This window comes from Dipteris shenzhenensis, chromosome 14 (assembly GCF_047967505.1).
Source record: "Dipteris shenzhenensis isolate YYH24624 ecotype China chromosome 14, Dip_SZ_1.0, whole genome shotgun sequence".
NCBI lineage: Eukaryota > Viridiplantae > Streptophyta > Polypodiopsida > Gleicheniales > Dipteridaceae > Dipteris > Dipteris shenzhenensis.
Window position 1 is genome coordinate 29,215,067 of NC_141609.1, and position 72,089 is coordinate 29,287,155.

General features: G+C 40.5%; 2 protein-coding genes across 3 annotated transcripts; both read right to left on the minus strand.

Annotated features, from left to right (window-relative positions):
* Nucleotides 1-20,608: 20,608 nt before the first annotated feature.
* On the minus strand, nucleotides 20,609-24,882 carry LOC147894441 (cytochrome P450 709B1-like). Of its 2 annotated transcripts, none has more exons than XM_087385398.1 (5): nucleotides 24,612-24,882; nucleotides 23,791-24,014; nucleotides 23,405-23,661; nucleotides 21,511-21,877; nucleotides 20,609-21,369 (listed from the first exon to the last, which is right to left on the minus strand). In XM_087385398.1, the coding sequence occupies exons 1-5, from the start codon at nucleotides 24,760-24,762 to the stop codon at nucleotides 20,941-20,943; spliced, it is 1,428 nt and encodes a 475-aa protein (XP_087241524.1). In that variant the 5' UTR covers nucleotides 24,763-24,882; the 3' UTR covers nucleotides 20,609-20,940. The 2 variants fall into 2 exon arrangements, with proteins under 2 accessions (XP_087241524.1, XP_087241523.1); XM_087385397.1 differs by having other exon boundaries at nucleotides 24,350-24,880.
* Nucleotides 24,883-47,917: 23,035 nt separating this feature from the next.
* Nucleotides 47,918-48,978, minus strand: LOC147894442 (GABA transporter 1-like). The gene is made up of 3 exons (XM_087385088.1): nucleotides 48,825-48,978; nucleotides 48,475-48,696; nucleotides 47,918-48,374 (listed from the first exon to the last, which is right to left on the minus strand). Exons 1-3 carry the CDS (start codon nucleotides 48,894-48,896, stop codon nucleotides 47,991-47,993), a joined length of 678 nt encoding a protein of 225 aa, XP_087241214.1. The 5' UTR covers nucleotides 48,897-48,978; the 3' UTR covers nucleotides 47,918-47,990.
* Between the last annotated feature and the right edge of the window lie 23,111 nt (nucleotides 48,979-72,089).

Sequence of the window (72,089 nt, forward strand, 5' to 3'; positions counted from 1 at the left end):
TTAACTAAGAATCAATGAACTTTTCAAAGCTTGTTTTTATTGCAAACACAAGATTTGTTAGAACCCTTGCTTGCATGATAGAATGATAAATTTTACAATTTATTTTTATAGTCTTTTAAAGCATTATGTGTATACTTATTCAAAATTGCAAAGGTGTGTAAAACAAGCATTTTCCAAGAAAGGATGTTGACTTTTAAGTACTTTTGAAAGCAAGCCCACTTTTTGGCATTTATAAAGGGTATCTTTAAGGAAAAACGTTTAAACAACCTTTACAGTTCTAATCATGACGAGCTAAAAATAGTTGACCATCTGAAGTACTATTTCTTCTTCAGTTGATTTCATGTGCAATATATATCCTTCAATGCAATGTGGTAACCACATGGGCATCATTTTCATGTGAAGAAGGTTTATGTAAAGCGTAACACATTTGATCATGCAATTTTATTTTATTTTTAAGCATCAAAAAAGCATTTAAAAAGGACTAAATGGTACTAGTGTGGCACAATATGTTGCACGTAATTGTAATATATTTGGGCCATTTCATACTTCGATCTTATACATTTCCACAATAAGTGTTGCACATATGTTAATTAAATTCCTTTAATATGTGCTTCAATGGCACTATGTGGTTGCTTAATGGAATGGGTTACAAGTTCCATCAACAAGGTATGCCCTTTTGGTAGGTATTTGGGCAAAACCCATGTTGCATCATTAGTCTTAATTGTATTTATATGGATCATTATTGTTTTAAATCTCTTGACAAAATGTCATGGTATATCGACAAAGGAGACTAAATAATCATTATCCTACAAAAGCCAAGAAATGATTCTTAAGTACTCAATTGTAACTGCATAAATGTAGTAGTAAAAAAAAGAATAGTTGTTTCTAACCTTCTATGCTAGTGTGATTGATAGGTTGTTAAGATCCCATGGTGTTGTGGTGTAATGTACTCAAAATCCATCACACAAAACATGAGAAAAATAATTATAATCAATCTTTAAAAGACAAGATGCTTAGTATATGCAATTTGTTTATTATAATATTAACAAGTTCAAGCTTGGACTATACCTTGTGTAAGAGAGTCCATTGTGGAATCTACATCATGTATTCCCTCCTCTATTTGCACCATATCACTATGAAGCTCAATGTTTTGCCTTTTTCCACGAGTTGTCTTACCTCGTTGTCCTTCACTTTCAATGTGGTGTTTCCCTTGTCGAGATAGAGCTCATATGATCCTCTCTCTTCCATAAAAACAAAACCTTTTGCCCTGTCGATCCACTGTGGACAATACTAAATTTCCCACTCATTTAACTTGCCTTTTCCTTTGATCATGCTTTCGTTATACATAAATCCATCCAAATTAGTTATTGCAGTCCAAGTCCTACAAAGAGGAAGAATCTCTCTTATCTTCTCATCCTTCTTTCATTGCTTCATGTACCTATCAAATAAATCAAGCCTTATTGTATCCACTTAAGACATTTTTCATCTTGTCAACCATTTGAAAGAACCATCTCATGTGAAAATAGAAATAGAAAAATGAAGATATGGAAGAATCAAATAACCATCTCATATGGAAAAATAGACATTCACCCAGAATTCTTGGATGTTATGAAAATTCCATTTACAAAAATGTCCAAAGATTTACTTTTTACCTACATACAAGATGATGTGCAGCAAGGTCCATTTCTAACTCTCTCTCCTTAGACTTGCCCTTTTTCCATTTGTTTCACAACTTGCTCAAGAAAACCACCTCTAGCTTCTAGCTTTATATTCTCAAAGTAATCATCCAATGTCAGAGACTCATGAATTTGAATCTTTGTGAAGGTCTTCTCAACTTTCTCAATGAGCTTCTTCCCTACTTGGATTAATTGCTTAAAAAAGCTTTCCTTTGTGACCCACTTTACAACACAATGAAGAAGAACCTTTAATCTAGCACATCAATGATTAAAGACAACATTGAACAAATGCTTACAAGAATTTACTTGATAAACACTTTGTCACCTCTACCATTTATCCCAAATTGTGCTTGCAAGCAAGAAGGTGCATCTAATAATACCAATCATTTTCTTTTGCTCTCATTACTAGTTGTAGATATTGCTATAGAAAATAGTTTTTCTATTGTTGCAACACTATCTTTTCCTTCAAAGTCAAGAGAATAAAGGCTTCTCTACCATTCCATTCCAAGCCCACAACTTATAATTGCTAATATCTACCAATGTAACACAAAACCAAACCTCATGCATCAATAACAGCATCTATGTGAGAACAAGTGGGCTCACAATCTTCTATGAATTCGCAACTATGAAGAAAAAACTAAAGGAATAGATATCTATGATTAGCTATACCTTTCCCATCTTTGCACCAAATTTTCTTTCAATCAATTGCTTTTCTTTTTGTTCTTCACTTGCTTGCTCCTCTTGTGAGATAAGCCACTTGATAGTTGAGAAAGCTTTTGATCTAATTCATGTTGATAGTCCACCTACAAAAAAAATTAATTGTGTCTTAGATACACATTCAAGATTAACTAAATTCAATATATGCAATCTAGTTTGTACTATGACATACCAAGAACACCAATCTTCCCAAGATTGCTCTTGTCAAAGGAGACCAAGGAGCTCTACCCTTTAATTCTCTTTGTCTCAAGAGTTCGATTTGCTTAGCCTCCTCACTAGATATATATCCTAAAAAATCCGAATCTTTACATTGGCAGAGTGTAAGGCCATTGGAAACAAAATCCATCAAAATTTCCTTTATGATTGGATGCTCATTTAACCTACACATAAACTGTTTCCATTAGTACAAGAAGATTCAAAAATGCAACCTACACATCACATTTTTCCATGTAGACAAAGAGGATTCACTTACTGGTTGAGTATGCGAAGATCTATGACCAAAGCAATTTCATTGGTCTTGATAGTGCACATGATTTGAATGTGCATCCACTCAACATCTGCAAATTTCTCTTCAATCAATTCCATCCATGCCATTGTACGATGGTTACCTTCTCAAACATAGAACACCATATTTCTCATAAATTCCCATGTAGCAAGCTTTGCTTCAAACTCCTCATTATGTTTTTTCCAATATGGGTCCCATGTGTTTTTAACCTCCTCTCTTATAGGGCTAGAAGACCCATCAAGCATAAAAATTGATACAATGAAAGTCCCTTTCTCAGGAAGATATATCTCATATAATAGTGCTCTTTTTAAAGGGAAAAGATCATGTCTTAGACCTCTAACTTTCATTGTTGGCATCAATCTATAACGTGGAACTTTGGGAGCACAATCTGGCCCAAAAATTCCTACATTCAAAGATTATATCTCCTCCCTTAGACATTTCAAATTCTCCCAAAAACTCATGCATCTCTACTGCATCCTCTTGAAATTCTTCTCAATCTCCCATTTCATCATCTCCTATCTCTTTATCAACACTCGTATCTATCCCATCATGCTCCCTTGCATTCTCTTCAAGAATATCCAATTTCAACATGGTATTCTTGACGTGGAAATATAGGCATATCTCTCTTCTTAGCACCTCCTCCCCTTCCTCTTCCTTTTCTTTTAGTACCCTTCCCCTTTAGGAAAAAGTAAAAGACAAATCTAACAATCTCAAACTTCATAATTAAACCTTATATTCAAACCTTCCATCTTAAATAATAAATGCATGCAATCCATAAAAGAATTCTTAGATGCTTGATAGCAAAAAAAACATCGAATGTTCATGAACCCCCCAATGCCAACATTGGGGAGTCTATCAATGTTTTTCAAAGGAGATAAATAAGAAGCAAGGTCTAATATACCCTCGTTTTCAATCATAGACTTTGTCTTAATCTTTGATTCCAAAAGATAGCTATCAATTTTCAATGTGGTTTACCTGCATCAAGAATGCTTTATAATTAAAATGTTTATTAACATATTCTATTTGCTAACATTTAATGTTACTAGGCTCTAACCTACATCTCACACGAGTTGTAATAAGATAATTAAAGCTCTTAAGGTTATGTCTACTTTTAAGAAGAAAGATGAGCCATATATGTAAGCTCACATGCATACATAGTTAAAATGAGCAAATATGCACCATAACAAGTTTACTATAATAACAAACCTTCATTGATCACCCTGATGATGATGATGACATTATTGGAAAATTTTAATGCAAGAAATAAGAAAGATAATGTTAAGTACGATCCAAAAATAGTGACACCCCCCCCCCACATTGACGTTTGGGGATCAACAACAATTTCTTTAGACAAGATTCAAGCTAAATAAAACATGACAACATTTAAGTACAATCCAAAAAAGTTGGCAAGCCCCACATCAGCATGAGTATGATTCAAACCCATGAGCTTATAGTTCCGAGCTTGATTGCAATGACCTTTCATGATATACCCTTTCCTAGAGAAATGGTGTTGTGCACCCTTTTGATGCTTCCCCCCCCCCTCTAGATTTGTCTCCAAGTTCCACACAAATACTTACCAACCACGTAGCACCAAAAATACAATACCAACATAGAATGTGCACCCAAACCACAAACCACAAAACACTCCAGATATGGTGTTATTCTTGTCATACCACAAGTACATTCCTTCAAGCATTAGATGTAATGCTGCATATTGTAGTCATGACCATATCCAAAAATGTACCCTAGGGTATGGAGTCCCCACACACCTTAAGGACTATTACATACCACCTAACCCTTGAACGAATGATTGGTGTGCATAAGGGTATTCAAGGATATTAATTTGAACTACTAAAAACCTTCCATTTGCTAATGATACTTTCCAATTCAAAGTTGGCATCATTGGCCTCCAAAACCAATGTGGTCCCCACCTCTCTCACTATCATCTACATACTTGAGGCTTGCTCTCCTCCTTCTCCATGATGTTGGTCTTCCCCCTCAGCATCATAGAGAAGCTCTTCATGTGTCCCACCGCTAAATCTCTCGAATCCAACATCTTGGCTAGCTGAATTCATCTTGCCTCCACTCCCTCTTCGTCTTCCTCTTCCTATTCCTCTAGAGGAAGAGTCTCTTTAAGTGCACTGCATCATGTACATACTCATGTTTGGCATGGTAATCCTCTCTCTCTCTCTCTCTCTCTCTCTCTCATAATGTTGGGAAGACCAATTTTTTTATAAAATTATATTGATCATTTGGCTGGATCGAGTTTTATAAATACATCATTTATCCTTTTTACAATTCATCTCTGAGATATAGTTTGAGAATTATGACCATCGTCACATCTCCATGAACCCTTTTGCTAGTGAAAGGGTCCTAGAAAGATGCCAAATTTTATTTTTGAGTACACAGTCAAATACAACACAAAAAGTACATTACATTTTATGTCTACATCTCATTAATCCAAGCTATGGTTAAAGAGTTATGAGCACTTTTGTTAACCATCATCATGATGGTTTTTGAAAGGTCACCTCCATTTATCATACCTCCCCTTAATGGAGGGGAGATGATGAGGTGGAGGTCAAAGGGGGGGGTGAAGTGGATGCTCCAAAAGAGAAGCGATACAAGTTGCAATGGAGAAGGGCTAATAATACATAGAGAGTTTATCTATGACCCTTTCACAAATCCATGGAGACGTTGATCCATGTGGAGAAAAGTTCCTTTTCTCTTTCTGTTGTCTCTTGTTGAGTTATTTAAAAGAAAATTAGAAAACAGGCCTCTGATTGCATAGCATGCTCCCACTTATAGCCTCACTGTAGCAAGAAGGCTCCCCGCAATCAATAAGCATCACATAGTCTACCCCTGGAACAAACCTATCAAGTGGTCTAGACACTCTAGATGATCTTCTCAAGGGCATTTCAGCTTGTTAAACCATCTGCATATCAGCCACATTTGGCTCATCATTTCCACCAATAGATGATCCATCATCTACCCTTGATTGTATACCTATAGGAGTACTTGGTGGTACCATTTCTTGCACATTTGGTGCATGGATAGCTTGCTGTCTATCAACATATGCAGGTGGATTCACATCCTAGAAAGTGATTCTCCTCATTTCCACATCCCTCATGGAGTGCCTTATGCATCTTCTTCGCATTGAAGGCGATAGCCATATCTGAACTTTAACCATAACCTAGAAAGATGCATTTCCTAGACTTAGGATCTAGCTTCTTTCAAAGCTATTTTGGCACATGTGCATATGCCTCACACCCAAATATATGCAAATGAGATAAGAGGGCTTCTTGCCACTCCATGCCTCTTCAGGAATACCACCATCCAAACTCTTACTAGGTGACCTATTGATCATGTGCACTATAGTCTTCATTGCCTCAGCCCATAAACCAGCAGATTTGCATTAGAAAGCATGCATTGCAACCTTTCTTGAAAGGTACGGTTCATCTCTTCTGCAACTGGATTTTGCTCTAGAATATGAGGGGATGTGAGCTCCCTCTTAATCCCACGTGTATCACAGAAATGCTAAAAGTCATGAGAGAGATACTTTCCACCATTGTCAGTTCGTAGGCATTTAAACATTCTACATGACTGATTCTCAACCAAGGCCAGCCATTTTTGAAATACCTTGAACACATCACTCTTTCGAGCTATAGCATAAGCCCACACCTTCCTAGTTGCATCATCAATGAATGTCACATAGTATTTAGCCCCGCCCAATGACCGTGTAGGCATGGGACCACATATGTCTAAAGGCTTTTCAAACTTTTTCTTTCCCCTTATTTTCTGGGCTGATTTAGTCTTCTTCCCATAGATACAGTGCTCACAAAATTCAAAATCAGAGAAACTTAAATGCATTACATAACCCAAATGGCATAAGAGTTTCATCCCATTTTGGCTCATATGGCCCAACCGGCAATGCCATAAAGAAGTGGTTGGCTGCTCGGTTATTGCAACAACATGATCAAACACTCCTGATACATGTAAGGGATACAAAGTCCCACACTTGGCACCCCTAGCCTAAAGCATAGAGGCCTTTTGAATTTTCCAACTCCCATAACCAAAGATGGTCGAAAAACTAGCATCATCTAGCTGACCCATTGAAATGAGACTCTTGGTCAGCTTAGGTACATGTCTCACATTTTTCAAAATAAATTCAGACCCATTTGCAAAAGAAAACTTTATGTAACCTACTCCCACTATGTCACATGCATAGTCATTTCCAAAATGCACACAACCTGTCTTTCCACTGTCATAAGTGGAGAACCATTCCCTATGGGGAGTAACATGGAATGAAGCACCAAAATCCAAAATCCAATCCTGGGAATATGCATCATCTGAAGTGGTAAGCAACTCTGTATATAAACTAGACATGAAGAGAACGTCATTGTCACTATCATGTGTGTCTGCATTGATCTCCTCGATCTTCACTTTCCTTTGTCCTCCCTTGGACTCTCTTCCTTCTAATTTGCACCCCAATTTGCATTCTTTTTCTTATCCTTTTGCTCTCTTTTAAACTTGTAGCAATCCTTTTTCATGTGGCCCTTCTTGCCACAATAGTGACACTCAATGTTCCGTGCCCTAGACTTGCTATGGGACTTCCCTCTTTCTTGAAACTTCCCCCTGGACTGTGATTTTTCCCTTTGCACATTTAAGGCTGCATCCTTCTTGTTGCCTTCCATTGACTTCCATCTAATCTCCTCGGCCAACAAGCTACCAACCACATCATTAAAGTTCAATACTCCACCAGGTGCAGAGTTACTGATAGCAGTATGGAAAGTATCCCATGAGGATGGTAATGAGCATAAGAGAAATATTGCCCTCATTTCTGCATCGAAATTTAGCTTTTGAGCTTGAAGCTAACTGAAAATGATATTAAATTCATTCAAGTGCAAAACTATGGATACTCCCTCCTTCATGTGTAGCTCAAACAATCTCTTCATGAGATAGACTTTATTTGAGGCAGTCTCTTTCTCATATGTAGCACACAGCTTTTTCCATAAAGCTTCCGGTCTTTTTAGTGACTACTGTGAAATAAACTGTCTCCCTAAGATGAAGTCTAATGGTAGACTTTGCCAATGCATCCAACTCATTCCATTCATCTATGGCCATAGCTATAGGCTTAGCTGCAATCCCTTACAAGGGTTTTATCTGCTTCTTTTGAATAAGCACATCCCTTATCTGTTCTTTCCACAAAAAAAAGTTTGTCCCTTTAATGCTGAAAAACTCCTTTTTAGACATGGAAGAGGATGCCATGATGCAAATAAAGCAAAATCCCAAATGCTAGTGCATGCAAGAGAGAATCACACCGAATACCAGGCGCACCCAAATGTCTATGCCACAATAGAGTGAAATATCACCAAAACTCAAAGCTCAAAGCATCAAAAGATACAGCTAACTCATGTGCATGTACTATGCATCCATATGAGCAAATCTGGCCCAAAAGAAAATGCCAACTGCAATGGCAATCCAAAATGCCGATAAGTGCCAAATGGCTCAAGCATAAACACCATCCATGGGCATATGCATCAACAATATCTCATCCAAGAGAGCATATCACTATCAGTGCATCAACTGCAATGTGTCAAAGCTATCCCTCAGCGTAAAATAGCATCCATGTGCAAAGGGTCATAAAAAATTGCATCCCACAAGGCAATCTTAGCCTATCAGTGCATCCAATAAGGATCGCAATGTAGCCGAATGGCCTATAAATCATCCACTGCAACCCAATGCACACCATGAATGAGTGCACACGGCTCAACCTACAACCAGAGTGATCTGCATAAGGTATTCTCAGGAAATCATGGTCCCATGGCAATGACCGCTACTAAAAATAGAACCTGAGATGCCTCAAAACATGGGCGCCATTGCATAATCAAACTCAGCAAGACAATCTGCAAATATCTCTCTTCTGCTGGAACTCCAAAATCCCAACCGATGAGTGAGAAATGGGAGTCAACACTTATCCATTGCCATTTTCAACTAAACCTAGTGTATAGTTAGTCATTTGTGGTGTGCTCTCTGGCTGTGCCCTTTCTCCTCATCTCCACTCTTCTCCTCTCCCCTCTTCATATTTTGTCATGGTATCAGAGCATGGTTATGCCTTCTACTGATGGTTATGCCTTCTGCTGATGTGCCATCCTTCTTTTGTGTGAGATTGAAGATTGAGTGTTTCCATCCTTTCATTTCGTTGATGAAAGGTTTGCATTGAGTGATAGAGAAATTTTCATCCATAGGATTTCCATTCATTTGAAAGAAGAATTTCCTCTCATTCTTCTTCTTTTATGTGAGAAAGAGAGACTTTGATTGTGTAAGTGAGAGTCCTTCTTCAGGTTTGAGTGTTCTTAATCCAAGAGTTCGAGAGTGAAAATTCCGTCCATTTTTTTTTGTTCTCAGATAGAGCTAGGGAGAGATTTCTATCCATTAGTCTCCTTAGGAAAAGAGAGAGAGAGAGAGAGAGATAGGGAGAGACTTAGTGAGAGATTTGCTTCTCTAGCAACAACAAGCTCCCTACAACGAGTGTAACGACTCAAGAGACCTATCTACAAACAAATGCCAGCACCTCCAAAAGCCTACGACGACGTAAGGAGGTGTTGTCTAGTTCTTCTTCTCCTCAAAACATCACCGCCATCATCTTCAAAGATTCACAAGGTTTCAACCTTCGACCATGTGGCTGACTACCATGTTGTCCAGACAGCATTTAGCTAGGGTTAGATGAAGTTAACCCTTGGTTACCTAGCTTGGTTAAGGATATGCCACCTGGTAGGACCTCATCCACATGCCACACCAGCATCTGAGTTAACTACCATGTCATCAAGACACCTCAGTAGTAGTGACACCTCATTAGTGCACAGTGAGCTACTACCAAAACATCACCGCCATCATCTTCAAAGATTCACAAGGTTTCAACCTTCGACCATGTGGCTGACTACCATGTTGTCCAGATAGCATTTAGCTAGGGTTAGATGAAGTTAACCCTTGGTTAGCTAGCTTGGTTAAGGATATGCCACGTGGTAGGACCTCATCCACATGCCACACCAGCATCTGAGTTAACTACCATGTCATCAAGACACCTCAGTAGTAGTGACACCTCATTAGTGCACAGTGAGCTACTACCACATCATCATCTACCATGTGGCACTGATCCTTGCCAAGCATAGTCACCTCTCCGCAAGCACACTGTGCACACTGCATTTGCACTCATCTGCCACCTAAGCATAGTGCCTCGCAGGCACACCTCTTGGTAGGCACAGCCCTACATGTGACTCTGAGTGCCACATCATCACTAGTACCCTTTTGGCTGCTCCACATAGATCAAGCCATATCTCTTGATCTAGCAAGAATTTGAGGGTGCTTTAAAAAGGGAAAACGCTCAATTTGTTGCTCTATATGCTCGTCACATTACGCACACATTTCAGTGCAATTATCACACACTTTTGAGCTTTAAAGGCAAATCCAATTCTTGCATGCACATCAGCCTTTACATCGACGCATCTGACCCAGCACCTAAAACGAACAAAGAAAATGAATTATTTGCTGCTTTTACATCGCTCGGCGGTGGTCTAGATCTAGTTCAAAGTAGATTAGATCATACATAGTGAAGAGAACTCCAAAATACCCAATAGAAGCCATGTCAAAAAATTCCTAAATAGTTCCTACTCATAGTCAGTCCCTACGCTCACATGCGGCTTCACATCATCACATTTCTTGAAACCCGACGTTCCACAGTTCAATGAGAAGATTTCAAAGTGTTCAATTGACCGATTGTTTAGTGGGAAGATAGCACATGATTTGATTTCACACACACATGCCATCATTGTAAAGTCTATTTGGCTATTTTTCGACATTGTGCACTTTATTCAAGTCTTGTAAAGCCTCTTGGCTATTCCCGGCATCATTTTCCACAAGCCTTGTAATAGATTGGATTATATATTGCAGCTCTGTCTTCACCAATAGTTCAGATTGCAATTGATACATTCAGTGTTTTGCAATTGATTCAGACAGTAATTTCACAAACACTTTAAGTTTATTTATTGGTCTAGGACTAGCAACCTTAGTTTGGAGGCATCTATTAAGCTAGACAACTCCAATTATGGCACATGGAAATATCGAATGGAGACCATTCTTGAACTTGAGAACAAATGGGAGTATATCGATGGGTCTACACCTAGACCATTGGATGATCCATTCAACAGTAACTCTACTCCACCTGTTGCCGTAGCACCAGTAATAGGATCTACAGCTACACCAATAGTGTCTGCACCTATAGCAGATCTTGCCATTACCCAAGCATGGGCAAAATGGGACAAGAAAGACAAGTATGCATATTATTTGATCAAGCAAAATGTGCAATATGTCATGCTAGGACAACTCAACACAGTGAAGACATCAAAAGAAGCATGGGATATGTTCGCAGCTCTTTACGAGTCCAAGAACACTTCCAGGATTCTCATACTGAGAAACCAAATCATCCAAGTGTGAGAAACCAAATCAACTAGAGTTTTTGCAATAGTAGTGAAACCGATCATGCTTATGTACTCAAAATCAAGGATAACAACAATCAACTTGCAGTAGCAAGAGAGACCATAAATCCAGTAAAAATGGTTCAAGTCATCTTGAATGGACTAGGAGAGGGATACGAGAATCTAGTCCAAAGTATTGCCATTCAATAAAAATTTCTAACACTAGAAGAACTACAGTCAGTTTTACTTGGTGAAGAACTCAGGATGCAAGCCATTCACGCATGCAAAGGTCATTCCAATGATCAAGCATTTACAGCTTCAAATAGAGATAGAGGTAGAGGTAGAGGCAAAAGTAGATCATTCCAGCGAAGTGGTCATCATTAATAACAAATTGGCATCAAATTTAGCATCAACGTCATCCTCAACAACATTAGGATCAGCAAAGAGGAAATCATTCCAACAGAGGAAGATTCCAAGGACAAGGGAATGCATCCACCAATGTGTCAAACATTGCGAGGAATTTCGAGGAAGATATATAAAATGGCAAGCAATCCATTTACATCATGTGCAAGATTATAGAATGTTATATGCCTATTGGAGGGAGGAAGCTATATCAAAATATTGACAAGTTCATGTGCATCATGTGCATCACCATTGATGGCATGGATCAAAACACAACAACTTTTCCTAGATATAGATGCACCCCACCTCCATTGGAGGGTAAACGTGGACTAAAAACTCACTTGTGTGGAGTATTAGTACACAATTTTTGACTATTTTGTGATATATGGATTGATAGTTTGCATGAACACGATAGTAACCAAATCCATCATGAAATCAATTCGAAAGGTCAAAGAGGGACGTGGATGTTTACCTCAAATCTTGTGGATACAAGCTGACAATTGCTGGAGAGAAAACAAAAAAAGATGCATTTTTTGTTTGTGTTCTATGTTGGTTGGTCTGAAAATATTTGAAGAGGTGGAAGTTGGTATTCTTCTTGTTGGCCATACACATGAGGACATAGATCAAATATTTAGTGTTATCTCTGGGGAGTTGAAGTCAAGGGATGTTTTAACAATGGAGGATATGCTTAGTCGAATAGGGAAAAAAATTGGAGGTTCTCCGAAGAGAAGAATTAGAAGTGGCTATTTTAGAAAGGATGGTAGATTGGAAAGCATTCATAGAGCCACATTTAAATCAAGGAGATGATGCATTATTAGGGCACACAAATCCACACAACTTCCGGTTTAGCATGCATGAAAGTACTCCCATGATGCAATGGAAGCACTACTCAGTGGATGGAGATGATTCATGGAGTAAGCCATATGCATTATTAGAATGAATAACTCCATTGCAAGAAATGACCTTCGTTCTTGCAAAAAACAAAGCACTCCACACAAATGAAATGAAAGGATTGGAAGTCTTTATCTCACATGTTAGAAGTATGATGAAAAAATATCCGGAGTAGTCAAATAGAAAGATGGAGATAATAAAGTCAAATGAAACACTTGTCGAATACATAAAAGGACAAGAAAATTTAATGAGCATTGAATATGTAGAATCTTTTTTGCCAGCACAAAACGAGTTAGAAGGATATCAATTAGATAGAAATATGACGACAGATATGGAAGAAGCAGAGCAACTTCTTTTACCTCAAAGATATTGTGGGAGAAAGGGTGATATGCCCTTACCAGAGTTTGTACCAGTTGATGAAATTCGAGCCTAATTCGAGAGGGTCTTTTTGTTGCAGTTTTGGCACCTGATGTAGAATCAGAGTTTGATGACCAAGGTGGACCAATTTGGGTGGCAAAGGTTACTAAAATAGCAAGGGATGACAAGGAAATTCCTACAACATTTACAGCTTTATGGTATGAACCAAAGCCTTTGAAAAGTCTCCCTAAAAGGTATACAATGAAATAGCTTCGTGAGGGTTGCTTGCAAAATAAACGTGAATGGGTTCCAAACAAAGAAGGCTTAACAAAGGTAGAAGTGAGTAGCATTATTCATTGTTGGAAGTCAAAGACTCAAAGTCTTAAAAAGAAGAATGGATTGGTAAGTCAGTTTATGCAGGCTCCAAGGAAACCGCATTTGGATGCGGCTAGACGCATACTCAGGTATGTGAAGTCCACATTGCAGTATGGACTATTTTATGAGGCTGGGGTTCAGATAAAGTTGCATGGATACACTGATGCTGATTGGGCTGGTAGTATTTCTGATAGACGATCTACCAGTGGATATGTGTTCTCTTTTGGGAGTGCTACAGTCACTTGGAGCAGCAAGAAACAGCCTACAGTTGCCTTGTCGAGCACAGAGGCTGAGTACAGGGGTGCAGCAATGGCTGTATGTGAGGTAGCTTGGTTGCATAAGCTACTTTATGATATGCATCAGTCTACAGATGGGCCAGTTGTCATTTATTGTGACAACATGAGCAGTATCAAATAACCCAGTCTTTCATGCTAGAACAAAGCACATTGAGGTGCATCATCACTATGTGCGGGAGAAGGTTTTACTAGGTCTTATTGATCTAGTTTATGTCAGCACAGAGGATCAGGTAGCTGACATATTCACAAAAGCATTGGGCGCAGAGAAGCTGCGCAAGTTCAGTTTGGTGTGCAGGAATTGGGATTGAGCTCGAGGGGGAGTGTTGAGATATCGAGCTCCAACTCGCGATATGCCAGGGTGACCGTTGTGTATTTATGTCACCGACTTGTTAGCTGCAGATGTGGTTGGTACACCGCCCACCATGAATAATAGCTGAATGACAGCTATCCTTATCTACTCTAGTTTGTGGCTCAGTTAGTAAGCCACCTTAGTTAGTTGAGTTTGGTTTTGAGACCCACATATAGGGTTCTTCTATTTCTTTGTACTTGAGTTCTTTTGGCTTACACAACTAAGAAGAGGAAAACTGTTTTTAGCCTCCACCTTTGTGTGTATTCCCCCATTGTGCATGTGAGAAAGCCACAAGTGAGACTCCTTCCCTCTCTCCCACTATCTTCACAGTGGGCCATATTTATAGAATTTCAATATTCAATGTTAAAAGATAAGAGGAAACCATAAATAAATGTGTATATTTATTAGCTAAATCTATATAAATGGTTAAATCGCAAAGAAAATGAATATTTTTTTACTAAATGAACACTTAGAAAGTGCACATTATATCTTGGTCATAGTATAAAGTAGAAAAAGTAAATTTCCTTGAGAAAAGAGTTTATCATAAATATAAGCACATCAAAGGTAAGTGGTATTGCTATGATTACACTAATGAATGGTCCATCTATCTTGCTCTTAGATTTTCATACACATGCTTGGACTATTGAGATCCCATTTTGGAGTGTGAAATATAGGAATAGGACAACCTAAATGAGCTTATTGTGTTACCAATATAATGAGGGGTCGTACAAAGCTTTGTTTCACGTACATGGTTTTACAATTTTTGGATCTCAAGTACATGGGACTACCTAAGGTTTGTTCATATTATAATAGAACTCTAAATTTAGATCCTAGGGTATGATCTAATAAATTCAAAACTAAAAAAATTTAGTGCTCATTTAATGCTAAAATGCAATGTTGTTGTTTCAAATGTAACATTGTCAAAATAAATGCAAGTAGGAGATAAGGAAAGTATTAAACATACAATGTTCCTTTTCCTTCCTCTCGCCTTGGCTCCAACTTTAACAATGTTGAGGTGTAGACATGTTGTAATTTCACTAGCCATTTCTCGTTCTTTCTAAATTGAGAGCCGAGAATATGACCTTTCCAATGATGAGGGAATGAGACACACCTCTTGGCTACTTTATGAGGCCCTTTCATGGATTCCCATCCTTGCTTCATCTAGATATGTCACAGTTGCCCTTGGTCTTTAATGGGAGGTGAAGACATACTATATGTTTTACAAAGCTATAGCCTAGCTCTTTGTGGTATGAATAAATGGGGTTTGTAGGCTGAGAAAGAGGGAGGTGGTGATTGCTAGAGGGAGGAAGAAGGAGGTGGTGGGGGCTAGAGGAAGGAAAGAGGACCTAGGTAGTTAGAGAGGGAGGGATGGAGAAGTGAGAAGGTGATGGTGGTTGGAGGGAGAGAAGAGGACGTAGTTCGAGAGAGAAGGAAGTGGTGGTGGCTAGAGGGAGGGAGGTGGTGGTAGTGGCTTTAGAAAGGAGGGAGGAGGAGGTAGTGGCTAGAGGGAGGAGGAGGGAGTGGTTATAGGAGGGAGGGAGGGAGGAGAAAGGAGAAAGGAGGAGGACGTGGTCGTGGATGAGGGAAGAGGTGGTAGTGGCTAGGGAGAAGAAAGTGGTGGTGGATGAGGGAGTAGCAGGAAGGAGGTGGTGGTGACTGAAGAGAGGGAGGGAGGAGGTGGATGGCTGAAGTCAGAGGTGGGAGAAGGGATAGAGACTAAGTAGGAAAGAGAGAGGTTTAGTAGTAATAACAAGAGAGAGAATCAATAAAAAGAGACTCCACTAGATATGGTAAATCTTTGACCAACCCCTTTTCTTGGAAAAGGGGACCCAACATTACTATTCAAATGGCAGTCTCTCATTCCCCCTCCCCTAATTATAAATTTGAAAGTGGCTTTTAGGCCCAAACCTCTCCTAATGTCAATAATCCTAAATGTACCAAAAGCTGATATTCGAAAGACATAATAAGAATGCAAAACAATTCAAATTGATTTCATTGTTGTTTTGAGTTTATAGCCCTTACTAAAAGATGTTTAGGCCTAAGAAATATTGAGAAATTCTAAGATCTAACACATTGCAATCTAGTATTTGAATCTATACACATATTGTCTTGGAATTTTGGAATATTTGGGACAATAAATACTCTATATAATGCATGATCAAGGAAATTATAAGACAATATTAAACATTTCATGAATTCAATTTCATAAGTAAATTAAATAGAATTTTGATAGAAATATAGCACAATTAGTATCCATTGGAATTCCAACTATTTGTTGAAATAAAGACTCACCAACAACTATATAACGGTTGTCTAAAAGAAAGATTAGCCAAGAACATACATATTTAGCATCTACAATTTTAGTATACTTTTCCTTCTTTGACTTAATGTCATTATGTTTAGATTTCAACCAACAAAAATCAAACCATAGCTTATTTAATGCGTTCTCAAATTTATAGCTGAAAATTGATGAGATGAGATAAGTTATTAGAGACTTCAAATCTTCCAAATTGATTTTTGTACAGAGAGTGGTAAAATCAAATGTTTGAAGTAAGAGACATGTAAGATCTCTTCAACACTTCAAGAGGAGTTGAATGACTTATACGACACCTGTAGAATCTTTCAAAATCCAACTTACATCTACATGAACATCTACCTCTCATGATAATTTTTCCAAAGTTCATGAACTGTAGGTTAACTCAACCATTTGGAAACATATGTAAGAGAAGTATTCAAGCAAGTGCAATAAGTAAAGGTTTCTAAGGGCTTTTGTGGAAGTTCCAAGATGCATTAATAAAAGGAAGAGTAAAAAAGAGCATCTAGCATAAGTTTTTTTTGAAGTATTTAGTTCTCCTAGGAGACATTGTAGATAAAACTTATAAAAGACCATGAATTCCTAATATTTGTATACAAAATTTTGAGATTCCCGATTTTATAGAGTTGTTAATAAGTAAGATTCTTTTGAAGGAGAGAGAAGAAATTGGTGCCTTTTAAGAAAATGTACCCCTTAAAAAACAAGTTGGAAGGATTTGAACCTTGACTATAACTAAATGTCCTAAAGAATCATTGACAAAAGTTCCATACTTTATGTCCTTACAACAACAAGAGCTACGAAGGAAAGCTAATTTCTTATCATCCTTAAAAGGTTCATTCTTTCTATCCTTACAACAACAAAAGCTGCTACAAATAGCTAATTTCTTATCCTTACAAGGTTTTTACCAATGTCGGAGCAATTGAAAGCCTTTTGGCCTAAAGTCTTTATATATTTCAAAGCAACTATAGGGTGGTTCCAAACCCTTCTAACCCTATTTGGAATGCATTAACAATCTCAAAATAGAGTTCAAGCCAACCTTATCAAGGTTAGGGATGTAAAGACAGTGATTAAAAGCGATTTTCATGAAACAGGAGGGTTGCTTTGAGTATTGCTTTAAATTTGAAGATTTTTTTCAAGAAGAGTTTTAATAAAATGTGATGGATATTGTTGATTTCAAGATCTTGAAAATAGATATTTTCTAAAGTGTATAAAAGCTTGAAAAGAGCCTGCTATGTTTTTCTGGAGCATTTTCCTAGACATATGATTCTATTAAGTATTGCAATCTTCTTTTGTAATCTCTAGAGGCAAAAATTATTTGGTTTGATGAATTGGCACACCTAGAGGATGAACAAGGATTATTAGCATGGCGAAAACCAGATTGAGAGTGACTAGAAGGAACCAATTTTGGTTTCCACAATAACCTTGGATTAAAGCAATGAGGAAAATTCTCAAGTTTTAGATGATATGTAGACATCAATAGGTTCTTCTTAGGAGTTCTTTTTCTTCTTCAACGAGTTGATTTTCCTTCTAGATTGAGATATCTAAGAGAAAAGTATCATCCAAATAATTCATGAGTCCAAATACCTTCAAAAACTCCTTGGGTTTAGTAAAATGGCATTTCACATGCTCAATACGAAAGAATAGAAGGACTTTTGCCATAGCAAAATATAAGGGTTTTAAATCTTCAAGCAAACCATTCCTTTTATGTACTTTTCTAGCTTCTCACATGTTCTTGAAAATGAACAGACATTCAATAATTTTCCCTACATAAAGCATATTGCTACTATGGAATAACATAAATTATTTATGTCATATGAATAGGATTTGTAGAGATGTTTCTTTCTAAGATGCCCAAGCCTATTTAGAATCCTTATGTTATTGTTTCTTTAATTAGTACTTAATTATAGAGACTTAAAATTGGACAATCTAATGGTACCTTCTCCAAAATCAAATTATTTAAATTTGATGTTGCCATAAAATCAAATCTATCTCTAAAATCATTTCTACTATTTACAATAGAAATAAAACAAAAGGAGTTAGAATTAGATGAATTTACATTGATTGTTGTCAATTGAATTCATATTTTCAATAGTTATGATAGGTGTTTAAGACTATGCTTTCCTTAAGATGAGCGACCTAACGTAAAAAAGGCAATGCTGACTACACCCCCCTCTATTTTGACAAGCCTACTACCAAGCAATGGAGCCCTAAAAAGGATATCATCGACAACAACATGCAATCAAGCATCCTGAGCTCTTGCTCAACAAAAAGAGCCTTCCATGAAAATACACAAGGAATCCTTGATCTTAAAAAGAATCCAAATAGCAAACAGAAGGGAAAGGGGGAAGGCAAGCAGCAAACAAAAGGGAAAAGGGAAAGGCAAGCATAATAAAAGATTAAGAAACATAAAGCAAATGTAAAAGAAGGACAACATTTTAGGACTTTAACTACAAAAGTAAAAACAAAACAAAACCAAACCAACAAAAACAAAAGAAGAAACAAACAAACAAGCAAACAAAACAAAAAAAATCAAGAATCGAAGTAAAGAAAGTCGAAACGATAACACCAAGAAACAAACAATCACATTGATTTATGAAAAGTAGTTGCCAGGACATACACACCATTTAAAAAAAATCACTCAATTAAGTACAATCACCCCACTTGGACAAAAATCTATAAAGATTTGCATGTCCACTAAGTAGGCAAAAAAATATACATTCATAAGACTAGAACAAATCTAACAAATAAAAAAACAATGAAAAACACATATAGACAAAGGGATATATAATTTCTTTTTACAATAATATTTAAAAATACATACAAAATCAAGAAATAAAATATTGAAAGAACATATATATCTGGATGAATCCACGAACATACCCACTCATCCACTAAAAACAAAACAATAGCATGCAATTTCAATCTCATGATAGTCAATCATAAGGTTGAAACCATAAACCCCATCACACATTAGTAGGGACTAGCTACTATGACATCCCCACTGACGTCATTAGCACCCAACAATGGGTGTAGACGATGGTATAAACATATGCTCTCACACAAACAAATCCACACACCCACACATAGTTGAGCATTCATTTATACAAAGGTCTTTGTACTGAGTTTCTATCAACACTCGAGAGGTGAAGGGCAGACTCAACCATGACAGAGGCTAGCACTAAAGAAGAAGGCTAATAAAAAAGTAGTCCACATTCTCTTCATTCAAGCTACAATTGCTTATGAAGACTATGATTTCTTTTTAGTCTCTCCCAAAGAGCATATCTAAGCCAAAAAAATGCTTAAACCATCCAACCAATAGGACAATGCACCACTTAAGATAGAATTATCGCAATTTTGAAAGAAGATTCTTTACAATTGTAAGCATGGTAGCACATGTTATCATTAGTGTCCAAGCATTACATGCTACTTTCCACTCGTCGAAACTTGCTTGAACAAACCCAATGCTTAGTAAAAGTTAAGAAACGTTTAGAAAAGAGAAGAAAATTGAAAAAAAACAAAAATGAAAGAAATGAGCAAAACAAAAGAATAATAATAAATCACTAGATAAAATAAACACTAAAGAAAACAAAAAATTTGATAAAGAATTTATTCTAATATTTTCTTTCAATTTTAAAAAATGATATGTTCACGTGTGTGCGTGTGCATGCATGCATGCATGTGTGCAATTTTAAGGAAAAGAAATAAAACTGAAAAAGTTCAAAGGACAAGCATGGGAGGTATATGCTCCTTGATTCATGTTACGCTACTATAATGGACCCCATAGAAGGTTTAGCATAAGCTAACTTGTACCACTCTATTAAAGTTAAAGCACCAATCTTAATCATTGAATTTATTTTCATCAAAGTTGGTAATTAGCATTTTACGGGTGGTTTGTACCCGCACTTGGTGCACAGCTTTTCTAAGGCTATTTGACTTCAAAAGCTCCTACAAAACATGGGATTATCTCGCTAAGGGATCCAATAAAGATCATGCCAATAAAAATTAGATCATCTTGCATTATTGGTCAAAGTATATTGAAGTTATTCAACTCAAGAGAAGATACAGAGAGTACACAACTACACTGAATGCATGTCAACTTTACAACCCCTCTACTCACTCATCCCAACATCAAAATCATATCATGTCTTGATAGTTGCTGTGTATCCAGCTTAAGTGGTGGTAAATTTCTCACTAGCCCATTATATAAATCCTGCTATGGCTAATTTTGTCCAGATCATGCTAATGAACACAAACCTTTAATGAAATGTACTTCACTAGACTTCTTACTATTGAGTTGTTGTTATCAAGGGATTTATAGTATGTAATATAAAACTTGACCCCTTACACAAAATTACATAGTACTGTATATTGTACTATGTAATTAAGAACTTACTGTAATATTGTAGCTGCAATACCTCACAATGCAGTTGTTTACTTCATGGTATGGCTTTGCAAACTTACGATCTAGTTGGCTGTTTCCACATTGAACGATGTCAATTGATAACCATGTCACCTTATGTGTTCAAAACTACTGAGACTTACTTCAACTTATTTATAAAATGTTGTTGACTTCACTAGCAAGCATACTCACTCTAGCTTCTCTAAAATGATTTGCATCCCATGTTGAGGCTGTAACGTGACAAATGTAGAGGGAGTATGCTTGTACCCAGGGGCAAGTGAGAACTGAAATCTTTGGAGTATCATGGTAAGTATCAACCTCGCCTCTAGTAGAGCAAAATTTTGCCCCACACAATTTCTTGGACCCATAGAAAAGGGCAAAAACGCTGAAGGTGTTTTGCAAGCATGTGTAATGCCACTAGCAAAGCGTTGTGGATTAAATTCTAGTGCATCTTGGCCCCAAAATTTTGGATCGTGATGCAAGGCAATGACGGGCATGAGGAGGAAAGTATTGGATGGGATAGACATCTTCCCCAACTTCATCTCTTTCATGCTCTGCCTGGGGATTGCAGCAACTGGTGGGTACAACCGCAGTGCTTCGTTGAGAACCATCCCCACCTAAAATCCATATAGGTATTTATTTTTACACAGCAAGGGGCTAGAAGCAATTACAAGCTCATTGAAAAGTAAACATGAAATATGAGCAAACTTGAAGAACTCAATATACATTCTGAAGCACAATGTGGGAATGTCGCTCACTAATTTGAGGCTGTTGAGAGACTCAGCATCAGGTGGTTGTTTGCCACACACACGAAGCACCTCTTCCCTAGTTCTTTCTTGCCATTCTTGATGAATGGCCAATAGCATGGTTGTCCAAGTCATCAAGTTTGAGGTGGTCTCATGGCCTGCAAAGAAGAAGGTCTTGCATTCATCCACAATCTCTTGCATACTCATGCATAGATTCTTCTGTGTTCCTGAAAGCTCTTTTCTGTATGCAGTTATCAAAATCCCCAGCAAGTCATTTACAGGAGTTCCTTCAGCTCGACTTTGGATAATACGCTGCAGGGTTGACTTAATTTCCTTGTTCAGCCTCCATCGGTATCGATTGTGAGTAGTTGGCAAATACCTAAAAAAGAACATGACAGATACTTGGAGCGATTACTTAATAAATGAAGCCTTATAACATCCACATATCCACAATGTTGTCAGCGAAGTTTCACCTTACTAGTCGACTTCGTGCAATGATTTCATAGATGAGCTCTATAACATTCACTAATATATTAACATGTTTTCGTGCAATGAATTCAGGGGCATTGAGCTCTGGTCCCCGTGCATAAGCTCTCCCTGCTGCTCTATACTAACTCGCCTCAGTGCACGAACTCTCCCTGCCAGCCTCAGCCTTCCCTGTCCCCCGCCCCTCTCTCTCTCTCTCTCTCTCTCTCTCTCTCTCTCTCTACTATAGACAAAATTTGTTATCTTTTGCTCTTATAGGACCTTTAGGCATTCACAACTTCAGAATAAACCTGCCTTCACTCTTTGGCCAATATTTTGCCTCTTCGCATCAGTCAATCTTCCTTTCCCTTGCTTTTTTCATCTGCTCTCCTCCTGTGGTCGTTTTCCTCTTTTCAACTTCTTATGTGGTTCTCTGTGTACAACTTCCTCTTTTTTTCCCCTTGGGGAAGGGCACGCACCATGTACCTGGGGGGGGGGAGGGGGGGAAGGTGCATAATACTGCTTCATGTTTAGAGTTTCACCTTCTTTGGCCACATAGTCTGTCCAAACATGCAAGAGAGCACTTATCTGTAGATCCACTAGTCACACAGATCCTTCAAAACAGTTTTCTTTGGGAAGCAGCCACATCAAGGATGTGAATTTCTGAGTGTAAGTTATTTTCCACTCCACTTTCATCAAACCATCATGCCTTACAGCTCAATAAAGGTGAAGTATTTGTGGAACGATCGGATGGCTTACAAATGGGCAAGGATCACTGCAATAGCCACCCTGCCACTAGGAACACGGGCCACAAACACAAACATGCATAACTCCCTTGTTCACACTATCATAAGACTGCTGTTTCACAAACGCTTCAGGAGAAAATGGTCTTGTGAACTTGAATGGATCACGTAGCTCTTTCTCATCTCATGTCTAGCATTTTATCCCACCATGATTTCTTGTATTTTGAGGCTACAAGGTTGGATGTTTGAAAAACATTTTTGCCTTGTCGTTGTGGATTGTCTTAGTTAATTTGTTGCTGGACAGCAAAGACATTACCAGGCACATACTGTGCACCACAGGCTCCATCATGTGCACTGCTACCAGCAGTCCAACAATGTTTGGGTTGTGCTGACAACTAGGAAAGCCCAGTGCACCCAGTCCTAGAAGGTGGAATTTCAATGATTCTAACATTTTCTTTGAGCTAGAGACCTTCATAACTTGTACAGAATCAGGCAACAAGAAGTCCATAATTCACAAGCAAACACAGTCCACAACTAGGCCATCACTGATTATAGACATCAAGAACACATTGGTTTCAATTAACATTGCGGCATGTGTTTGCAGCGATCAGTGACAATTTCTACGTGAAAAGACATTGCCCACCATGCTTCTTGTATTTACATTTAAATTAGTTATTTCTTAAAGGAAAAAGTAAAACCTGAGCCCTGGAATGTAGATGGACTGTCCTAGCTTTTCAAGGATAGCCATTTGCTCACGCTGCCTGTTGAAAACCAGCTTCCCTTCTTCGAAGCTGCTTCCAAAAGCAGTATGAGCTATGATGTCAGCTGTCAGGGACTTGTATTCTTCATGTGCATCGATCTCTATCCTGGATGCACTGCTATCATCACAAGCAAGCTGGCTTTGCCACCTCTCCAACATTGCACTTATACAAGCCACCATGGTTGGAGCCATTGCCTGGACACACATGATCAGGATCAAAATTCTAGGGGGGGTCGACACAAAATTTGAAGAAAAGCTGCAGAATGCACCTTCGGCACTGCTGGGGTTGGCAAAAGAAGTGAAGGAAAGATGCAGAATGAAAACCTTCAACTTCTCTGCAAAGAAAGCCGGGCTGACAATGCGGCGACGTTCAGCCCATTCTTCACCTTCCAAAACTGCAACAGATTCACCTGTCAGATCTTTAACCTCAGGTCTCACAATAGTCTTTTGGTAGTGGCCGAACTTGTTGGAGAGGATATCACGGATAAGCTCAGGGTCGGCCACACACAAGACAGCATTGTAGCCAATCCAGAAAACAAAGCGATCACCTGTGTCAAAAGTAGAACAAGAAAGTAGGATGACTCGCACAAACCTATTTAAAGAAAACGGGTGCTATTTTAGATTTTGGAAAAGGAATATTAATTTTAAATCCAAAAAGAGGAAGGAATGAAAGATAATCATGGAAGTTGATATGGTGAGATTACAAGTGCACAATCAGTGCTAAAATTTGCAAGTTTTTTTAAACAAAAAAAATAAAAGTAAAACATTATAAAGGTTTTAAAAACAAAACAGTTGTCATACTTTGCTAAGGTGAGGTAAAAAGAAAATGGACAGCCTTGTAGGTAATGCTTAAAAAGCAGGAGCAAATGCATGATGAACTTGCCAAATTGTTTTTTCCACTGGAAGTAGTGTGGAAGGATGCGAGGGGCAATATCGTGGGAGCCTAGTGGGAGGGGATCGGACCGTGCAGCCTCATTCATGGCCACTACTTCACGCAGGTTGCCATAGAGCAAGCGATAGGGCAGGCAAGGGATGCCCTGTTTAAGGAATGCTTGTCGGGTACAGAAAGGCCGCCACCAGACAACAATGAATACCCTGAACACGAGGATTGCAGCAGCTGCTATGGCAATGGAAAGAGCAATAACCAGAGAGGTAGCATAATGGAGCTGAATGATCCCTAGACCCTCCATCTTTTTCGTCTGGACTCCCGGAATTCCATCGACCTGTTGCGAAAGCGTATATACTGGATCCTGAAGCCGTGTCCTCCACGACTGGATCTTCGTTGCTGTCGTCCATCAGAGCCACATAACAAATGTAGCTAAGTAGAATATGCTTTGCATCTACAAAATAACCTGTTCGTTTGAAATATTTTGATGATTGTTAATTCTTTGTTTCACTATCAAACATTCAAAGAACATGCTCTCACTTCACACTGAATTCTATTTTTAGGAGGGAAGGCTTTAGTAAAGGTGTTTCTGTTTAAGAAAGAGAAAATGATGTGGATTTTTTACTATTTTGGTCCCCATTTTTTTCTCCACCAAAACCATTATTTTTTTCTCCACCATTGTTTTGGTCCCTCGAAGCTAAGAGAGAGAACAACAGGAAGAACAAGAAGAGAGAAGGGGGAGAAAACAATGGGGACAAATATAGCAAGCACGAGTTGGATGAAGACAAAAACGAGCATGCCAAAAATAGCATTTTATTATCTCCACCAAAACCAACTGATTACTATAGCCTTTCCTATGGGCAGGCCAACAAAGTTGTTCACTTTACTAACAAATTGTGTGCTTCCTATTCATGAGCACATTTCACGCGCAAATTCGAAATGGTTTTTCCAATTTTGACTTCAATTTTCATTATCATGTGCATTTAGCTATGCTTAATGGCATATAGAATAGTCAAGCTTTCACATATCTAACAAGAGATCGTTCATTCTCGGCCTCCTCATTGGTGCATCTAACGAGAGATCCTTAATTCTTGGCTTCTTCATTGGATGGCTTGTCTTGAATCATTTTATCATGCTACAAAACATTCAAAGAAAATGCTCTCTTCAAATTAGTTTTACGGTCTCTTTTTTAGCTTTTTATAACAAATTTGTTCAATTTACTAACAAATTATGCGTTACATATTCATGAGAACATTTCAAGTTCATAATCAAAATGGTTTTTAAATTATTTTTCCAATTTCAACTTCAATTTTTCACTATCATGTGCATTTAGCTATGCTTGGCATATATAGTAGTCAAGCTTTAACAATAGAGCATTAATTCTTGGTTTCGTCATTGGACGCTTTGGCATATATGACAAGGGATCATTAATTCTTGGTTTCCTCACTGGATGGCTTATCTAGAATCATTTTATAATACTACAAAACATTCAAAACATATGTTCTCACTTCAAATTAGTTTTACGAGCTATTTTAAATATCATGTGCATTTAGCTATGTTCGGCATATATAGTAGTCAAGCTTTCATGTATCTAACAAGAGATCATTGATTCTTGGTTTCCTCAACGGAAGCTTCGGCATATCTAACAAGATATTGTTAATTTTTGGCGTTCTTGATTTCCTCAGCAGAAGCTTTGGCATTCTTGGTTTCCTCATCAACGGAAGCTTTGGCATATCTAACAAGATATCATTAATTTTTTGTTTCCTCACTGGATGGCTTATCTCGATTCATTTTATAATAGTACAAGACGTTCATAGAATATGCTCTCACTAGGATACCTTCAAATTAGTTTTCTAGCTTCATTAAACTTCAAAGCAATTATACTCAATTTTAACGATCATTATTACTTTGTCTCCTCATTGGATGGACTTTCTCGAACATTTTATAATACTATAAAACATTCAAAGAAAATTATATCACCATGATGCATTCAAATTAGTTTTAGGATCTGTTTTTCAGCTTATAACAAATTTGTTTAGTTTACGTGCACATCGTATTCATGAGAACATTTCAAGTTCAGATTCAAAATGGTTTTTCCAATTTCAACTTCAAATTTTCACTATCATGTGCATTGAGGTATGCTTGGTTTCCTAATTGGTGGATGCTTTGGCATATCTAACAAGAGATCATCAATTCTTGGTTTCGTCACTAGATGGCTTATATTGTATCATTTTATAACACTACAAAACATTCAAAGAATATGCTTTCACTAGGATGTCTTCAAATTAGTTTTCTATCTTCACTAAACTTCAAAATTGGACAACTTATCTTGAATCATTTCATAAAAATACAAAACATTCAAAGAATATGCTCTCACTAGGATGCCTTCAAATTAGTTTTCTAGCTTCGTTAAACTTCAAAGAAATTATACTCAATTTTTTACAATCATTAATTCTTTGTATCCATTGGATGGCCTATCTTGAATCATTTATAATACCATAGAACATTCAAAGAATATGCTCTCACTAGGATGCCTTCACATTAGTTTTACAATATATTTTATAACTAATTGTTTAGTTTACTAATAAATTGTGCACTTCATATTCATGAAAACATTTCAAGTTCATATTCAAAATGGTTTTTCTAATTTCAACTTTAATTTTTCACTATTATGTGCATTTACCTATGCTTGGCATGTATAGTAGTCAAGCTTTCACATATCTAATTCTTACTATATATCTAACAAGAGATCATTAATTCTTAGCATATATAGTAGTCAAGCTTTCACTTATCTAAGAAGAGATTGTTAATTCTTGGTTTCCTCATTGGATAGCTTAATTTGAATCGTTTTATAATACTACAAAACATTCAAAGAATATGCTCTCACTAGGATGCCTTCAAGTAGTTTTATAGCTTCATTAAAGTTCAAAGCAATTATAATCAATTTTTAAAACATTATAACCACGTCTTTGATTTCTCGATCTATTTATTAGCTTTGTAACAAATTTGTTGAATTTTCTAATAGAAAATTATGGTCAACACATGGACATATCTCGTGCTTTTAATATTTTACTGTATTTCACATTGTAATATCGGCAAAGTCCACCCCTTTAATGAGAGCATGCGAAGGTCTATGGTAGTTGTGAGGACATCATTAGAAGAGAGGCCAAGCCTTGGATGCATAATGCCCAAGGGCCAATGTAATATAGGGAGAGGACTAAAGAGTGCTTTACATTTTAGGCTTATTCCTCCCTTTGAAAAGGAGCATGTATATAAGGCCAAATGTTTGACTTTGGTCTTAATTCTTCATCTTGCAATTTGGAATACAAGCTCTTCTCTCTTTTGGACTTGCGTCTTTTGAGTTGTTGCTTCCTTTCCATTCCATTGCATTAGTGTATTTCATGTGTGCTCCTCTCTCTCTCTCTCCCCCCTCCCCCTCCCTTACCGATACACTTTGTGGAGTTTTCGAGAGCCACCCTTGACATGGGCAGACCGTCCATGCCTTCGAACTCACACACCACCGGTTGAGAGGATCGTGTTCCTCCTACTTCTCCTCGACGTCCTCCCTCGACACGTAGACATCATGACTACACATTTTTTGTGACGTTGCTGGGGAGTCGAGGTAAGCATCGAAGTCTTGCTTCACTTCTCTGGTATCTTATTCTTTGCCTTTGACGTAGTATATTAGCAAGTGGCTATTGTATTTGACATTTAGGAAAAAAAGTGGAAAGAGGAACCGGTGAGTGAAAATCAGTCATTAGAGCTAGTTTTAGGTTGTTTTTTGCAATGAGGATTGGTAAGAAGGTAGATAAAGCATTGCTAACCTTTCTACTATAAAAAATATGAATGAAAACACCAAAAAATCTCACATTTGCATGATTTTTGTTAAATAGCTAGAAATCTTTCTTTTGCACTTTGGCACTTGTTTTTAGTTGTTGGCCTGCCCTGAGGAGGGAAGGCTTTAGTAACGGTGTTCATGTTTAAGAATAGGAAAATGATGTGGATTTTTTGCTATTTTGGTCCCCATTTTTTTCTCCCTCTTTCTCTCTCTCCCCATTTCCCCCCCCCCCCTTTCTCTCTACCCCCTTTCTCTCTCTCTCTCTCTCTCTCTCTCTCTCTCTTCTTCTTCTTCTTCTTCTTCTTCTCTCAGCTTCCAGGGCAGGCCTTTTGAATGTATTCAACTTGTTTTTTTTGTTAGATACTAGCTAGGGAGCATAATGAACACCCTCAAAGTGTCAAAATTTGAATAGAAAACTATTTTGGGGATCACAATTTGAAAAAACCAATCAGCGGCCATCGAGAGAAGTTCAAGTGGCCATAATTCTATCACGCAGCCATAAGTTGTTATAGCCTCTTTAAGCGACCAAATTAGCCAGCTATAAAGCCCTATAGATGCTTCATGCGGCCATGCTCTGATACCCCACTGCCCACTTCAGATCTACAAATGTGGCCCATAACTGAACATTAAACTCCACTACCACTGCAATCAGTTAGAGATTTGGTCAGTTCCTGCTGATAGATTTAGCCAAAAAATATTCACGTGGCTATAATTTGTTCACTAGGCATAAGGCCTTTATTCATGAAGCCATAGCATACCTGCCTCAAGCAACCATAATCCATGATCAAGCTACCAAGATAGCCACCTCAAGCAGCCATAATTGTGCCACATCATCACTCAAGCGACCATAGAAAATGTTCACAAATTACCACATCATCTGCTAGTTTAGCTTCATGCTGCTATATCCCCTACCACGTCATTGTTCGATCTACCTTGCTAAAGTAGCTTCAAGCTGCCCTCTCAATCGATAGCCACTTCAAGCATCCATCCACAGTTATAGCCGCCTCAAGCAACCAAGATAGTCGCTTCACGTGGCCAAAAGTGCCTAGAGCCACTTCAAGTGGTGATAAGCTCCTGAGATTGAGAATTTGATAGAAACTTTGCCAAATCCAACCAGTACAAAATTACACATCTTGCCACCTAGGGCACATGCAATTGAGATCAGGAAGAGTCTTAAGGACTAACTTTGAACTAGAGGACGAAGCCTCAACCCATAACTAGTCAACCTACCAGGCTAGCTTTCAAACCCGCAACTCTAGCCACTCAAGACTAAGCTCTCACTCAGTCCTTGGTCCATCTCGAGCTGACCTCTCAAGTTTAGAAGATACATCAGGCATGGATGGAGAAATGGGAGATAGTTCCAACATAGTGGCCACAATGGCACCCAACTCCACCACATGACAACCACAATCACCTACCCCTTCCACGACATCTAGGATTAGAAATTTTTTCAATCCCTTGATGGGTAGATTGGGTGTAACTATGAGAGTCAATTTTGGTGGAGTAGAAGGCGATGCTGCCGAGTTCGTATATTTGTTTGGTAGACAAGGTGAACTACAACCCCAGCCACACAAGCACGCATAACCCCTTAGCCACCACCTATTAGGGTTAGACCTAGAGTGCCAATAACAGAGGCACAAGAGCCAAAGCCAGAATCATTTCAATGGTATCCCACTACTAGCGGAGGTCCATTCCAAATGAATGATGACCCATGGATGAATAGAGTAGAAGGGATGACCACGGAGGAATTAGACCACAAGGTAAGAAGATTGCAGGGATTATAGAGGCAAATGTGGGTGAACGCCCATCCCCAAGCTTAAATCATGATTAGAGATACCATGCCTATATCACCTTAGAGACCAGTGCAAACTACAATCAAGCCATTGCCTAGAACGTAGATTTCTCAACCACCTTCAAGAGGCAACAATACTAGTGTGCCAATGCCACCTAGAGCTAGTGGTTTAGATTTTTATATGGAGCCAATGCCAAATTTTAGGGACATGACCGATGAAGAGTTTGAAAGACGTTGGGAGGCAGAATTTTGGGAAGCATGGGAACGATCGTGGCCAACAAGCATCCCAAAGCCTGCACTCGCAAGCACCTCAAATGCCTAGACCCACATTACCACCAAGACCAAATCTAGTACCAAGGAGTGTGGTAGCCAACCCTCCAAGGAATGTTGTGCCTAGACCGCCAACACCTATGGATAGTGGTCCATCGACATTGCATACCCAAAGGCCAGTACACCATTGCCACCTCCCTCGCATGGAGTTAACCCTACTGGTGCTGCATTCTACAAGCTATGAGTAGATCATTTCCACTGCCTCCTCCTCCTCCTTAGGTTCCACCACTGCCATATATTCCTCCCCCACCACCATACATGCCCCAATCGATATATGTGCCACCTTATGTGCCTCCGGCACCAATTTATTATCCACCGATACAAACATCAGCACTATTACCATTTCCACATTATCAGATGAGGCCATGAGAATCTTAGTGGCCTCTTTAGGAAGGTGGCCTGGGGCACCAACTCAATATGTATTATGTTACTACCCTCGTCCAAAACTTAGGGTATGGGGGGACAAGTTGTTCCATATAAAATATGCATGGATTTCTTACAAAAACTATAAATATGCAAGGGAAAACTATGAAAATATCAAGTGTCCCCTCCCACAAATGATAAGGTATATAGCTTGAAAAATGCAAGATTTTAAGATTTGTAAATATTTTTCATAATGTGAGACCCAAGGGGGGGTTCTTTTGGACGGGGGGGGGGGGTAAAGCAAAAAATACATTAAAATATGAAAGTCAACGTTCTTTAAAGATCATGTAACTTTTCCATGTGTTACCCAAATTTCAAGGTGTAAAGACATATTTGAAGCTCTTTAGTATAGGACACAACCATGCTAGTTGAGTAATTTTTACTCATGTCATATTTGTACATTCGTCTCATACTCAAAATTTTGATAGGTATTCTTACTAAAGGGAGTTGATGCCCTAGGGAAGGTGGGCTCAAGACCCAATGGCAGGTCATGTAATGAGGGATTCTAATCCCACTAGAACTAAAGCCATAGCCATATCAAGACTCCTAACCAAGTTCCTAGGAGAGGGTGATCCAGTCCCCCATGTGGAGCGTTTCAAACAAGTATGTGAAACCCTAGGATTGGTTAGTGGCCTAGACAGGGTCCATGCATTCTGCCTATCTCTAGAAGGGAAGGTAGGAATTTGGTTTAGGGCACTAATGCATGATGAGAAGATCACTTGGACAATTCTCATGAAAGGTTTCATTGTAGGATTCACTCCTAGTGGGCCAAAATGGAGTCCAATCAACCAACTATATGAGGTCCAACAAGGTGAGAAGGAGTCTCTTAGAGATTATACTGCTTGGCAGTAGACTACACGATCATCTATTTGCTATGAATCCAACGTCATTTGAATTATGTAGCAAAGTGGCCATAAAGTTGAGTGACAACATGAAAGAGAAGCCCTCGAGCTCGGACACCTCAACCTCATCTACATCATCTCATCTGCCAAAACCATAACTTCCAATGCTGGAAAAGTAGAGGCTTCCAATCCAAAGAAGCTTGACAAAGGGGAACTAGCTTCTAATCTGCTTAGCCAATTAGGCATGTAGCTAAAGACCAATGGATATAGGGAAGGCCAAGGCAATACTCATTTATTTCCACGAAGGGATCACGTTTGGTGTGCGATTTGTAATGGAAATCACCCCACCAACAAATACCCTACTCTTAAGCCAAGACCTTCATTCTTTTGTTCTAATTGTCAACGATATGGTAATTACAGCATCCTCCAATGCAGATTACCTAGAGGGGGACAACAACAGCATTACTAGCAAAGACAACAGTTGGCACTTGTGCCTCCTCTTCAAGCTAATTAGGCTATCCAACCCTAACAAGGACATTTTGATGAAAAATACCAGAATCCATCTATATCTGTGATATCAGAAAGTCACTTTTTCCTAATGAGCTCAAAATGTGCCATTGCCTCCACCCATTTTAGGACCACAACCACCACCACCACGTATCACTCCAATAAACCAAGTAATGGTCAAAGAGGTTCCCCTAGATTGGGAAAGTTATGAGCAACCAAGTCAAGAAGAGGACTGCCCATAGTATGAGGAAAAAGACCCTAATTCTAGTGTACACTACCTGATGCAGGGTGACCAATACACATCGTTTTATCATACCCCCATCAGACCGTTCCTCTAAGTCCCATGAATCCAAGCTCAAGGGACATGAACAACACTATTGGAGGCAAACCCATGCAGTGTTACATTTTCCATGGAGCTCACAAACACTCCGAATGTCCACATAAGGGAAAAGTACAGACTTCCCCACCCAGACCATGCTTTAAGTGCTAGGGCCCACATTCCAAAAGGATTTTCCTCATAATGATGGTCATGATTTAACCAACGTGGTGATAAATTCAAATGCACTAGCACCATTATGCTCTGATTGTGGAGTTGAACATTTATACAAGGAATGCCCTATGAGAAGGCCAGCAACAACTATTAAGACAACACGCATTAATCTGCTAAGTGTTGAGCAAGGACAAGTTGCAACTATCTCTCTCAATGCTATTAACTGTCTACAAGATAAGGCATTTACCGAGGAATTAAGGCAATCCAAAAGGGATAAGGCAAATACATCCCAAGATACTGATGCTACACAAACCAATCCTAGTGGCACAAGAGTGGTAGGAAAATGTAAGGATAAGAAAATCATCCAAGATGGTTCCAACAACAAAATCTCCACTCTCTCTACATCTACCACATCTAGCATAGGCCTCATCTAAAGCTATATCACCCAAGAGCATACCAAAGGGTATGTATTCAAACCCATTCAGGGTAAGGCCACTGCACCACTAGATCATGGTGAATATCACAACCCCTCATTAGAAAAAGAAAGACTCTCCGAATCCCAAGAATTGATACGTGAGTGCCAATTGAAATTTGAAGAGAGGTTAAGGGAAAACAAGGCTAGGGATACATTGCATAACAATACCCAACCAATACCTAGACATGCAAAACCCTTGGAAATTCCAGAAAAGGTTACTGATGAAGAAGAAACCTCACAGCATTCTTTGGGTCCCATCTTACTAGACAAAATCTTTGAAGAAGGACCCAATTCTATAGAATCTTCTAGATAACCATAGCCAATCCCTTTATGGTTTCAAAGAACTAGTATTGCACCATGGGTCAATAAAAGGATCTAAGGGCATAGCCTCCCTAGCATCATTCCTATCCACATTAAGTCAAAATCACAATAGCTGCTCTCTTACGAGGAAATTCAACACTATGAAGAGACCTCTCTAATTGGATGAATGGTCATATCAGAGCTCATGTTATGAACAACTCCTCTTCCCTATTTGATTTGTTCTTTCAACATGGTATCAAAGCTTTGGGTTTCTCTTCCCCTCAGCACTTCTTACCTTTCAACCCTCTCCATTAAAGTCTCTTCTGTTAGTATTGCCCGTCTCGAACATGATGTGTTTCATGAGGAAGTTGATTAGCTAAAATCAAACGGTCCTATTGCCTTGGTTAATAGTAGCTTTCAAAATTAACATTCTCTAAGTAGTGATAAAGAGTCGTCTCAAAAGATTTTAATGTATTGACGTTTTTGGGTAGTATATTCAAGCTGTAGAATCCTTAATGACATGTTCTTTTTGTTCACACTCACTGTTTGGATCTCTTATCTCCGTTTGAATCAGTAATATATTTGCGGCAGTTCTAAGTCACTGTTTTGCTACTACCCACCAGATATGCAATGCTTCTACTCGATCACGGCACGTCTTTCACTCTTCTGATAGAGTTTTTAGAAGACTATGTGTTTTCAAAGTGGCAGCTATATTGCTCCATTTCATATATATTTTTTGTCATTGCTTACAATGTAGCTGGGTTATGAGTAGTAGGATTTCATTTTTGCCTCTTATTTGGCTATTGTTCTTCCTTAACTATGTTTGAAGTTAAGGGTCATTTTGTTCTTCCAGCATCCCATTAATGTTATCGCATATTATGTGAGTAAGAGAGAGAGGTGCAATAAATTTTCCAACATGTGGTATCAGAGCATGTAACGAATCTGAGAGCTATGAGGAATGTCATGAGTCACCATAAGGGTCTAAAGGATACTGATTATTGTCCTTGTATGACTTGGAAGGTGAAGAAGCCTAGGACACCACAAAGGTGCCAACAATGATATCACTCTTTGATGGTGATTTGCAGCCTGATATGGAAGTTTGAGAAGAAAAATTGTAGCCTTATAAAGGAGAAGAAAAAAGAGCCAAACCAATAGATACATGGAGTAAAGTTGAGAAACCAAGCAAGACTTCAACAATCGTCAAGTTTGATGGAATGAATTTACCCTCTTGGCAAATGTTCATCTGACTAATATTGATCGAGAAAGGTCTTTGGGGGATCGTATCAAGACTAGAGAAGAAGCTGGCTAATGTGCAAGGCACATAAAAGATTTAGGCATGGCATAGAAAAATGAGAAGGCTCTTGGGATAATAGGTAGAGCTCTTGGCATTGACTCCCCACAACCACAAAGACTAGACTTGGCCTAGGTGGCAACCAAGTGGCAAGGTGGATAGTCAAGAACAAGATGGTAGTTAGTGAGAGTGGTGTAGGATGTGAGGAACAAAAAGCGAGTGATGGGCATTGATAACTAGCTAGCAAGAAGCAATACCTTTAAAAGGCATGACAATGACAAAGGAAGGACTAGAAGCAAATGCTATAGCTAGAAGCTTAACAAGAGTAAGAGCTAGGGAGTCCACCTTATTATATTATGCATTTTCATGCCACTCAGTAGTGGATGCACATCACCACACCATGCAGCTTTGAGTGCTTGTAACGGAGCCATGAGCCCCATTTCTTAATGCAAGTATGTTTTTCCATATTTATTGGATCTATTATCATGTGTTCATTCTAGGTGTCTTTAGATGCTTTTGTTCACCTTACGTCCACCATTATCTTAGCCACAATTAGTTTCCCTGACAACCTAGTGCATCGATAGCAACATGATGTAAGGAAAGCTTCATAGGACTTCAAGAGAGGGAATCTTATTGAGTGAATGAGAAGCAAGCATGTGAGTGTTAGTTAATAGAGTAATGAGGGAAATAGAACATCAACATTTTCACATCTACTTGATACATATTCCATCTACTATTGGTTGCTAGTGATACAAAAAATCTTATGATATCCATAGTGGAGCACTAATTTCTTCACATCCTTCCCTATATTGTTGTGAAAATCCCTTTGCAACTAGTCCAACATTGTATCATTCATGGTTCTATCTTGATTGTCCTTTACCTTGTAAAGCCATTTGTTTGCAATGGCTTTCTTTCCTAGTGGGTAAGTCATATAGCTCCCATGTATTGTTTTTGTACAAATTGCCCATTTCTTTGTTTATAGTTTAGTTGGACTACATCTTCAAAGTATGCATGCTCCTTTATTTGCATGATTATTGTCATTAGTGCATAATTATTTTTTTCAGCCTAAATAGCTTTTTCTTTTGGAGTACATGTCTAGTTTTAACTTTTGTGGTTGCTTTATATCTTGTGTAAAGGCTTCATAGGGTGTAATATCTTGAAATGCTTCATAAGGTGTAACATCTTAACTGGCTTAGTTGGCATCTTGTGTAATAAATAGTTGGTGGTGCTTATTATTGTTGTCTAAGACTGATTTGTTTAATGTTTGTCATTTGCCATACCCTAGAACTTTCAACCAATGTTAATGAAGGAGACAAAATATAAGGCCTTGTTTAATGGTTGATTTGAGTCATAACGCCAAATGTCTAAATGTATGATCTAGAGTACGTTAGTGCTTTTAAGCTATCAAGTGGAAAAAGGCAAATGTGATTCACAAATATCATTTTGAAAATAGTCCTATGGAATGCCTTCAAACATAAAAATAGACCAAAGGAAGGCCTTGAAAATAGACCTATGGAAGTCCTTAAATATAGACTTATGGAAAGCCTTGACCCGTGTGGTAGTCTACTTGAGTGAAACCAAGTTTTCAAAATTGAGGCATGCAAATCTTTTGTGTCATAATGTGCTTAGTAAGTGTTTTGGTTTTGATGAGAAGCTGTCAAATGTCTCTAAATACGCACTAATGAAGAAACTTTAAACATTCTTTAGATCTTGGAGCATTTTGCAATGATTCTATTTGAATTCCACAACTCTTGATCTATGCAACCAGACTTCATGAAGATTAAATTGATATCTGTGTCAATCATCTAACCAACTAATAACATATTTTTTAACAATGTTGGAACAAAGAAAGCATCTGCTATGCTTTGTGCATTCCTTCATCATTGAGAAGAGGAATTGAGCTAATTCTTACTATCTTGTGCAGATAGCTATCTCCATGATTACATTCTCCTTTGCATTCTTGTTTTGATGTAGTCTCAAAAACCATTCTTCCTTATGAGACGTGTGATTACCTACTCAAAAATCAAACCACAAAATAATTTCATCATTGTTGAATCACTTTGGACTTATTGCATTTGTGTAGGGCTTAACACTAGACTTTGTTATCTTGGGGATGATTATAATTTTCTTCATTGGAAAATTGTTGTTTGCCTTCCATTCTATTGAAATATCCATTTGCAATATCTCTCTACTTTTTCATGCATTTGAGTTCCAAATGACTTGGAATTAGCAATTGCCAATTCTTGTTGGAGCATAGGGTTGATGACCCCTTTTGTTCTTGGACTACATGTCCTCCTATGATTGGAAGGAATATGATGCTACTTGGTAATTATGAGAATGATTCTATTCTCTTGATGCATAGGGTTGATGACCTCTTTTGTTCTTGGACTCCATGTCCCCCTATGATTGGAAGGAATATGATGATGCTACTTGGTAATTATGAGAATGTTTTTAGGATCTAGGTGAATAAGTATATCTCCCTTTGTGATTTTTTCTACTTAAGTTGTATTGATTTCTTGCCTCTGCCTCTTTGAGAACCTGTACTATTTGTTCATGATTCTTTGAATCTATTGTGAACTTTCATTAGAAAAGTTTTGGACTAAAAAAGGGGCCTTATAGAGAATTACTAAAGTAATAGAGAGGTAGATAATGACCCTCCGATGGATTTAGGCATGTGTAGACCTCTATAATAGGGGCTCCCAAGTTCTAAGGAAAATTTAAGTGTATTCAAGAAAATATTTTGATCCTCTTTAGTATAAAAAACTACCATTGACAAAGGCCTTAACTTATCTTATCAAGACTCCTTATTTTCCTCACATCCAAACCAATGATGAACTAGTAACATGCTCATATTTTCCTTCTAGTTGGACTATTTGCTTCATAACATTAAATCTAACCAAATCTCTCAGAGTTTCGCTCTTGTTCAAAACGTTTTCATCGCTTACACATAGAATATGTGTGTTCCTATCGCTTCGTTGCAACTCCTTTTGAAATCGCCTCACTCCACTTTTGATGAACATCAATTTTCCTCTTCTTTCTTCATGTTTTCAACCCTAAGATGTTACATCCTTACATTTTGTATTGAGTCTCTTTATCTTAAAGATTAGGGCTATGACTCATCCTTTTATCATACAACAAAGAGGAGCATAGACAACAAACAACACTAGAAGATCCAAGGATCAGATCCAAGGATCGTTGACTCATCTATGCCTTGTTAAAGCAGTTATAGTAAGGTTTTTAATTCAATTCTCTTTTAATGTGAACAACCATAGCATTTTGTGTGAGCTAAGAAGAGGAGAGAGAGAGAGAGAGAGAGAGAGAGAGAGAGAGAGAGAGAGAGAGAGAGAGAGATGTAGCTCTTGCATTCATTTCACTCTGAGCTTATTTCTTTACCTCTTAGAATAATGTGTTCAATTCATATTTCTAGAAAGAGTGCATGAAATCACACCTACAAAATATTGTGAGCTAAAATAGCTATTTTGGCTTGATTCTTTTTGTCAGAAGATGATTGTGAGTGATATTAACCTCAATATGTGTATGGAATTTCATCCAATCATAGTTTAATACTTGCTATAAGCTAACATACCTATTTTACATGATTTTTTATGTATTTCTTCAAATAGGAATGCTACTTCTAGTGGCTTGAGAGGTACATATGACTGTAGGCCCTCAAACGTACAAATTGCAAGGCAATGCAAATTATTTTTCACAAATTTGGTAAGTAATGAACTTAGATTATACATATTGGCATGCCCTCGTGGAAGGGAGGTCTTAGCGATCCTTTTGTGGCCCCAAGAAACCAAGCCCTTATTTGATAAGCATGATCGTGGCCTGCCACATCAAATGGGGGACTCATTGTTGCTAGAGCTGGAGAGTGGCTCTCAAGTCCTATGTTCCGCTCATTGCAATGGTTGATACAAGCTCTGGGAATCTCGAGAAACATTTGTGATGATTCTTGGCTTCTTACATTCGGATTTAATTCCCATTGTATTCCATATTTCTTCCAACCCTCGCAAGTGCTAACTTTTGTAAAACAAACCTCCCGACTATCAATGAGAGCACTTTGCTCCTTATAAGAATGGCCATTGATGATGCAGAATACGTTGCAGTGAGTCACAACAGTGCAATGGGTCAACCATTTAAAGAAAGGAATGCAGCTATCATTGAATCGAATTTCAAGCATCCGATCTTGTGTGTGAGCAGTTATGGATATCTAGTTTTACGACTTTAGAGTATGCATTAGAAATATCACAATTTAATTTGGCTTGAATGTAATCATGTGGTGGTCTTGTAAGAGGTTTAACCTTGGTGTCTTTTAAAAAACACCAAATGGGGTCTTTTGGATGCATCATGCAATCATCACATAAGGTGTGTTTTTAAACACTATGGGGAGGGGGTCAACAGCACTATGTGACACGAATCATTGTTTGGGAATGTTGTGTGCAGGCATATTTTCTCTCCATTGCTAATAATTGTATGTTTTTCTTAGGGATTAAGGAGTGAGATACAGGTTTGGGAGCTCCAAGTCAATGGGATCTTGTTTCGGACAAGCAAATGATGCAAGAAGAACAGCCATTAGAGGTACCTCGCAAGTGTTTTAAAGATGTTTTGTGTGAAAATGTGGCTCAACTAGAATGATTTGATTTGCCTTCTAAAATTTGGGAGTATGATCCTTTAGCCGATGACAATAGTTCTAAGAAAGGCGGTGAGCAACCAATGCTAAACCACGTACCACATTCAGAAATCTTCTACAATCGACCTCAAGCAATTGATGCACTGCATGTACGTTATTCGCATTTCCTTGTTCCTGTAGTTGGCGTTTCGTGCTCTATGACATGCTATATCAGGACATCTTCACCTCGTTCGACCATATTTGTGCCAATGGCACTCACTAGAAGAAGGGGTGGAAGAGAGACAGGGGTTTACTCAAGACTTCTCCGATCAGGAAGAATTCAATGTTAAGATCAATCCCCTATGGATGGAACACATATCAAACCTACAGAAACATGCAACAATTGATGAAACTGACCAACATGTACAAAGCAACCCAAACTCAAAGAACGACATTTAAATAAATACTTTGGTACATGACCTGTACACAAGCCAGTAGGTTGCAGACTTCCAAGACAGACCAATTATCGTGGGCTTCGTTGGAAGGATTCCTAGCACTGAGCATATTTAAAGACAACTATTGTGAAGAGCTAGCATTCCCAACATTATTTTATGGGCAACCATGTACATACAACATTCCCGAACAAACAAGTTACTAGGAGATTAAGACACTTCACCTCCACACACACTCACACACACACACACACACACACACAAAGAATGAGCTTCATAACATGATTCACTCATACCCCATCACGACAGCTTAGTACTATGTTCACAAGTTCTAGGCTATGAAATGCCTCTACTGAAACAAGACAGTACTATATTAGGCTCAATCATCGACTTCTTCTTCATGACGGAAGTTCCACAACAAAGGCAATCAACATGGCCATGGGCTGCTATGGAGCATGGGAGCACCAATGTATGGTGTCTCCAACAATGAGGATATAGAGGATTACATTGGCAGATACATCACAATGGACCTCCAGCTCCTTAACCTTCCACAGAAGGACTTATAGACTCATAAACATCACAAAACATGTACAAAATGAGCCAAATCCTATAAGTTTGGCTTCCCGCGTCCTCCCATGGTAAAGTTTACTTCCCCTTAGAGATTGTTCAGATTCTAGAGTGCACAAAGTGAAGTTAAAGTGTGTTTTAGACATCTTAGCACAACAAACTACATTGACAATTGATTTTGATACATTCTTCAAGCAAATTGGAATGTCAAATGACGAATACATGCTGACATTACCAAGCAGTATCTCCCAACCTACAATTTTCTTAAGAAGGGATCCAAAGGACTTATACACCAACAACTTCAACCCAAACTCTGGGGTGCCAATACCAACATATAGCTTGTCCTAAACTCGCATGGATCAGCATCTTATTGCACATCGTACATGACTAAAATTGATAAGGAGACTAATGCAGCTAGTAGGGATGCTCTTGTGGCAAGCCTACAAACCAATACCCTTGTAAAAAAGCACATATGCAAGGTCGATAATGCTATACTTAATATGCAACACATCAGTGGTGGACAACAGGCTATCTACCTATGCCTATCACTCTCTTACAAGAGGTAGTAGTGAATTTATGTACATAAACATAAGTGCCCCTCTCTCCCTCCCCTCTTTGTCTCTCAAGTCACAATGCTACCCTTACACTCCCTCTCTACATCCTCTCCACCAATAATAGAACAAGTACAACCAGGAGCTCCATTATTATTGCCTCTGCTAGAAGCATTGGTAGGTTTGACCTATGCATAGATATGAATTTACATGGCAAGATAAAGATGGTATGTGATCCATAATAATGCAAACAAAATCTCATGCCAAACACGATGCACGACAACATAATGCAACAATTGAACTCCCAACAACAACTCATTGTGGAAGACATCATGTTGAACAAACAATTACACCTAGAGGAGTGCTTTCACTTGTTCCTTTTCGAAGAAGCAAGCATGGGTAAATTCACCCTCATGATATTGGTTCCAACACTATTATGATTATATAGTGAAACCTCAAACGCTGACATGCCTAGAGCAATGTGACTAGCAGCATATACCGAAAGAGTTGCATATGCTATCGAAGGTATGACCTTGCACTCAGCATTGCATCTACCCTTGCTCACATCTATCATCCACATACACAGTGCTCTTAGATTAGACAATGCAAACTTTATTTGAAATGCACAAGCACTTGGAGTTAATAGTTTTTAATCAAATTTTTCTTATCAAACGCATGTTGAGAAATGTAGTGCTTTGCCTTGTAGAACCTTTGAAGTGGGCTTCAATGAAATGCAGTGGTTTGCATTGTAGAACCTTTGAGGTGGGCTTCAATGAAATGATGTCAAGAGGATAAATCCACCAAGGGTTCTTGGATGATCTACATTGAGCAGGATTAAGGCAACTGAATATAAACTCATTATTGCAAAATTTAATATCATCAATATATCTAAATGAGTATAAAAAGGCCTCTGGCACATTTCATTGGTTAAGGCATATAAGTCTCTTAAAGAAAGCAATCTCAAATTTGAGAAGATATAGATTGCACCACGAGGGGGAACAAGAATATCCCATGGGTAGTCCAAGTACTTGTTTGGCAATGTTTTCTCCAACCGTCACAAATAAATTAGTCAAAATGTAAACACATTCGTTGTAGCAGATATGCGCCTACACGAAATAAAGCACAACCACAACCAACCCTTTGATGGTGTTTGATGTCCTACTCTATGGCCACCTATACCAAGCTATCCCCACAAAGGACTCTTGGGTTTTCCTTGAGAAATGTACATCTACTATGCTCAACTCCTTATGGAGGTCTCAATTGCTTTACTATGAATTGGATAAGCCAATGTGTCAAAATAGCTTGACCTTCCTTGCACTACTAAATAGAATTAGAGTAGGTTCACAAACCGATGTGCAGACCTTGAATTCCTAAACAATCTCCACCGCTAAGAACCACCAAACACAATGTTCCATAACCTCTTCTACACAAACACTTCCAAAGACAACCACAAAGATAAAATATTCAACATGTTGGACATTTTTTCCCATATAGTGAAAGAAAAAGACAATAAACACAAGACGATACAACCCCCACAGATCCCATGCACACTATTAGATTACATAAAGAACTATGACTAAAACTAGGGATGATTATAGAGATATTTTTTGGGAATTTAAATGTGCATGATGGGATAGTCAACGGTGCAGATGGAGCCTTCAAGGATGCCAACGTACAACACAAGCCATATGTGCTTTGGATTGCGTTCAATGACCAAAACACAGGAGCACGAATGTGATAAAAAAGTAGGTTTCTATACCAAGAAGACACACCACAAAACTGGACCCCATACTCTAGGTCGTACGTGAGTTCCAAATTGGAAAGAAAAATATGGTTTCTCAAAAGCAATTTCGAGTGCAACGAATAGTTGCAAGAACTGTACACCGCTCCCAAGGTCTCACAGAGGACATGCTTGTATTTGATCCATCTACTATCAGAGCACATGGCCTGGATTACACTGCTCTCTCCCATGTACCTAGTTTTCCCTAAAGTAAGCTGATCCTTAGCATCTTGAATGGTCAACCTTGCCAACGTGGAATAGATTTCCCTGATGTACCACTCGGGGCTGCATCAACATCTTTAGTCGCCTCACAACGTTGATAATGTTTCCAAACATGAGGCTGTCTATTCTCAATAATTGGCTGCAAATATGAAATATTTGAGGAAGACCCAACAAATCATTACCTTCTGTCAAAATTAGAACAAAAACATATCAAAGTAGACCCAATGGTACTAAGAGATTTTGCGATTGCGATTAGATCGTAAGTGGAAGTTCAATCATAGCAACTTCACATCCGACAAACCCACTCATGGAACCTTACAAAGTCTCAACGCAAGTCCGCTAACTTCCCATGCAGATGACATCTTATCCTCTAAAAGTATCCTTGCTGCTGCAACAATCCTTTGCCTCCGAGAAAAACACACCAAAAAATAACACATGATAATACACCTACCAAGATTCAAAAGCATTGGCATTTTTCCACTTGCTCTACAAGCAAACCATCACCCTCCTCTACCAAAACAAGTCATACAGCCAAGGTTGTGAATGTTTACTATCCATATTTCAAATAACATCACAAACATGCAAAGAAATAGCAATCCTTAATTTGTACAAATCACCAACCACAAAAACTTCAATACTGCTTCAAGCAATACAAAACATGATCCAACTCGTACCATGCGCAACTCCAATGTACATAATAGGAGATTTCAACATAGATACAACGGTGCTTGGCCAAGCATTGCGCAACTACATGACTTCATGTCCCATCACAAAATCATCAATGCGCCTACAACAATTTATCGCTCCACAATCAACCACATCTAGACAAATGCGACATACTCAAAAACAAAAAAGGGCACAAACTTCATCTATTGGTCAAATCACTCTCTCCTTTTTACATCGATAGACTTAAGCTAGCCAAATTACATCCTATACACCATCTCCTCGGCGAGCCCAATGAATTACATTCACTTTGTTCTCTCTTTGGAGCACACATTTTAAATCATTTAAAATGCTTGTGAAGAGAAATAAGTTGTTTGGGCTTGAGTGCGAGCAAAGGATTCTAAAATGCCTTAAGGATGATGCCAGGAGTGATTAGTGGGGTATGGAAAATTATTACTCTTTGCTCAGTAGATCAAGTCGAAAGGATTGGGGGGCCTGAACATTCATCTATCAACTGTTATCCTCTCTTGGAGGTAATTGGTCACTGAGTTCTACCACAGTGTAGAGGTATTCCAATTTGACTCAAGCGGGATAGTTGGTAAGGCTGTGGAGAACGATAATTCTTGGCATGAGAAGGTTCAAACTATTTTATCTGGTGTGGGGTGCAAAGTTACAATGGTTCAAAGGCAATTGACCAGGCTGTGGAATTGTGAGAAGTGTTGAATGCAAGGGAGAGTGATAAGTTTCCAATATCGGATGGTCTCTCAGCATAATTCTTCATCGTTCATAGAGGAGTTGCCTTTGAAAGATGTAAGTGCAACTTTGATGAACTTATTCCCCAAACACTAGAAGAGATTAAAGATGGGAGAGTTGAATACCTCTTACAAGGCCTTGGCTAAACCTTTGGCCTTCGGGATTAGAGAGATTTGCATGTTAGCCATCGATGGATGGCGAGCAAAATGGATTCATCAAAGGCAAGGACATTTTTAAGAATATAATTAATGTGACTAGTGCATTATGTTACGAGGGTGCCACTGGCAACCTGTTTGGGTTTGATCTTGAATAGGCTTACGATAGGGTAAGGTGGGATTTCATTTGTGCTATCCTAGAACATATGGTATCCAGATCCACTTTTGTTAGGATGGTGGGCTCCCTTTTTGGTAATGCTTCAACTATACTTTGTTTGAATGAAGGGTGGTAGGTAGGTTTGAGCTGTGGAGGTCAATCAGACAAGGCTACCCGATTGCTTCATTGTTGTTTGCTCTCCACGATACATAAAAAGGGACTTGAGGAAGGATTGATAAAACGTGTGATGCTACGTTATCAAACGTGCTCTTAGTTGTTTGCAGATGATATTGTCACCTTTTTAGAAGAAAATAAGTATCACATTTTGTTGGATGCCCCTAGGTTGCTTTGTGATGTCTCTACGTCTGAATGTAGCTAGTCTACGAGATTTGCAATAAGGGTGGATCTGGCCTCTCAGCTTGAGTGGGTTGAAGGCCTTCCTATTATGGGGATTGAGAGGGGGTTCATTTTCCATTATTTGGAGCCCCTCTGGGTTTGCATTTGGGTTTGGGCCTCTCTCTTAGACAAAGGTTTGATTTGTTTCAAAAATGAATTGATTCAAAAATTGTGCTGCTAGCATGGTGTGACTTTGGGATGGAATGCATGTCTATTGGTTATTCTCCTAGCTGTGGCTATCAGGTACTTGGCATCAATGTGGAATTTCAAAAGTGTCATTGGCAGGCTATGCGGTGGCATATGGATTATATCCTATGGGAACCTTTGAAAGGGTCTAAGTTGAATGGTGGATTAGTTTCAATTGTTGAATGGTGGATTAGAACTTGTTCAAAAATTATCTTTGCTATGGAAATGGCTACCTAGTATGTTCCAATGTCATGCTTCATGGGTGGAAATAGGGATTACTGAAAATAGGTAAGGGTAGAGGGGTGGGCTCATGGCATAGCCTTTCCTGGTATGAAAAGGTGTGTTTTTGGTTCCCAATGTGAAGATTAGGGGCTTGGATCTCATCATGGGTTTAGTGGAAGCCTAGAAATCTTGTGGCTCCTTGATGAAGTGGAAAGCAACATCTAGACTTCGTGGTGATGCATGTTTGCATGAGAACATCTAGTGGAGCTGGGCAATGATATTGGAGGGCACTACCCTGGATTCACCTCATGCATGGATGCATTTAAAAAAAAGGTCTTTTGACATGGTTGCAGATGTGGGATTGAAAGCAAACCTTTTGGAAGTCGTTATCTAAGATTTGCAATCTGTATTCTTGAAAAATGGTGAGTTGGCATTGGTGTCAAAATTGATGTGTATAATTTCTATACCTAGCCTACTAATTGTGTTGCCTCTCCTATCTGGGGGCTAACCAAATGGCACGTTGGGGCTAAAACCACTTTGTGTAAGGTATCGACGAACACTCTGTAGAGCTATGTTTGAGTCTTTAAATTCCAAGTGAAAACTGAGGCGATCTCCTAAGTGGTGCAAGTATTGACTAAGGGACATCAAGAAGGGGTGCCACATAGATAAAGCTCAATTTCTGATGTGGAAAATGCTACATCGCTAGCTTCTACTGCATGGTTCTACTGCATGGCTAGGTAGCACACTGGTTGGGGATTAATCCTCTAGCCCCTGTATGATCTCACCTTGGAGGAGGTCAAACTCCTAACGTGGTCGTGTACTTGTTACACAAGGAGTTTGGCAAGAATTGGAAGTTGTTAAACGAGCCAACATAATGGCAAAGTTTTCGATTGGATCTAAGTGGAGATAAGTTCTCACAAGTGATCCAGTTGGATTACCATTGACTCTAGCAACTTGTTGGCCATACATACGAGCAACTATGTTTGGCGTTTCGAAACTAGATAGTGTTTGTACAAAGGGTGGGCCTCAAGAACAGAGAGTATGGTATTCTATAGCTTTTGAAGATTTCATTGTTGGATAAGAGAGCTTCATTGTTCAGCTTGTTGCCAAAATGAGTTTATCACTCAAGCTGCTACACAGCGGAGGCTACAGGTAGTATGCCCCTTGTAGTTAGCCAACTTTTGTTTCTTTTTCTCTTTTACTTCTCTACTTTCACGTTTTCATTCTAATGTTTGCTAGTTAGAGACTAGAACTACATTGGTTCCCAACATAGACTAGAGATAGTGGAATGTTGATAAAGGAGGAAACCTTTGATAACATGAAGTTTTTGTAGCTCAAAAGTATGCAACACTTAGCATATACTTATTGCTAACGTATATGATGCCTTTGAGACACCTATTTTCTTCCTAAAATAAAAATTATCTATAGTTGGCATATTCAATGCATAATTCTTGTTACTAAATATATATTGGGGTCTTAGAGTTGTTGAACATGATATTATGAATCATTATGTTATTATTGACCATACTATTATAAAATGCTATTATTAACATGCTATTATGAATAATACCTGGGGAAATAATAATAATAATAATACCCTAGCATAGTCTAGTTTTTTCTTGTAAAGAAGTTTCAAAGAGCAGTTTTTGGTTGAATATAATGTTAAGGAGCTTATCAATTTGTGAATTATAAAATCAAACGTCGAATCATACTTACTACAGCCTAGTGATTGGGCAGCAGCAATCCGACTTTTTCCCCCTCTCATCAACATATGGGAGGACAATTTATATACCTTGCGCTTGAGCCGGGAGCAAGGTATACAAGGTTCCAAGAACATTGTGCGGCATCAGTGCTTCTGCATTTAGGCATCTTTTAGATTGTCACAAATCGAGCTATTCCTTGCCTGTATAGTCCCTTGCAATAGTTGTTGGCACCTACTCTCAAGTTGCCGTCAGCAGCGAGCCACGATCCAATAGAGCAGGCTTCAAGGCAGCTAGCTTTTCCTATTCTTATTGACATCTTATGGATAGCTAATTTTGTATCCTTTTCAAGTATGGAAGCTACTTTTTATTGGGTGTGGACGGGAGGGAGAAAGGAAGATTGAAATACTGGCTGGTTTACACACAAATGCAGTTTCATCATTAACCCTATCCTTCCATTTGGTTTGGTGCTCACTGACCTTCTTCACAATAGCTCTATGCATCTGTTTTTTTGTTTTCAATTTCCTCTCAGCTGACACCAAATAAAGGAAGTGAAAAGAACCTCTTTCTTCAGGACAACAGAAAAAATGAAAAAAACAAACCTCCGTACTTAAGCATAAACAGCGAAGCAAGCTGGATAACGATATCTATTTACTCGATCTCCGTTGATTGTCGACGGCATACGTCGAATCAATTAAGAAATGTAAAATTTGCAAAATTTCACATTCTGAGCAGTTATCACTCATACATTCGAGGTTTCATCTGGTCATGCTACTCGGAGACTCCTATGTTTTGCACTATTATGTATAGTAAGTGTCAAAACCACCATCTGTGATGCAATACAGCTAACCTTGTTTTGGCAAGAAAGGAGAGTGGCCCATTTTTATAAATATGTTCAAATGGATCATTGCTTTTCAAAGCAAGATTTAGTAAACTACAAGTTGGGAAAAAGTGTGTACGTATGCACGTCTAGTGCAATTTGACGAACAGAAGCGACACTGCCTAGGGCCACCACAATTGCAGACAGTCCTATAATTACATAATTCACCATGTTTCTTAGTTGCGACTTAATTTTGCTTTTAAAAACCAAGTTGTAGAACATCAATGGCAAGATGACGCACAAGGGCACAAATCCCATTGCACCTATCAGAGCACTAAAATCTGCAAAATATGGCAGCATGGCAGCTAGAAGAACTGCAACAGCCACGAACAGGGAACGCCCCAAGATGCGAGGGAGAAAATTGCGCAGCGAACATTGTTTTTCATCAACGTCTGCTACCATTCCTTCATATTTTGCAAACAGGGGTTGAAGGTAGAGCTGTTCAAAGTAAACATGCTGTCAGTAGCAGTCCAGAGCTTGTAATGAATCAAAGATTATCTATTCAAATCCCACTTCAACACTTGTATAGAGTGTATACCACAGAAGCTATAACAAGTTGCAGACATGCAAGGGCATTGCCTAAAATGTAAAGCCACCGTGGAACAAGTGATTCCATATTGCTAAAGACAATTCCCTGAGACGAATTCCCAAAGGCCCAGTAGCCAGAAATGGCGACTGAGAAGAAGGTGGATATTGCCACTGAGTAACAAATCAATAATCCCTTCAGCATCTTGCCTGTTACAGGGGGCACCAGTGTTGCCTACACAATAGGAATTCATATAAATCAACCTTGACTCAACGCTTCACTCCACCCAAACTGCATGATATGTGAATTAAGTAGCTCTAAAGGTTGACGAGTTTTGGCATTCCTTGTCCCATTCAGTATACCTGAATTTCCACAATTATTGGATTTGCATAGGCAGTCATCATGATCGATATTGAATTGAACACCCCAAACATTATATTGGTGGGAGAGCCTTGGACAGAATAATCCTTTGGAGCTGCACGGGAAGACAGCCCTGCGAATTTGAAAATTTAATATTCAGAGAACATATCAATTTCAAGAGAGTTCGAAACAAGCACCATCTCCAGTCACAAACTACCTGTTCTGGTACAATCCCTATGTTGAAGTGCATCTTCAATGAAGGAACTTAAATTATATTCAGGGCCTATATACAAACCGCTTGGATTATAATGAACATCTATTTACTGAGAACAATAAACTTTACTAAACCTTTAACATTAAAATATATTTCAATTTTGAAGATGCAAATGTCAACCGCCTATGGCAGTTAATAGAAAGCTTCAATTCTTGTTCTCAAGACCCCAGCTGGATCAATTGCATATGCCACTTCCCAGAACCTTTCGATCACTTCATCTACACTAAGGAACAGACTTTTCAAGACCTTGAATTTTAACCTGCTTCATTGCCTATGTACCTTTTTATGCCTGGTCATTTCAAAATAACAACCCGCCCCCCCCCCCCCCCCCGCCCGCCCCTTTTGTGGTGCCTTTCTGCAGCATGGAGTCAGTGGGGCTGTATCTTTGAGTTTTTTCACCACCACCTATGTTTTCTCCCAAGTAGTGTGCACGTTTGTACAGTTAAAGGGGGGATGCCAGTCCCTTCCTTTAGGATTCCCTTTAGCCACAGCTTCCCCTATGACAGCCATGTTACGTACACACATTGAGCATTTTTCAGGCAGAACTTGCATTAAAAATATTCTGGTTCAGTCAATACAATTTTGATTCGATAGGCTTGTCCTTTTAACTTCACTAAGCGGGAACCATTGGCATTGATTCCATTTTTGGTAAGATTTACCCTGCCCCCTTCCGACACCCCAAAGATCAACACACATGATCGTAAATACTTGCCGCCCACTATCGAATCAAATGGAACCAATGATGGAACCAAGTATAAATCTTACCTGGTCCAAAATATCTAGAACTAGAAGTATTAGGCCTACAAGGCCATACCAAGGGAGCTACATCCAACAAACCCGCCTCCATGGTATGGGTGAAGTGCTCTGCAAACATCTCATAGATACCTGGAACTAATGTCATGGTTGCACATGTTCATCCAAAAGGTTAAAGCAACCCATGGAAGTACAGGGATGGCGGTATCATGAAACAAATGGAACCAAGTATAAATCTTACCAAAAAGCTTCAAACTTGAGTAGTGGAGAAGATGTATGTCAAATAGTGTTGCATCGAACATAAGACAAGTGAACATCCCCTAGTGACACTCTCTCTAACATCATGATAATAAATCTCAATGTGCTTAGTGTGTGCATGAAACATTGGATTGAACACAATGACTAAAGCACTCTGACTGTGAGTTACATAGTGGTGGGAGATCTCTGACCAACCTCAAGATGTACACGTAGTGTCCGAAGCCAGATACATAAAAGCTGTCCTATACTCAGCTTCACAGCTAGAGGTAGCAATTGGAGGCTGCCTTTTTTTCACATGCACCCCTGCACTTGGGTGCAAGGTGACACACTGACTACATCGACAAGTGCATTATAGTTCCCAGATAGGAGACTTTGTCGTATGCTGTGACCCCTTTGTGAGCCCTTGTCCAGGGACAATCAGGCACAAGCTACGTATGTCAGTCTCTCAGCCTTAGGTCAAGTCAGTAGTCAGTTCTTGTTCACTAGTACCCACTGGAGAACAGTAGGTTCAGTGTTTCTATCTTATAGTTTAGGTCTTAGCCTAGGTTAGGAGTCCCTTTAGGGTCCCCAAAGGCTGGACAGGTAAGCAGGGAAGGCAGCCTGCAAAGGTTGCCCAAAAACTCCCCTCGCAAATGAGCCAGGGAGGGCTTTTTATAGGCTGGTTGTAGGCCAACCAGTCTGTAAAACAGACTGAGTCGGTCTGTTTACAGACTGGGTTGGCTCAGTCCAGCCCTATAAAAGGGCCCCTTGGCTGCCCTGTTTTCTCATTCAGTTTGCTCCTGCCTTGAGTTCTCCTACAGCTCCACTTCAGCCTCCTGTGCAGCCCCTGAGATCCTCAGATCTGGCCCTGCTCTAGCCTCAGTCCCTTCGCCATCAGTTCAGCTTTATCTGAAGGTGACCACGCAGCACAACAGTCGGAGGTTTGGACCAGCAAACGGAGAGAGGTTTGGACACTGTTTCGTCAGCTTTCTCAGCTCTCTTTTACAGTTTACACAGCTCACTCTCAGCTCTATATTTCAGTCATCTCTCAGTTCTCTCATAGGATCTATCACTTCTAGTTTTCACTCTCTCACTCACACAGTAACCCTGCATTCCGGTAGACAGCACAAGCCTCTTCCTTGCCTTGCAGAAGCGTCCTACATCGTCAATGTGGACAGCATCAAGGTCTCGGTATTGGTCGGCGTTGCCTCTCAGGTCTTTGGGTCTGCTATACGTGTGCACAGTGAGCTCTTCAGAAGCGTATTCCGTGCTCTCTTGAAGAGTGTTCTTTGTATTTCTCATTTCTCCAAGTATAAAGCAAATTCTCCCCTGATTGGGGGAAGGGTCCCTCAGTGGGTACAGGGACCCAATCGGTTGTCGACTCTACTCTCTCTCTACCCTCATCTCCTTTCTCTCTCTATGGTAAACAACGCTCATTCCTCGTTAAAGGTTTAAAGAAGGTCTTGCTGTGAACTACACGATCAGATAACCATTGCATGCTACATTGGTATCAGAGCTTCGGTGTGTATCCAGCTTGACTACCACGAGTGTATGGTTGTGCTGAAATCCGGAAAGGACACACAATCAAGCGCCATGAAAGGGTCAGGAAAAGATTTCAACCGCGAAGACTTTGAAGAGGAGAAAGACTACCAACAAGATACGGTTCCGCCAAATGCTCAAGAAGTGATGGCGAACCTTCTAGAGCATAATCGGGTCCGGGTCCTGCTGCAGCAACTCGAAGAACATTCATCCCAGCTGGAAGAAAGCAGAAGACAGCTGGACCAGACAAAACAAGGTCTGTAGGAAAAACAAGCGGAAAAGCCGCTGGAAGAAAGAGGAACCACAGATTTTGAAAAACTACTCTTGTTGATGCGTGAGGAACGCAAAAATGAGGAGGCACTACGATGCGCAGAGCTCGCCCAGGCAGAGAAGCAACAAAAGCTAGATCGAGAGGCGATGCTTCTCCAACACAAACAGATGTTAGCCGCTATGCAAGCAAGTTTGAGCGTAGCGGCCGTCTCCGCCACAGCTTCGCACTCACTCGGTCCACTCCAAATTTTGTTAAGTATGATGGTAAGTGTGACCATTCAGCAATTTTGCAATTATTCATCAGTTTGTAGCTCATTTTTTGTTAGCGTAAATTCAAGATAAGCAAGATAAAGTCCACCTTGCAGCCCCTCATCTTACAGGTGAGGCGGTGACTTGGTGGCAGCATTGGGCTAGTAAGCATACTGACCCAAACACGTTTAAGACGAATTTCGTTTGGGCAACGTTTGTGGCTGACCTCAAAGCCCATTTTCTCCCACCCTAATATCTGCTTAACTTGGAGGATGAGTTCGCTCGTCTCTCCCAGAATGGTTTGCCTGTGTTGACATACAGTAAGGTCATCACACTGGCACAACAGTTGGGTGTGACAGAGAGCGCCAAGATGAAGCAATTCATTCGAGGATTGGACACGAACATACGTTTTACCATTCGAAACTTCGACCCGCCGGATTACGAGCGGGTGCTGACTCTCGCTTAGAATCAGGAGATGATGCTGAAAGGGAAAAAGCCCAAGCAGGTCCAGAAAGATTCCAAAGCCCCGCAGCATTCAATTAACAGTGGGTAAGGATCATCAGAAGGACAACCATTTCCAAAAGAAAGACGGCCAGGCTTCTAGTCAAAAGGAGTCCAAGCCAAAGATGACTCCAGATGAGAAGGCTAAAGCGGGTATTATGGGAGGCTATCTACAACCCGACAAGCAGAAGCGGTACCACCAAGAACATCGCTGCTTTCATTGCCACCACATCACTGGGCATGGCAAGAAGGATTGTCCGAAGTGGCTTGCCGAAAAGGCTACAAAAGCACCTACTTCGTCCGTCGCCAAGGTATTGGCGCTTCCAGCCCCGCCTCCATCCTCAGCTACGAATGCCGTCTTCCTTGCTTTGAACGCCATTCCCACGGTGGTCTTTCAAGGTAAGAAGGAGGTCAACTTCTCAGATCAAAAGAAGGCGCTCATTCGAGCGTACGGCACAGCTAACGCGCATCAGTTTATTGTCCTGTTCGATATGGGGAGTTCAGAAAATGCCGTCTCCCCTCAGCTTGCCAAGACAGTGGGGTGCACCTTGGTGCCTCACAAGCTTGCAGTGGACGGGTTCACGTCCGGCTTGCGCACACACATCACGCATAAGGCCATCCAATTCACTTTTTCAGTTCAAAAGGCCATGTTTACATGGGATTTTATATTGACTCCTTTGATGGGGTGCGGCATGATCCTCGGGATTCAGTGGTTCCGTGAGCATGTTCCGACGCCTGATTGGTGGCAGGACACCTTCACGATTGTGGAAGGTTTACCTGAGCCCGCTGTGATACGCGATGATCAGAGCATACCAGGGATTCCATTAATCTCTCATATTCAAGCCCTATAAAAGGAGAGGCCTCAGGCCTCATTTCATATCCAATAGCTCAGCAAGAAAGAGGAGTAGACAGGAGCAGCTTGAAGACATTCCCTTGGGCCTCATCTTGGAGGTGGAGAGTTGAAGGTGTGCTGCATACTGAGTTCCCTAGAGGCTGGACCTTGGCTGTCTTCTAGGGCAGCAAGGTGTTGTGATCATCATACCTTCTGGAGCAGCCATTCACAAGCAGGTTGGAGCAGTGGAACAGCTATCTTGGGGCCTACATTCAGGAGGACCAAGGGGACCTGTGTGCTGCAAACAGAGCTTGGCAGGGGCTGCCCACCTAGCTTGATTCACAAGCAGTAAGGTGGAGAAGAACACACTAGACGGAAAGTCTACAGACGCTCAAGGTGGAGCACGCGGACTCGAGTCTAGAGATAACTAGCAGATAGGAGAAGGACCTTGTGGTTAGATCAGAGGACCACACCATTGGTGGGACTCTGGATCTATCTCTTTTGTATTGTGTCCATAGTTTTGGACGGAAATATATATTTTGGTGGTTTCTCTATCTGGCTGGTTCATTGTCTATTGATGAGTCTGCAAATCTATGTGACACACATTAAGTAAAGAAGTTTGTGATTCCACACCCACACGCACACTGTGTGAGCTCCTGGGCATTACTATAAGTCTTCCGCTATGTGTACCCTCTGTTGGGTAATTTCTAACAGATGAACGGTCTGTGGGTACTGCGTAAGAATAGTCCATTGTACTATGCTCTAGGGTGGAAGACCCTTGAGCGGATGACAGACTCACACAGGTAGTTGCAGATGAGGAGAGGAACTATGAGCAAGCCACGAGAAACTGTTGGTGCTGTAAAAGCATCTGCTCTTGGTCTCGCCTACACTGGACCTCGTATGCTACCAAGTCGGCACAACGTCTGGATAGATGCGCGGCCGCCTGAAGGTGTTCCTATTCCAACAAAAGCCAGAAACGGTCCAATGTCGTTGCATCCTCCTTTGTCTTCTTTTCTTGCTCGGGCTGCTCAAAACTGCTCAAGGAGGTGATCCTGTTGCCTGAACGTTTGCCTAAGAGCTGCTCTATTGGATGGCTGGTAGACCCATCAACTACTGCAACAATGACTACTAGAGGGAAAACAAAAATTTCCCCCCTAACCTTGCCCTGCGAGGTGTAAATGCAAACGGATGAAGACGGGAGCCGGGCCGATGTGCGATGAAGGTTGGGAGGAAGAGACTAATGGAGTATGGTACTACCACTAGTCTAGGGTATGGACAAAATACAAAATTAGAAATATCCCAGACATGCTCCCTCCTCTGCTAACTGAGTCCCCATAACTAGCTCTACGACCAGGACTCCCTCCAACCTACTTCAGATTAGAAGGAACCATATTGCACTGATACCAATGTAGCATGCGGGGACTAGCTGAGTGGAAACATAGATCAAATGTAGAAAGAGAACTCAAGCATGAGAGACACCAGAGATCTTCCCAACTATAGTACATTGCTTTATTCATATGGATGGCGTAAATGCCCTGACGATTGTTGTACATGGTTCCCAAATCGGCATACAAAACTGAGCTGAATACTCCCCCTAACTGCAACTGAGGGAGAGGGAGATATGCTGCAGAAACTGTGGTTGAAATGCACTGGAAGCTGCCTGCTGAAATGAGGGGCAAAGAGCCCATTATATAGGGCTGGTCCATGGGCCAACTGATTGGTCGGTTGACCGAACAGACCATTCAGTTGACCGACCTGCTTCGGTCGGGTCAATTGACCCGACTTGTCCCCCCTCGTTGAAAGCTGCCCCTGGGCGACCCAGTGAGCCTGCCGATTGGCTGCCAAACTGCCCCAAAAGGGCCTGCAACTTCGCTGCGATTTGATGGTCGTGCAGCTAATTGTCACTGCCACGTGTGCCTGGCACTGGTGCATGTGACAACACAATCATCTTCTCATAGGAATTCGAACCTGCTTACACTCCCAAAACACAGAGATGTCATTGCTTACACACTTTCCCCTTGCTGCCCTGAGTTGTTTGCATGCTTCCCCTAAATCTGCATTCCTGAAAGGTGACTTGCACAAGTGTACATTGAGCAGACTCCAGGATTTTTTATTTTGAGATCAAAAGGTATGGTTTACTGGTTGCAGAACGCTCTGTATGATCTTAAGGAAGCTCCCAAGGCTTGGCACCAGAAGATGCCTTCTTTCAAAGGAAAGATTTCCAAAGATTAGTTGCAAATCCAAACTTCTATCTCTTACGAGAACAAGGTATGGTCACATTGATTATCCTCTATGTGGATGATCTCATACTAACTGGTAGTCATGTGCAGCATATAGCCATGAAAAAGGTTGCCTTGCCAAAGGAGTTTGAGATGGCGTATTTAGGCTTACTCATTTCTTTTGGGGATTGGAGATGTGGCAACTCAGAGGGGGTTCTTTGTTTCTCAGCATAGGTATTTTCATGAGTTGCTGGAGGCCTTTGGGATAGCGAAGTGCAAGCCAATTTCATCTCCAATGGACCCAAATACCAAACTTACTAAGCAGGATCCTTATGAGCAGGTTGTATTTGAAAGCTTGTCAGCTCATTGGTTCTGGTTATTGAACTCTAGATTGGACTTGAGTTATCTACGAGGCTGCTGAGCTGATTTATGCAGAAACCTTTGAAGACTCATTGGGAAGCAAGATTGCAGCCTTGCGGCATCCGCAAGGTACGGAGAATTTGGGACTCTGTTATGACACTGGAGGGGGATTGAAGGACCTAGTCAAGATTCAATGTTGGGGTGTCTCTAATTGGGGAGGGAGAAGAGATTCAGACATGAGGAGATCTACTTTAGAATATGGCTTTACCCTTGGCTCAGGAGCTATTTCTTGCGGCAGCAAGAAACAGCCAGCTGTCTCCTTGTCTTCCACTGAGGTAAAGTATCGGGCTGCTTGTGGTGCTGCTTGCGAGGTGGTGTGGATGAGGAGGTTACTTGGCGAGATAGGGTTTCAGCAGAGGGAACCCATGGTCATCCAGTACATAGCTATTGCTCGGAATCCAGTGTTCCATGCCCGGACCATGCATACAAAGAAACAGTATCACTTTGTTTGAGAGGAAGAATTTGGATGATGTCATCTTGCAAGCTTTAGTTCGATGAAGGACAATGCAGCAGACCTCGTCACGAAGCCTCTTCTACAACAAATGCTCCGTCAGCATTCCGGCTCACTGTGTTTGATTCCACATCCAAGAGCTAAGAGAGGGTGTTAGGATTCTGTTCATCTCTTGTCTATACCATAGGGAGTGAGGGCCTTTTGTTGTGTGTGTGCCCATCCAAGGATAGAAGTTTCTCTCCTCCTTTCCCTGTTTTTCTGCTACCAGTGTAAGGGCTGAATGTAGGCGTAGGGGCTCGATGTGGCCAGACAACTAGGACTGGCTGTGGCTGGAAGCACCCAGCCGACCAGCCAACCAGCTAGCTGGCTGTGCAGACAGCCAACCAGTAGCCCCCCCCCCTTCCCTTTGAAGCCTATAAACAGGGGCCATTGCCCCATTGGTGTACAAACTGTTTAACATGTAATAAAGCAGAGTTCCTGTACTTCTCTCTTGCATTTTCCTACGCATGTCTGCTCTCTCCTTTTGCCTCATTTCCGCTGCATATTTTGACACCCACATCCATTGGCAAAGCATAATGTCACAAATGAACATCGTGTGGATAGTTGGAACTGTCCCTAGGAAGACTTCGCACAACGAAAGTATCCCAAATTGTGGAGGTTAGCCAAGAGTGGGTGTCTTTGATGCATGCCATTTGAAACTTTTATTTTTTATCAACAAAATTTTAACGAAGTGTGCAAAAAACTTTATCATCCTTTTGTTTGATCACATGTTTGGGGTTTGTTTTTCCCACGATTGTGCCCTTCCTATTTTTAAAATAGTGGATGGTCAAGGTATAGTACTTGTGGACTATGAGGCTTTTGGATTTTGGAAACGCCCTCCATCATGCTCTTCTACAAGAATTTAAAAACTTTCAGCTTGCTGGGATATGAACCTCAGTGCCCACCGAATTACTTTCGGCAACAAGCAGCTGCTAGTGTCATACATTTTACACTCAATAAGTGTCAAAGGTAGCCCTATCCTAAAGGCCTATCACCAACTCTCTAGCATATGCTATGAGGAATGGCAACCCAATTTGGTGTAGAATTGTAGCAACCATGTATAAGAACTACAAAAGCTTCTTGAAAAGATAAGGTGACCCCCTCTACCATCCACTAGCTGCCCACATGCGAGAAAAAGTCAACATCAAATATTTTAGCTTGGGATCTTCTAAATTGCAATTCTTGATGTCGCAATTTGTTGTTGAAACCTTGAAGATTCGTCCATGCCGCTCACCCCATCCTCGACCTCTATGGTTACCACCACTATTTCACCACCATCATCCGTCTCATCATCTATGCCACCTCTCTCCTCCCCCTCTCCTACATCATCATCACAAGTCTCCTCTCCAGTAGCCTCACCACTAGCCCCACCGGCCACGGCTCCACAGTACTTTCCCCTCGTATCACCTCTACCTCTCAGTCAGCCACCCTTCATCACCTCGTCCGGCCTCGCTACTCCTTCCTACATACCACTCCCCCGCCCAGATCATGCTGTCCCCACCCTCAATACAACCTCAGCAGCTGACCTTAATTCCCACCCCTCTCGAGATCCAGCTCCCAGCTGGACCAGGACATCTTAGGCTCCCACCAAATGCTTGGGACTCCCTATTGGCTGAGATACACAGCATCCAAGCCCGTCAGGCAGAGCTAACACATTACGCCCAGGAGCATGCCCGATACACCCAAGAGCAGGCCCGCATTATACACGAGCAAGGCACCCTTATCCAAGGACTCAGGCACGACATCACACAGCTTCGAGAGGAGCTCGGGACCCTCAAAGCAGTGCCTGGAGGGACCCCATTCACAGAGATGGAGGCACAGATAGCCACTATACAGTCGGCTATAGCAAAGACGACTAGATGGGTGGACATGGCGAAACGGGAGCCCGCAAAGGCAACCGTTTCAGCCGCCATACAGGAGCAGCAGCAGAGGGCTTCGAAGGCCCTCAACATCCGGATACGAGGGATCACGCGAGACAACACCAGCACCACTACCACGCCCATGGAGGAGGCGATCACCTTTGTGACCACTACCATGGGGGTCCCCAACCATGGCATAGAGGGAGCATGGCGTGTTGGAAGAGATCCCAACCGAGAGCAGCCCCTAGTCATTTGCTTCAAAGATTCACATGCTCGACTAGCGACACTTCGACGCCGAGCCGCTCTACAAGAGCATCCCACCCTGTCCATGGACGAGGATTTGACACCACTATAGATTGAGGAGCAACGAGTTCTTCTGCAGCAGTGGGATGTTGCCCGCAAGGAGGGGAAATGGGCCGTGGTCCGAGATGGTAGGTTGTTGACCAGCACCCGTCCGGCTCCCACCCGTACCCCCTAGGGGGACGGGGCCTATGAGACTCAGGTTTCCGAGACCCTAGAGTGCACCATTTGGAACTGTAATGGTACCTTATGGTCAGACCCAAGGAACTTCTCGGAGTCTTATACAGGACGAGACAGTCTTTTACACGGAGACACACCAGAGCCCAGAGCGTCCACTACCAGTAGTCAGTGGCTACACATGGGAGTCAGCCTTTAGGGATGAGACGACGGATACAGGAGGAGTTCGAGGATCAGGCGGGGTCGCAGTATTGTACAGGTCTTCCCTCGTTGGAGCCATCTCCATTGAGAGGAAGGACGCACACTCCCGATTCATGTGGATCCGAATCCGACGCACAGACACCCGTGACCTTTTCATAGCAATATGCTACTTCCCGCTAGACACATCCCACTTTGCCAGAGTGGCATGAGAGGAGGGTGAGACATCGCCATATGCACCCTTACATCAAGATATCCCAGACATTTCAGCCCGCGGGGAAGTCCTTGTTGGGGACTTCAACACCACGACGAGCACGCGCCAGGCACCACTCTTGGACTTCCGAGACGACTCTATCATGCTACTAGACATGGACCTAGATGGAGCAAGTATGACCAGGACCTCATCGGACCGACACGGGCCTGTTACACCATATGGACATGCGCTCCTTGATCTAGGCAGGTTGCATGATCTCATCATCTACAACGTGCTTGACCTATGGCCCTCCTCAGGTGGCTTTACTTGCTTCCCACACGAGGGGGGCACTAGTATAGTAGATTACATCATGGGATCCCCTACCTTCACGTCATGTATCACCAACTTCACCGTAGCACCACTCCCTCCATGAGCTGATCACGCATACCTATTCTTCACTATCACCACCCCATGCTTAGCCACACCACATAGGAAGCACGACACCTACCATGACATACACTTTGATCACAGCCTCTCACCGGCCTACTCTGGACGCCTAAACAGACTCCTAACCTACATCGATCACATACCACTCATAGAGGACCGTGCTGCCCTGATTAGTCGCACACTCCACGAGGCTGCCCTCCAAATATTTCCCCACACCACATGGTCCACTAGACCACCACCTCTTGGTTCTGTACCCTGCAACAAATGGTACGATGCGGGGTGCAAGGCTTATCACCGGCAGCTCCGACTTGAAACCAAATGTCACCTCCCGAACACACCAGACACGGTACGCAAGTACCAACATCTCGTATGTCGGAAGAAGCAGGCATTTCTTCGTTGAAATGAGGAGGAGCTGTTGCACATCTTGTACAGCAACAAAAGGATTTTTGGCGGAGATTCCTTGAGCGTAGGTCTCCATCACCCCACCGACACGAGAGTCTAGCACACATATGCACACCATCTTTATGATGTCCCACACCAGCCCACTCCAGATCTCATACACACACGTCGCCCCACCACTTGCTCACTGTTCACCAGAGGGGGAGTCAAGGATGCGACATTGAAACTACACAATGGCCGAGCTAAGGATCACGAGGGGCTATGCACTGAGCTTATCGCATATGGGATCGACACGTTAGCCCCGATCCTAGCAAAGCTATTCAATGATGTTGTTTGCCGTGGCTTCCCCCGCACTTGGACACTCAACACCATCACCCCCATCCACAAGGCAAGGAATCCCATGGACCCGAGTAACTACAGGACTGTCATGATTGGACATGTGATGTCCAAGATCTATGTAGCTGTATTGGATGCGTCGATCAGCCTGTTCGCAGAGATGAGAGGGCTCAGAGCAGAAGGTCAGGCCGGTTTCAGGTGAGACCATGGGACTATGGATCACACACTCACACTCAGGAGTGTCATTGAGGAGGCCAGATCATGGAAGGAGAGGGTATATTGCTTCTTTGTGGATTTCCTTGAGCTCGTCTCATCACACGCCTACAGACACTGGGATTTGATCAGAAGATCATTTGGGCAATCATGGCACTGTATGAGAGAGTCTCAGGCCGAGTTCGGACAGGCGCAGGTTGGACAGATGAGATCTTGAGTACCATAGGAGTCAAACAGGGTTGTCCCTTATCACCGACCCTGTTTGGCCTCTATGGTGCCAGCATCTTCGACAAATTTCGTGCCAGCCTCGTCTGGCTGAAGCTTCAGACATGATGGGATGAGAAAAGTTGAGAAGGGGTCGATGTTGAGGAGCTCAAAGAGCAAATTAGTGTGGGAGTGAGCAGTGGGAAGTGTGGAGAGTGTGGTGGTGGTGGAAAGTGCAATGGCAGTGACAACATTGACGAGGTCCGTGTTGACATTGAACACGTCCTTGGAAGTTGGAAGACGACCATAGTCTCTACACCCGAGCCAGTGTACATCTCTCCACTAGTGAAAGTCTCCATCATTGGCCTCCACTAGTCAAAGTCTTTACCGTACATTCCGGGATCCAGTCGCCCACAATGGAGACAGATTCACATTTGCCTAGCCACACACCCCATTATTATGTCCCCTTACATTGATAAATAAGAATACAACAAGTGAGCACAAGTACTCCTTCGCACTGCCTTCAATTGGTTCTGTCAAAGGAAAACAATTGTCAATATGAATGAATGATTAATTTGCAACACCTATGATGGAAGCCCGTGTATAGGAAAGTTCGAATGATTTGCAAACTCAGCGAGAGAGAGAGAGAGAGAGAGAGAGAGAGAGAACCAAAATAGTAAGGGGCCACGTGGCGAAAAATGGTGTAGGACACTTTTTTAAGAAAAGTGAAATGATAGCTCTGCCTGGAAGGCAATGCTAATAAAGTTGAGCGAGTGTAACAAGATGAACTTCATTCATGTGGCTTGCCAAGAAAGAGAAGAAGAAGAAAAGAGACAGATAGAGAGAAAGAGAGAGAGAGAGAGAGAGAGAGAGAGAGAGAAGGAGAAGAGAGAAAGAAAGAAAGAAAGAAAGAAACTATTATTATCGTCCTCTGGGGGCCTAAAATCGACCCATGGGACCCAATGGAATGTTACAAAAAGTCTCCTTCTTTGAAAAAGGGTGGAGTGGACACACACAGAGACAAAGAGAAATGGAAGAGGAGAGAGAGGGAATGAATGCACTTCCAAAAAAGCACACCCAAATTTGAAAGCATGCTCTAAAGTCAACACACCAACCAATCACAGAATTTGCAAAAAAACCACATTTCGAAAATGCTAGAAAATATTTTTGGCATCTTGAAAGTTGAACCTTCACTAAGGCTACCGAAAGGCAGGCCAATAATTCACATTTTCCTTCTAGTTTGTCCTAGGCACACACCCCACAAATGGAGACAAGACTTTCTTTTTGTGAGGTGGACTCTCGAGCTGTATTTTGTGTATATGGGAATGGGCTCTAGTCTCACTTTCCAGTCACATATTGCTCGAAATATGGCTTGTGGGGAGGGATTCAATGATTAACCTTGGGTGAAAGTTAATTGCGGATAGTGATTTTGTTTGAAGTGATCCTAGTGTGTTAGTTTAGAGTTACTTATGGGCGGGTTAGTTTACTCAAGTTTTTCGGAATTTGCTATGTTGACATCAGGAGCTAGCCACATCAAATGGTGGAGATTAAATATCCATCGTCCATGGACCTTTACCTTTGTAGATAGAGAAATCATTTACTTTCCACCTCATAGCTTTTCCATTAAACTTTTCAGTTTTTAAAGGCTAACCTATGACTAAAACATGCAAAGATAAATCTCTCCATGTTAATTTGAAACTTAAAAGTTTTGTGGTACAAGGTTTGCCATGTCTCTCCCTCTTGGAAACCTTAAAGCTTTAGAAATTTGGGTATGGACTAAAATACCCACATAATCGATGCCTATCAGTGTAGAGATCACTAGGATATTGGCAAGATACACATGGTGATAAAACACATGTTTCATTATGCTCCAACTTATGGATTAACATGCTAAACATATGGAACTTTGAGAACTCTGACTAATGGAAAGGTGTGGCACCACATAAAGAGCAAATGGCCATAGTTAAAGATGAGCCGTGCCATTTGCATTGTGGATTATCTCTGGATGATGGCAATGATGATTGCGAGCTACAATATCCTTCCATGGCTCGCTATAAAAGAGGACCTCTCATATTGACCCTCAGAGTATAATGCGAGCATAAGGTGAAGAACACAGACATGTATCCTTTCATCATTGGTGGGATGTGCTTTAAATTTTTTGACATGGCACTCAGGTGTATCGTATCTCACAACCCATTAGCAAAAGAGACCTGCTATTATGGGCGCTTTTCTTGTAGACCAAGCATGACTATCTTGGGACGCCGTGATTACATAATTGTGTAAATCTCATAATATTATGCTTGCGCATTCTGTGCAGATACATTGGAGAGTCACCATTATGTGCATCTCAGGAAAGTAATGTATAAAAACCATTGAAAGCATTTCCCTATGAATCATTCCTACCACATTCATGGAAGATTTGGTGGGCCTAAAATGACAAAAGCACCTTTAGTTATGTGAAGCTAGGGAATTCGTAGGTAGAATGGATGGATCCTAACACACCCACACATCCACCAACATAAAAAGGCTTTGGATTTTTCTACACCTTTCCGTGTTATAAACATTTAAAAATCACTCACCTTCTATATCCAATGTACATATTTTAGAATGTTTGAAAAAGTGTGTGAAAGCATATGATACATGATAAAGTCGCTTTGTAGCAATGAGAGGACTTGAGGGTGTTGAATGTTTCTAAAAGCCTATGGAAGCATATGATACATGATAATGTCCTTTCTAGAAACGAGTACCCTGACCTGTCTACTACTATGGGCTAGAGACCCACTCCGCTAGGTCTCAAAGTTGTGATTGTTTATATAAATATATATATAATGCCCTCCCTCCTTCCCTCCCTCCCTCTCTCTCTCTCTCTCTCTCTCTCTCTCTCCCTCCCTCTCTCTCTCTCTCTCTCTCTCTCTCTCTCTCTCTCTCTCTCCCTCCCTCCCTCCCTCCCTCCCTCCCTCCCTCTCTCTCTCTCTCTCTCTCTCTCTCTCTCTCTCTCTCTTTCTCTCTCTCTCTCTCTCTCCCCCTCTCTCTCTACCAATTTATCTCTCTCTATTGGCCCCTCTGTGAGGCTCTGTGCTTCCCCACATGCCCTCACTAACCATCCCTTCTTGCTAACAAGGCCTCGTGTGCCACCACGTATGATTTTCTACGTCATCACTTCGCCATGTCATCAATTGAAGCATGTGTTTTTGGTTGCCATCTTTTGTATGTGTGCCACATCATTGGGTTTGTGCATGCCACACTAGCAAATTTGAACACCCGGTGAATATCTGCGGTAGCTCTATTGTATAGTATGTCTACCCAAAAAGGAATAGAAGTGTTGTTTAAGTAGTGGAAATGATGTAATAGAGTATGGTGAGTTTGAAATTCGACAAGTGAAGGAAATTGTTTAAGAAGAGGTCTGCGGTAGGTAGAAAGTTAAGCAATACCAGGGTGAGAGAGGGAGGTGGGCTAATTTGGGAGAGAAGATTTTATTGGGGCTACTATGGGAATTGTTTAGGCTAGAAGAGCAAGATGAAAAACGTAAGTGGGGAAGAGAGAATTGCTTAGCGAGCAAAAAAGTGAGTCAGGAGGCAAGAAGGCCTTAATGACTTAAATGCACTATGTGCAACCATCCAAAGTTATAGGGGAAACATGATGTGTCTGTTTTGGACTCGACATGACCCCTTTCCATAGTGAAATGAAAACAATGTAGTTCAAAAGAGAGAGCAATTGTCATTAATGAAAAATATTGAACACTAATGTTTTATCAAAAGGTCAAACAATTGTAAAATGCACAATTGTTCAAAAGGTTGCACTTTGATAAGTCATGGCAAGCATCCCTTTTATTGAAGAGGGGAGTCTGCATACCTACCACCATCCAACAAGCAAAATAGTGAGAACCAGTTTCAACTTTGGTTGGGAAGACAGGTGTCATCAACACCCCTCCCTTGTTATTGGAGTCACAATAAAAATCGATGCTTAGGCCAAACACTTATCAAGCTAAAGTAGCAAACATAATGAACCTTTGTAGAAAGAAGGGTTTTGTTTAATACAAAGTAATGTTAGCATGATCAATCTACGTTTAAGAAGTAAAAATAATGCACCTTTGTAGTGAAAAAAAGGGGGGCTAATAAAATTTGAAATAAGTGATGGGGGGGGAAAAGGTTTTAATTAAGAGAGAGAGAGAGAGAGAGAGAGAGAAAGAGAGAGAAGGGGGGGGGTTAATGCAAGGGGTCTTATGAAGGACCATAGATTTAAAAAGCCAAAGAAATTAAAGAGAAATAAGGCGCCATAGATCAAAGTAGAGAAGAACAAGGTAAGGAGATTTTAATTCTACTGTGAGGGGAGATAATGCAAAATAGGGAGGGAAAAACAAAGAAGGGGGAGTTGTATGGGGGATAACATATACAAAGAGAGGGGGGGGGAAGCAAATAAACAATTGGACAGCATCTGTGAGACAATTGGACTGCACATGTGAGTCAAAGGAGCTTAGAAGGCCATGCGAATCGGTAGCCATGTAGTAGGACCGAGTAGTAGCGTAGTAGTCGAGGCCATGCGAAGGGAAAATGAGAAGTAGGACAGGCCAGTAGCGGAGCACAGGCGAGGGGTTTGGACACAGGAGTACCAGAGGTCAAAGCGGGAGAGTAATGGCACAATTGATGTGCAATGTTTTGGGGAAGAAGCAGCGCAGACAGCATGGAAGGGACTCTAGGTCCTGGTGCAGGACTGTAGGTCCAGAAAGCTCGCACGGGTAAAGACCATTATGCAAGGTGTAGCAAGGGGCAGTGAGCAACAGAGGGCAGTAGTGGATGAGCAAGCTAGGAAGCGGGGGGGTTGGGAGTGACTAGGAGGGAATGGTTAGAGGTGAGGTACTTAATAGGCAAGGAAGTCATGCAGTTGGGGAAGGGAGAGGTCGAGGATGTAAGGAGTAGGAAGAATTGGAGAGACTAGGAAGCAAGGTAGTCACGCGGGGGGGGGGGGTGGTTTAGGAGTAGTTTGGGGAGGTTAACATAGTTGTCTCAAGGAGACAGGTTAGGTTATGAGGTTTCTTTAAAAAGTGGGAAAAAATCAAAGAGAACGATTAGGCATAAAAAATTGGAATAATTGCGAAAAAAAGAGGAAAAGGTAGGGGCAAGAGTTTACTGAGGGAGAAACTAAGAGAAGATTGATGGTAAAAACGAAGAAATAAGGAAAAATTAAAGAGAATAACAAGGATGAAAAAATAGAGATTAAGGAAAAATTAAGGAAAACAAGGAAAAATAAAGAAAAATAAGAAAAATTTTACGGAAAGTTAAGGAAAAAGAGAACAAATAAGGAAGGAATAAGGAAATAAAGGAAAAATAAGAGACAATTAAGGAAAGCAATAAATAATTAGGGAAGATAAGCAAAAATAAAGGGGGATTAAGGAAAAAAGGTAATAGGAGAAATGATAAGAATGTTTTAAAAAAGGGGGATATATTAGGAAAATAATGGGGAAAATAAATTAGGAAAATATATTCGAAATTTAAGCAAAAATTAGAGGGAAATAATGGAGAAACTAGGGAAAGATTAGAGAGGGGGTGGGGGGAAGGAAGGGAAAAGGAAGGCGGGGGGCATTAAAAATGGAAATAAATAGGGGGAAGGGATAAAAAATAAATTGAATGTAAAGTGGGAAAGGGATAGTAAGTGTGTGTGTGTGTGTGTGTGTGTGTCTGGAGAGAGAGAGAGGGAGAGAGAGAGAGAGAGAGAAAGAGAGAGAGAGAGAGAGAGAGACGTAAAGGGGAGCCAAAGAAGTCAAAGATGCTCAACCCATTGAGAAGCATTGCAAATGGAAGATCATTAATAGTCGTCCCCGAGAGATTTGAACTTGTACACAAGACAATACATTGCTGTATATGGAAAACATATCCATCATAGTTTTGTGCCTTTATACTTCATGAAGATGTTATATCTACATTTGTCAAAGGCTCCTAGTAGACTCCTCATATATTGACAAATGCATGAAGCCTTGGACAAATATTGCAATAACACAAGGTTTTCTCTTAGATGGTGGGAGCACAAGAGATAATTGAAGAGCAAGTGGAGAAGCTTCATGATGAAAATGAAGCTTGTTTGGGGGAGATCTAGCACTTGCAAAATGTAATGATATCTATTCTATTCTTAATGGTGACTAATCCCAAACTTGAGAGGATGGAGGCTTGCAGGAGGCCTGGCATCAAAAGGAGGTTCACGGATGTTCAACACCATGTGGCGAGAGAGGAGGAGGTTTGGGGGAGGAGGAGGGAGCTTTCAGGAGAGAGGAGCCTGGAGCAGCACTGCAAGGGGGAGAGGAGCAGAGTGCACAGACTGTGAAGGTGAAGATGGGCGGCCACGTGGGACCACATCAGCGACGACGACGTGGAGGATTGTAGTGCACTGGCAGATTAGGGCAAACTTGACGACGTGGCTGTCCTACTTCTCGTTTTCCCTTCACATGGCCTCGACTACTACGCTATTGCCCGGTCCTGCTACATGGCTACCGATTCACATGGCCTTCGAAGCTCCTTTAACTCACAAGTGCAGTCCAATTGTCTCACAGATGATGTCCAATTGTTTATTTGCTTCCCCCCCCCCCCCCCTTTTTTCCTATTCTTTTCCTTTTCTTATCTTCGCCCTTCCCTTTATACCCATCACTTATTTATTAGCCCCCCTTTTTTTCACTGGTGCATTATTTTTACTTCTTAAACTTAGATTGATCGTGCTAACATTACTCTGTATTAAACCAAACCCTTCTTTCTAAAAAGGTTCATTATCTTTGTTACTTTAGCTTGATAAGTTTTTGGCCTAAGCATCGATTTTTATTGTGACTCCAATAACAAGGGAGGGGTGTTGATGACACCTGTCTTCCCAACCAAAGTTGAACTAGTTCTCACTATTTTGCTTGTTGGATGGTGGTAGGTATGTAGACTCCCCTCTTCAATAAAAGGGATGCTTGCCACAACTTATCAAAGCGCAACCTTTTGAACAATTGTGCATTCTACAATTTTTTGACCTTTTGACAAAACATTAGCATTCAATATTTTTCAATTGCTATCTCTTTTGAGCTACATTGTTTTCATTTCACTATGAAAAGGGGTCATGTCGAGTCTAAAACACACACACATGCACAAGTTTGTGTTAACATTGTGTGGTGATTGGCACATGCATACTCACATGTGCTATATATGTTCCAAAGAAGGTACATCTGATGTGAAATATACCTTTGAGTCGTACAATGATTTAGATACAAAGATGATTATGGCATGTGCCCGGTAGGAAAAGTCTTCCACAATCACGTGTGCTACAAATGTTCAAGATTGAGCTATATGATCTTTATGTGGATATGATCCTAAAACTATTCCAAAGACACTAATACAATGTGCTCCATGAATATGATGAAATTATTTGAGACACTATATTTATACCAAGAACTATACTTGTTCCACATACTATGATCATGATGAAACATTTTTTGTGATAATGGATAGGGGAATTTGGCAAGTAAATTTCATCGCCACTTTATGAGAATATGAAGGGTATCCATACACTTGGTAATATTTTTCTACCATGATACAATTCAAACTTGATCCTAGGAGCTGATATCCAAAACTATGGGGAGATATCTAAGGCTCATTAGATAATAGAATACGGGCAAAAATGGAGATGGAAGGTTGTCAACTAGGCCACCTATTTTTATTGGGGAGGGTTTCTGTGATGCATTGAAGGCCAGCACATTGGAAGAAGCCACATGCTTGGGTGATGTTGTACATTCGGGCATCATTCGGGCAATAGGTCTAGTCCATGATGATAACCCAATGATACTATTTCCATTCTGGAATGGAAATCATTTGGAAAGATGGCTAACCTACCTCGGACATGATAGAAAGCGACCATCTCCGGTGTTTCATAGAGATGATGCAGAAATGCCTGCTAGAGCTCCATGGGTCCGTCAGCATGTATTTGATATTTTAAGAGCACTAGTTCGCACTATTCATTATATGCACCAACACAATGTCCTGCATAATGATTTGCATGCGCAGAACATTATGCTACACTTCATTACTCAGTGACATCCCCAACACTGTGTGAAGCTCCATTGTTAGGTTTCGTCAAGTAGCTCCAGAGTGCCTTTGCACCAATCCCCCACCTTTCAATGTTGCACAGGATGTGTATGCCATGTCTCATTAGATCCTGAAAATCTTGGGCATTTGTGCACCATCGCCAAGTACGAGGCCCACAAAAGCTTTAATCAGGTGTTTACGATGATTTGCGGTTCAAGGAAAGTCAACTGAACCGAATAGATGTCCAAGTACTATAGATTTTTGTGGGATTTTTGACATTGCTCCAAGATGTGGTAGATAGGTCATTCCAAACCAAGGACTAAATATCATCCAAGTTTGGATCCACTCCATTGTTCGAACAGTTTGTATATTTATAGTGACATGATAAATGATGCGATAAGTAATGTTTAAATATTGTTTGTATAAGTAAATGATGCAATAAAAATGATGATCCAATTGTCAAATATGATAAATGATGCAATAATTACTGTTTGAATATTATAACTGAATGTTGCGATAAAAATGATGGTCCAATTTTAAAATATGATAAATGATGCGATAATAAATATTAAAATATTGTTTGTATAGATTTAATATTATTTAATTATTTAATATTGTTTAAATATTTAATATTATTTGTGGTTACAAATTAATTTTATCTTATTGTCATTTTTTAGGCTAAGTATGAGCATGGAGGGAGAGAACTTAGAGAGCATTCTCCCATAAGATCCTCCCCAACCAAAGCAACCTCCAGTCCAAGAGGGCCCACAAGGTGCTTTTGTGCCTTAAGAGGCTGATTTAGCAGACCAGCTAAATCATGCCAAGGCTCAGGCTATCTTACAAGTGCAAAGAGAGATGCTAGGCAGAGAGGGACTAGGCATTTTTGCTGCTGGTACAGTGGATGACGATACCATGCAAGGCAACCCGGTCTCTCTTCGACAAGTACAGAGACTATGCCCATCAGAATTCATAAGAAACACCTTGTTTCTTCATTCCGAAAGTGCTAGGAATAAATATGCACAGCCCAATTTGTTAGACTTGCGGCACAAAACCCTAGCTTACATCCTTCTCCAACAATTCATAGAGGTGGAAGGAAGCATCCCCAATAACCAGCAAATACCCATGTATTTCATCCAACAGGTGTATGTCTACGACATCTTGCATCGACGCATGGATTGGAATGACAAGCATCAGTTGTCAGGAATAAGAAAGGGATGTTCTATAGAGTGCAAGCAAGTAAGGACAAAGAACTCCCTAGGCACACAGTGATCTTGTTGACTTGGCCACATCTGCCATACCTCTCTGTCAACAAGGTGTTACTATTAAGGAGTTACAAGATCGCGTTGCATCACAAGCCAAAGAGATCGAGGACCTACAAGCACGCATACAGACGTTGCAGTCTGAGCTTGCACGCTATAGATAGTCCTTTGGAGATTTGGATGCAGCTGAGGATACCGATATTTTTGATTTTGAGGACCTCATTAATGATTCGCAGGGTGTAGGACCCCATGCACTCAGGGAATGGTAGATGTGGATCCTAGTGCATAATTATGTACATTGTAAACTTCATATATAGCTTTATAACACTCTTCTTCTGCAATGACGGTTCAAGTGATATAAGTGAGTTAAGTGGACTAAGTGATTTAAGTGGTATAAGTGATCTACTGATTTAAGTGGTATAAGTGATCTAAGTAGACTAGATGATTTAAGTGACTTAGTGATTTAAGTGGACTAAGTGATTTAAGTGATCTAAGTGAATTAAGTGGACTAAGTGATTTAAGTGGATTAAGTGATTTAAGTGGTATAAGTGATCTAAGTGGACTAGGTGATTTAAGCGACTTAAGTGATTAAAGTGATCTAAGTGAAGTAAGTGGTATAATTGATTTAAGTAATTTTCTATGGATTTGAGTGATCTAAGTGAATTAAGTGGTATAAGTGATTTAAGTGGACTAAGTGATTTGAGTGATTTAAGTGGACGAAGTGATTTAAGTGAACTAAGTGGTATAAGTAATTTACGTGGTTTTCAATGGATTAGGTGGACTCGTAAAGTTAATGCAAAAATATTAAAATATATCGACGTCAATTAGTGCACATAATAGCTAGATCAACCCTTGAGAATTGAAAATATAAACTTTGATTGCGCATATTCGATTATTCTTTCCAACTTTCTAATGTTCCCTTCGATGTTGCCTTGAAAGTATTTGCAAGTCAATTGGTGTCTCTAACTATTATGTATACCAAAATCATCCACAATCTCAATAATTACAACACAACATCGCTTGCAGCCCACAAGGTTCTAGATTTCAATACAAAAGGAGACGAGATGGATATGAGCATATGCGCTCTCCCATCGCTTGACATATTCTCCCATCCATCCCCTCGCATACAACATTATATCCAATATAATTAGAGCTTCATCCACCGCTTCTATCACCTATCATATTCTTCTATCACTCTATATTGCACTCAACATAGGTACAATATCGTCTATCTCTTTGACTTTGCTGTTGTTACTGAGTAGCTCAAGCTCGTCTTCCTCTTCATTGAATGCACAACAACTAATTCTGTAGTTAATCATTGTCCAGCAATTCTCATTACAACGACTTCACTTGCTGCCCTAGCCACAACATTAAATCCTTTCAACAATTGTAGATTTCCAAAGCAAAATACCAAATCTGCAGCTCTTGATGGCTTTAAGCGATTGCGTCTCTTAGAATTAATAAAATCGTATGCACTCCAATTTCGCTCACATGCACTCGATGATGCAGCAATAGAGAGCACACGCAACATGCTGTAACTCCAATGTCTCTCTACCATATTCCTTCCACCAACTAGGTGCAATAGTTGTCTTAATAGCATCAAGATTCTAAGGATCTCTAAAAGAGCCTTCATGATTTGTATATCTCACTCGTTGCTGGTAGGCTAGTTTTCCTTGATCTCTAGGAAGTAACTTTTTACAAACCTCTCGAAAGCTACTTATGACTTCAGGATTCTGTGATTGAGCATGCATTTGATATTGTGGATGTACTGCAAATGCAGCTCCATGCAAAGGGGTGTGCATTTGCCTCCATCTCTTATCGGCCAAATATACCACTTGTTGCTTCTCCCTAGGAGC

Bases quoted from the DNA above. Each gene is read 5' to 3' on its own strand.
- LOC147894441 (XM_087385397.1), bottom strand. From the start codon at position 24,656: ATGGAGGGTCTAGGGATCATTCAGCTCCATTATGCTACCTCTCTGGTT. The intron at 23,662-23,790 runs GTTTTCATTCTG...ATGTGTGTCCAG, and splicing joins TCTTTGCAGAGAAGTTGAAG to GCAATGGCTCCAACCATGGT. The intron at 21,370-21,510 runs GTGAGCGACATT...TATGGATTTTAG, and splicing joins CTCTCAACAGCCTCAAATTA to GTGGGGATGGTTCTCAACGA.
- LOC147894442 (XM_087385088.1), bottom strand. From the start codon at position 48,896: ATGTTTGGGGTGTTCAATTCAATATCGATCATGATGACTGCCTATGCA. The intron at 48,697-48,824 runs GTATACTGAATG...CCTATTGTGTAG, and splicing joins CAATAATTGTGGAAATTCAG to GCAACACTGGTGCCCCCTGT. The intron at 48,375-48,474 runs GTATACACTCTA...TACTTTGAACAG, and splicing joins AACTTGTTATAGCTTCTGTG to CTCTACCTTCAACCCCTGTT.